This window comes from Coregonus clupeaformis, chromosome 34 (genome assembly GCF_020615455.1).
Source record: "Coregonus clupeaformis isolate EN_2021a chromosome 34, ASM2061545v1, whole genome shotgun sequence".
In the NCBI taxonomy this organism is placed as follows: Eukaryota; Metazoa; Chordata; class Actinopteri; order Salmoniformes; family Salmonidae; genus Coregonus; species Coregonus clupeaformis.
In genome coordinates, this window is record NC_059225.1 from 34,700,118 (window position 1) to 34,766,430 (window position 66,313).

Genomic DNA, 66,313 nt, shown 5'->3' on the forward strand with positions numbered 1-66,313 from the left:
ACTAAATACTTTTTTTCCCCACTGTATTTGGCCTTGTGTTTTAGGTTATTGTCATGCTGAAAGGTGAATTTGTCTCCCAGTGTTGGCTGGAAAGCAGACTGAACCAGGTTTTCCTCTAGGATTTTGTTTGCTCTATTCTGTTTATTTTTATTCCCCAAAAAACGATGTTTCCTTCCTCTCCGGCAACTGAGTTAGTAAGTACACCTGTATCTTTGTAGTGACTGGGTGTATTGATACAACATCCAAGTGCAATTAATAACTTCACCATGCTCAAAGGGATATTCATTGTGTGTTTTTTTCTTTAACCATCTACCAATCGATGCCCTTTTTTGCAAGGCATTGGAAAACCTCCCCTGGTCTTTGTGGTTGAATCTGTGTTTGAAATTCACTGCTCGACTGAGGGATAATTGTATGTGTGGGGTACAGAGATGAGGTAGTCATAAAAAAATCATGTTAAACACTATTATTGCACACAGAGTAAGTCCATGTAACTTATTATGTGACTTGTTAAGCATATTTTTACACCTGAATTTATTTAGGCTTGCCATAACAAAGGGGCTGAATACTTCTCTAAAAACATCATTCCACTTTGACATTATGGGGTATTGTGTGTAGGACAGTGACATAAAATCTCAATTTAATCCATTTTAAATTCAGTCTGTAACAACAAAATGTGGAAAGAGTCAAGGGGTGTGAATACTTTCTGAAGGCACTGTATATGCCTAAACTATAGAAACCATGATGATGATAACTAGGGGTACTGCAGAGTGTCTATGCTAAATTGTCATCCATTCTTCTTCTCTGCCACTGTTTACCACAAGGTCTCAGACTCCCGGATGGGAAAATGCTTACAAGAAAGAAACAGATGAAGACAGTCAGAGATAGAGTTGTCGATTTTCATTGTTACTTGTAATGTGAAAAAGGGAAGAAAAAGACAATCCCATTTTTCTAAATTAGCTAGCTATCTACACTTTTCACCATACTATATAGTCTACATATTTGAGTCACCACTAGAATAGTTATTTTTATGGTATTTAGTCGCCTATATCTTTGTTTAATCCAAATAATCTAATTATGAATCTAACAATAAAAATCCTTATTATTTTGTAAGACGTACATTTTGCAATAAAGTTGACTAAAGTAGAAGCTCATCTTTTGTTTGTAGGTATTTTCACTTGGTAATGAGTAATAAGTAATTATATAGAAATTGCTCATAGTTAACTATAAAGTTACACTTTACTTTAGCTAAATCCTGTGTAACTAGCGACAACCTTGTACTTATGACGATATTACAGATAGGTACTCTGTGGTGTATTAGTGTGTTTATTTTCACACTTGGATGGCGCTTTCAGAAGTTGACGTTAGATTGTCAGAATGGCTAACGTACTTTATTTATTACAAGTAAGTACCCCACAAGATACACAGGACTAGTTCAAATGCGAAACACCTTGTAATTACATTGTACTTCTACAGATATGACATGTACTCTGTGGTGTACTAGTTTGTTTATCCTCACACTAGGATGCTCCCGGAAGCTTGAACATAAGGGCCAGGTTGTTAGGATGGGTAATGTACTATATAAGTACCAGTGGCGGTCAGTGCCGTATAAAATGTGGGAGGACACATTTTTTTTCATGAGCTTGGCCTTATTTCTATTACAGCATATCAGATGACTCTCATTCATATTCCATTCACCCAGTTCAATGTAACAGCGATAGGTTTAGGCTACTACATGATACTCACATTTTCCCTATACCCATCATGAGGTTGCTACAATCTAGCCTATGAATGAGAGTTTACAACGTAGGTGCACACAGGTCGAGAGACAAATTTGAGGTGACAGACAGTGACATTCAATACCGCCTTGCACACTCTTGCCTGCATCTATCTGATATAGGGTGTAATCATTAGTCCAACAGTTGCAAACGAAAGTTTCTATTGGACAAATTCAGGTATGTTTATCCCCGTTTTGGTCCGTTTGCTTCCATTTAATAAAAGTTTTTCAACAGAATTGGCGGAATGAATACACCCCTGATCACGCGTAAACACAGTTCACTTTCATTGCAGCCACGTTGTATTCCTTTTCGCATCTATGCGCTCTCCTTCTCTCACCTCTTCCCTTCACTTGTGGACTCCAATGCACAACACATCAGCTGTATGTGACCAGGCAAAAAAAACATTTCCAAGACAAACCGCTACACACATTCTACATCGTTGTCACCATATTGGCTAAAGCAACATCATAGTCAGCATAGCTAATAGAACTAACACGTTACTAAACCCGCTACAATCATGCAGTAACTTTACAGTGTACAGTCAGTAAGCAATTACACACCGGCGGCCCGGTGGCAATACATTAGTAATACCTAAAGTTTACCTTGACTTGGAAGAGTTCCAGTGTTGTGTTGGAAAGTCATAGCCAGCTAGCTAACATAGCATCCCTCTGTTTGAGCAGGGTGTTTCAGTAGGCTAAACTAGCTGGCTGCATTTGCTAGCTAAGTAAGTGAAACTGAAAGTGAAAAAAAAGATCTCTCTCTCTCTATTTCTCTCTTGCTTCTCCTTCATTTTGGAAGAAATTATTTGTTAACTACTCACCACATTTTATACACTGCAGTGCTAGCTAGCTGTAGCTTATGCTTTCAGTACTAGATTAATTATCTGATCCTTTGACTGGGTGGACAACATGTCAGTTCATGCTGCAAGAGCTCTGATAGGCTGGAGGACATCCTCCAGAAGTTGTCATAATTACTGTGTAAGTCTATGGAAGGGTGTGAGAACCATGAGCCTCCTAGGTTTTGTATTGAAGTCAATGTACCAAAAGGAGGACGGAAGCTAGCTGTCCTCCAGCTACACCATGGTGCTACCCTACAGAGTGCTGTTGAGGCTACTGTAGACCTTCTTTGCAAAATAGTGTGTTTTAATCAGTTATTTGGTGACGTGATTATATTTAGTGTAGTTTTATCTAAAAATGAAACATTTTTAAATGTTTTACAATTAAACATTTTATGAAATTCACTGAGGAGGATGGTCCTCCCCTTCCTCCACTGAGAAACACACATTAATTACAAGTAAGTACCCCTCAAGATACACTTAATTTTATGTAGCTAAATACTGTGTAACATCTAGTAATTGAATTGTAGTTACCCAGATGGTACACTTTGGGAGATTTTGAAGAGTGCACATTCACAGGTAGGTAATTAGAGCCTATTGAGCCTCCGACCTTTGTAATGACAACCAGCGCATCTGTCCATGAGAGATTACAACCTTGTGACAGTTATTACTGAACCGGATGCAGCTGAGAAGAAACAAAACACTAAATTGGTGAATTTAGTGGAAACATGCCCATTTGTAACAAGCATGGTTGTTACACCTCTATTTACAGACTGCAAGATTAACACTAGTTACATGTTATTACAGTGTAACTATGAGTTATTACAATTAACTACAATACTTACCTTGACCACTGTAATAAGGACCCCATAAAATGAAGTGTTACCATTCTGTGATATGGAATTATCTTGGTAGAAAATCCCTAATCTTCTCTGATACACTGAGATTCTTATATTTTGACCAAAGATTGCCCTCAGAAGATTATCTGTGGCTCCAGAGATTTCATTTCATTTCAGTCATTTAGCAGACGCTCTTATCCAGAGCGACTTACAGTTAGTGAGTGCATACATGTTTTTTTTCATACTGGCCCCCCGTGGGAATCGAACCCACAACCCTGGCGTTGCAAGCGCCATGCTCTACCAACTGAGCTACAGGTAATGGATCATCTGTCCCCTTGTGAGACTCTCTGATTGACCTCTTTGCCATCTGCCATTTCACAATGCCCATAATTGACCCAATCCTTTAAAATGGCAACTCAATCCATTAGCAACCATTTCAAGTCCTTTAGGTGCCCTTGACGTAAGTAGAGCCAAGTTTAACTTTATTTCGCCTTTCCCCTGGACATTGTAAGACTTCCTAAATGCTCTCTGCCTTTTAGAAGCCACAGTGACTGAACACTGCAATCACCGAGATTGAAATGGAGGACTTTCAAATGGGTACCTACTACGTAGCATCAGAAGACAGGAAATAAAAAGAGGAGAGCTAAATCGTTCCAACTGGACACGTGAGATGGGCTCTTTGACTTTGAAGCTCCCAGGCTGCAAATGTTTCAGACAAGAACAGTTCCCTTCAGAGACATTTCTATCTCCTTTTGACTCCAGCTCTAGCTCTCCTCAGTCTCTCTCAGACTGAAATGGTAGGCGTGTTTCAGGGAACAGCTGTCAGAGCCCTGGTTGGTGCCCTCTCAGGGCAGAACTTCAATGCTAAATGGAGAGACAGATGGGGATACCTGTCAATCTGAGTTCATATTTTCACAAGTCTCCTCTTCCTCAGTCAGCATCCAAACCTAAAGAGGAAGTCAACCAGTCTTACATAGAAAATACACTGAAGACAAGGATGCCCTCTATCCAGTTATCCGTTTGCCACCCCAAACATCAATAATTACAACTCATTGCTCAATTGAGGCAAATACACTGTGCTGTACATTTGTATTGTACTTGAGAAAAGAGGAGAGCCAAAACAATATTGAATATGAAATATTTTATTACTAAAAGTTGTGGTACACTGAAGGTGCTCTTTTCACATCAGCTGAATTTCACAACTCAATTATTTGCTTAAATCACAATATTTTTTCCCTCAGTGAAAAAACAAACAAATCAAACATGAAGAAAGACGATGGTAACAATGGAATATACACTCACCGGCCAGTTTATTAGGTACCCCGTTCACAAAAATGTATCGCTCCTACAGACAGTGAGTCATGTGGCTGTGGCTTGCTACAGTGCATTCGGAAAGTATTCAGACCCCTTCCCCTTTTCCACATTTTTTTTACGTTCCAGCCTTACTCTAAAATATATTAAATAAAAAATGTTCCTCATCAAGCTACACACAATAGTAAAGAGGTCTGAATACTTTCCGAATGCACTGTATATAAAGCAGGCAGACAGGCATCAAAGCATTCAGTTACTGTTCGAATGAACGTTAGAATGGGCAAAACGAGTGACCTAAGCGACTGAATGTGGTATGATAATCGGTGCCAGGCACACCAGATCCAGTATCTCAGAAACGGCTGACTCTTGGGCTTTTCACGCACAACAGTGTCTAGGGTTTCCCCAAGAATGGTGCGACAAACAAAAAATATCCAGTCAGCGGCAGTCCTTTGGGCGAAAACAGCTCGTTGATGAGAGGTCGAAGGAGAATGGCAATAATCGTGCAAGCCAACAGGCGGGCCACAAACAGACTCGTCGATCCTATTCACGGTTGGGCTATTGCGGCAGACGAGCACACCGGGTTCTACTCCTATCAGCTAAAAAGAAGAAGTGGCTCCAGTGGGCATGTGATCACCAACACTGGACAATTGAGAAGTGGAAAAATATTGCCTGATCCGATGAATCCTGTTGCATCATGCTGATGGCAGAGTCAGGATTAGGCCTAAGCAGTAGGACCCATCCTGCCTGGTGTCAACGGTACAGGCTGGTGGCGGTCGTGTACCGCTGTCCAATCTGCAGCAACTGCGTGATGCCATTGCGTCAGCATGGACCAACATCCCTGTGGAACGTTTCCGACTTGTAGAATCCATGCCCCGAAGAATTCAGGCTGTTCTGGAGGAAAAGGGAGGTCCAACCCGGTACTAGATTGGTGTACATAATAAACTGGCCGGTGACTGTATACAACATAGGAGGAGAACAATGAGGGAGGGTGGTGGCTTCCACAAGCTGGCATTGTTCTGTGTTCTACACACAAGTCTCATGCACGAGGCACTTAAAACTGAGAGCCTATAGCCAGGACCGTGTCAGAGAGAGAGAAAAATAGAGAAATAAAGAGAAGTTATGAAATCATTGGAGCCAATCGGGGCTGTGCTTGAAATGGAACATTTATATTGTTCAGAGGGGAGTACAGTACTACTGTTGAGTCCATTCCTTAATCACGGGCCTGGGACCTGTGAAATGGGGCTTGTGCTGCCATCTGCCATTACATATGGGACATAAATGCTGCTGCACACACAGAGAGCATTTACATTACACAGGCCCGCGCTACACATGTCTAGGGCACAACGAAAGAGTGCACATTCAAAAGCATGCATCACCGCAGACTGAGCAATGTTGGTAATCATAAAAAATGAACTGCAGAAGACGTGCTATTATATATCATCTTCTTGATGCGACTAGTACACAACACACATTTCTAAACCGACCAACACTCTTGATTCTTCCAACAACGCAATAGACATATTTACAGGAATTATATTCTTTCAATGTCTGTCATTTCAATGCCAGTTAAATAGAAAAAGTCCATAGCCGCTGCATCACCGCCCGGGCGGGGTGGGAGTTTTACAATGATAAATCACAAAAGTATAGTTTTTTTTCAGAATGTCAATTTTCCATGACCTATTTACAATAAAACTAGATACCAGGTTATAGTACCCATCATAATCAAAATCGGGGGAAGGAAAAATATAAATCCATAACATTCTCAATGGGGAGTCTGGTCTTGTCTTTTTGGCTGCCATACTGCAGTATTCAACCTGACATCGCTGCTCTGGGTGGTGGTGGTGGTATAGTAGCCTGGTCCCAGATCTGTTTGTGCTGTTTTGCCAACTATGGTTGTTGTCATGCAATGACCATAGCTGGCGAGACAGCACAAATGGATCTGGAACCAGGCAACTGGTATAGTGTGAGCTAGTCTGAGGTCAGATCTTCTCCTGGATGAAGGGGTGCTGCAGGGCCTGGTTGATGCTGATGCGTTTGGCCGGGTCCAGCATCAGCGTGCTGTCGATCAGGTCTTTGAGGACCAGGACCTTCTTCCTCTGCTCCTCGGGCAGCCGCTGGCCGCCCACCATGTCACACAGCAGGTCCTTGGTGGGGTTGATGGTGCTCATCACTGTCACCTTCTCCTGTGGACGGGATGGTGATGGGTGGATGGAGGGGTGGAATGGAGGGGGTGTGAGACAGTGTAACTATTCAAAACCCATTAACCATCTGAATGAGCCTTCATGATTAGCCCAGCAAACCTAGCAAGTTATTTATGCTTGAACCACAGACTGAAGATCGATAGAATCAGGGAAACTGTTTTGTCCTCTTTCTTAGATTGTTTCCTGAAAATGTAGCAGGTGAAAAGTAGAACATATACAAACCCTTTCAGTCACTTTATCTACTTCAATGTAGAGGAAGTTGAGGTTATGATCAAAGTGCTGGTCTTTGAACAGACCTTTCCGGATCATCTGAGAACAAAACAAGAAACATAATCTGTACCTTACAGCCCAGTGTACAATGCCCCAGGTTATAACTTTGAGAAAAAGGTTGAGGCCAGGTCCAGTAATGTGGACAGTTTACCTTGTTGGGCATCTTGCCCTTGAGGTCCATGGCCAGTTTGATCATGTGGTTGTTGGAGGAGCCGGGGAACAGGATCTTGCCTGTGTAGAGTTCGTATAGCGTGCAGCCCACCGACCACATGTCTATGCTGTAGTCGTACGGCTTCCCAATGACTGTGACAGAGAGAAATCATAATGAATGTGATCCAAGAATGTGAGACCATTATTCAGGGATGCAAACTGGTGAGGGCCCAAAAAGGTGAGAAAAAAAATCTGCAAGGAAACACGCAAAATAATCTGTGGACTGCAACAAAATGTCCCTATTTTCAGTGTGGGGTTATCACAATACCAACATTTCACTAATGATGTTGATACCACGGAGTTTGCCTGCCACCCCCAGGACGCCTGTTCCCGTTTTCTATACGTTCTGCACCTGTGCTGCACAAAAACCTGTCCCTGATATTCACACCTCTACTCAATACAACACATTGAATTTAACTTCATACTGTATAATAGAATAGGCTACTTCAGAAAATGGCTGATTTGCTCATATCCAAAGGCCTTCCTGTGATTGGGCAGGAGGGATGTAGTAAGGAATATAAATGCATAATGATCAGTAAGGGAAAAACACACTAGGCCTATTTGAAACCATCTTCACCCTACTCTTCAGACAACTTTACACAAAAAGCCTACACCCCCCACACACACACACACCACTCTCCCTCACACACACACCACTCTCCCTCACACACACACCACTCTCCCTCACACACACACCCCCTCCCTCACACACACCACCACTCTCCCTCACACACACACACCACTCTCCCTCACACACACACACCACTCTCCCTCACACACACCACTCTCCCTCACACACACCACTATCCCTCACACACACCACTCTCCCTCACACACACCACTCTCCCTCACACACACCACTCTCCCTCACACACACCACTCTCCCTCACACACACCACTCTGTCACTCTCCTCACACACACACACAGCTCCCAAAAGTTGAGTAGCCTCACAGCTGTCACACGTGATATTGGATGAAGCACTCATTGACATACTGCATCTGATTTTCTATTTGTAGGACGTGTAGGGATGCATTCTGTGCTCAGTAATTAATTTCGATATGAGAAACATACACTACCAGTCAAAAGTTTGGACACACCTACTCATTCAAGAGTTTTTCTTCTTTTTTGACATGGGGCAGAGAGAAAAAAAAGTGCCGTTTTACAGCTAATTTCATGCAATTCTACCCATTTTGCCAAGACTTATGCCATGTTAATGATATCTGAGTGAGAGTAACTAACAAAATCAATGGGGGCCCCCTGAAGGTCCCCTGAGCACGTGCCCTTTAATTTACTGATCTAAAAATTGTTTGCTTAAATGGCTAATTGAGTGTCTGTCAATGACTGACAAAACGAGAAAAATTGCTGATAAACAACCAAATTTCGAACTTGCACCTTGTGTATTCTACTATTCTAACTCTCAACATTAAGTTGAGAACCTGACTTTCCTAAAAATAATAATAATAATGTGTTGTGTTGGGGGCCCCCTAGCAGCCTGGGGCCCTATGCGACCGCTTATGCCTGGAGCGGGCCCTGCGCAGGGAGAAGAAGTCAAGAAAATCTGTTCACGCCTCTTTTATAGCTCAATGGGTGATACACTCTGCGCACTTTTCATCAGACAGATCTACACAATTCATGTGGATGATCTATTTTGAGATCGAAACGGCGAATATTGCTGAAAAGTGACAAGTTTACAACATACCTGATTATTACAGAAAAATCTTTATAGTCAACAAACAATCTAAAAATAAAACTTACTGATTTCGGGAGCTCTGTAGAATCTGCTGACGAGGTATGGCGTGATGTCGTTGTCCGCCACGTGGGACGCGGAGCCAAAATCGCAGAGTTTCAGGATGGTCTTTGACTCATTCACCTTGTGGGGAGAGACAGAGAAACAGACACTATCAGACCAGGGCAGTGTCGCAAAACGCAAACAAAAAAAATACTCTATAGAAAGCGAAAAAACAAGTGATTCTTACTGGACGAATCCAGGCAGTCCCTCCCTGTTTCAGTCTGCTTTCTTCCATTTGGTGCCTTATGAACACGACCCAGCCTCAGTGCAGTGGTTAACAGTCATGTGATGATATATATAAACGTAGGGGTGTGAACGTTTATAAACAAAATTGGAATCCTTAACATTAAGAAGAATCCCTAACGGAATGTTTTTCTTTTTTACCCCCCAGAAAATGTTAATCACAGTGCAGCTGACTAGCCTGCTCTTTCTCTTCGCTATTGATGCGAGAGTCTGTTGGGTGTAGAATATCCTAGCCTATTCATTGATGATAGGCACTGCTTTACTGAATTTGAGAGACATTGCAAGCCAAGAAATTGCAAAAAAACTGCATTCCATTGCGAGATACAGCTTATAAATTTAATAAGATAGGCCTAGTGCACGGTTCCGACTGTCTGCCTGGTGGCCGACCTGCCTATACCGTGCCCCTCCCCTCTCTCTTTGTCCCTCTCTATGAAACTTGCAAGTGTTTGTGTTCTCGGAAGTACGGCAATTAATAAGTCTCCTCCGTTCCAAAAATCCTGAATCTTAGGAGTCGGTTCTTTGCGAAAGATGCGTTTTCTTTTGACTAAATGTCTTGGTAAGTCATGGTATTTAACAAACTTTAAAGTACTTTTATAGGAGAGAGTGGTCTGCATGCAGACAGGTCAAGATTAATCACTGACAGTGTCACCAGCAAAGCACCCCCACACCATCACACCTCCTCCTCCATGCATCACGGTGGGAACCACATGCAGAGATCATCCGTTCACCTACTCTGCGTCTCACAAAGACACAGCGGTTGGAACCAAAAATCTCAAATTTGGACTCATCAGACCAAAGGACAGATTTCCACCGGTCTAATGTCCATTGCTCATGTTTCTTGGCCCAAACAAGTCTCTTCTTCTTATTGGTGTCCTTTAGTAGTGGTGTCTTTGCAGCAATTCAACCATGAAGGCCTGATTCACGCAGTCTCCTCTGAACAGTTGATGTTGAGATGTGTCTGTTACTTGAACTCTGTGAAGCATTTATTTGGGCAGCAATCTGAGGTGCAGTTAACTCTAATGAACTTATCCTCTGCAGCAGAGGTAACTCTGGGTCTTCCTTTCCTGTGGCGGTCCTCATGAGAGCCAGTTTCATCATAGCGCTTGATGGTTTTTGCGACTGCACTTGAAGAAACGTTCAAAGTTCTTGAAATTTTCCGGATTGACCTTCATGTCTTAAGTAATGATGGACTGTCGTTTCTCTTTGCTTATTTGAGCCGTTCTTGCCATAATATGGACTTGGTCTTTTACCAAATAGGGCTATCTTCTGTATACCACCCCTACCTTGTCACAACACAACTGATTGTCTCAAACGCATTAAGAAGGAAATTAATTACACAAATTAACTTTTTAACAAGACACACCTGTTAATTGAAATGCATTCCAGGTGACTACCTCATGAAGCTGGTTGAGAGAATGCCAAGAGTGTGCAAAGCTGTCATCAAGGGAAAGGGTGGCTACTTTGAAGAACCTCATTTGTTTAACACTTTTTTGGTTACTACATGATTCCATATGTGCTATTTCATAGTTTTGATGTCTTCACTATTATTCTACAATGTAGAAAATAGTAAAAATAAAGAAAAACCCAGGATATTTGTTTTACTGAAAACAGTTAAAGAAATTGCAGTTTAAACGTTAAGCAACGTTTTCCATTTGTCACATCCCTAACATAATGATAGTATGGGCCTCGTACCAAGATGTTGTCAGGCTTAATGTCAGCGTGGAGGATGCTGCAGCGTTTGAGGAGCTTTAGGGCCAGGAAGAGCTGCTGGGTGTAGGAGCGGACAGCCTTGATGTGGAGGCCCACGTCCTTACCGTACTTCTTCAGCACCTCGCGCAAGTTCATACTGGGACCAGTAAATGACACAGAAAGACATGAGTTAGAGCCAGTGAAGCTGTGTGCTAGATGACAAACACGTCGCAGTGTACAATGGCACTAAGGACATTGGGTGCGTCTGAAATGGCACCCTATTCCCTTTCAATTGCATTAATTTTGACCAGAAGTGCACTATAATAGGTTGCCATTTAAGACGTAGCCATAGTGCGGTGACAGTGCAGTAGTGGTAGTCTCCCAGTCAGTACCTGAGGGGCTCAAACACCAGACACAGGTGCTGCTTGTGGTAGAAGTGTCTGAAGAGGCGCAGGCAGTGGAACTTGTCGTCGGGGTCGGCGTCGTTGAGCCTCTTGAGGAACTCTAGCTCCTTTAGGCCAGTCTTCTGCCTGGAGACCCAAAACAAAATCAGCATCGATTGTTTTTTATTTATTTTTATAAATAAATCAGATAAATTCCCATCTTCCAAGGGAACCCTGGACGATTCACATAGACGTAGATGGAATACTTCTAATGAGAGTGCACATTCAAATGTATGGGTGGTGAAGGCAATATGCTCCCATAACAATAAGTAAAACCCAAATGGCACCCTATTCCCTATATAGTGCACTACTTTTGCCTAGAGCGCTTTGGGCCCTGGTCAAGAGTGCTGGTCAAAAGTAGTACACTATATAGGGAATGGGGTGTCATTTGAGTCCTGAGGCTTGCCTTCCTGAGGCCTGAGGACCTACATGAGCTCGTTGTTGCGGATGATCTTGACAGCCACATCCTGTCCGGCGCGGGCCGTGTCCCTGCCCCTGATCACGTTGCTAAACATTCCCTGGCCTGTGTAGCCGTACACGTCGTAGCGCTTGTCCAGCGTCTCCCCGATGTTCACACCTAACACACGGGTGGGACACAGAGGGAAGAGATGAGGGGCATGTTTATAAAGTGTTGGACATTTCTCAATGAGATATCCAGTTTCCAGGCCTAAAATAACACTTTATTGAATGATAGTGAAATCAAAGGACCGCACTCATACACAGCAGAGGTTGGAATACTGTAAGACTATATGGACTGGCTCCAAACAGGGCTGACTTATAGAGAAAAATGCTCAGCAGCCTTTCATTGATGAATTAGTGAATGACATGAACATTTGTACAGTCAAGGGCACTTACGGTAGTAACCCTCTGCGTCGGTCCAGTTGTCCCGGAGGTTGGGGTTGTCTTTGAAGTCCTTCCCCCCAACACCCGCTGCTCTCATCCTGGCACTCTGTACAAGATAGACGACCATAGGTTCAACCACAACATGACCAAACATTCAACCACAGTCACATAATGAATTACTGCCACAGACAGATCATTCAGAAGATAAAGACGGGCATGCATGTCTGATCCAGAGTAGCACTCTAACGATCAGAGATATAAACATGGCTGGAGATCAGTGGAAGGGAATGAGGCTCCTGTAAGACTTACATCAATGGCTGCTTCAAACATGTCGTCTGATTCTGTAAACATATCAGGGGCCGAGGGCTTTTTGGGTCCTAACGGAAAGAGGGAGGAGGAAGCAAGATTTAAAAAGATGTTACATTTGTGAGTTATTAGTAGAAACATGTTTCGACTGGCACACGTTTTGGCCTAAAGATATGACCTGAAGGAATGTAACTGAATGACTATAGTGGAACCAAATACTTATTTACAGACCAAAGACTAATTTACAACCCTCCATTGGTCAATGTTAGTCATAAGTGTTAAGTCCCTACATTGCATTGTCAGCTTTCACACAAGCCCCATGTTAGACAGATTCAAATTCAAATTCAGATCAACTTTATTATCCCATTAGGGGGATAACATTAATATGAAATTAACTTAAATATGATTAGACTGTAGTTTACTAGTGTCTCCAAATAAATATTAATAATGGTTAAATATTAGACTAGTTTACTACAGTGTCTCCAAATAAATATTAATAATGGAAAGAAGTCGAGGGCGCTCAACCAACATGAGTCGAAGTGCAATCAAAAAATTGAATCATCATTGAAAAGGAAAAGGCACAACGCGCACATTGGTTAGGCTACTATGGTGAGCGAGCGTTGCACCTTTTCATTTTCAATAAATATTGATTACCCTTTTATTTGTCTCTGCCTGCAAATCATCCTCATAAACAGTAAGATATATCCTATAGGACTATGCAAAACGTAGCAAGTGTCGCTGTCGTCATTCTTGCTGCTTCCAGTTCAGTAGCCATACCTGCGAGATCAGGTGCGCGTGTGGTCTGAATTAAATAGAGTAGGCTATAGGTTACGCATGGGCGGAGAAGCAAGGGGCAGTTATCTTTCCAAGGAAATGTACTTCCTGAATATGATTAGGCTATAGTTTACTTCACTGCCTAGAAATAAATATTGATCATCATATTTCTCTGTCTGAAAATCGTCCCGCTCCTAAAAGTTAGGCTATAAAAATAGCTAAAGAGAAAGTGCAAGTCTCTCCAACTCTGCTCTCTTCAAACTAAATCTAGCATTTTGGCTGATATACCCCAGTAATAAAATGTAATTTCTGGTAATTTAACCTATTTCTTAAGTTATTTTGGGGCATTTGATATTGCCTTTAGGACGCAAAATTGCTAGGACCATGGCTGGCAGGTGAGCTGCGTCACATACGCCTAAAATAACAATGCGGGACTACGGTTGGGTTTGGGACCAGATCTTTTGTAAAACTTTTTTTTATTCTTTCCTTTATTCTTTTCCACTAACCCTACCACCCCTCCCCTAATTGGAGTAAAATAACGAACAACAACACTTAGGCTTCTACTTCCAGCTTATACATACTATATACATTTCACGGACACAATCTATTTTACAATAGTTATATTTTTGTTTTTACAGCTATTCTTCCACTACCCTCAACCCCTCCCATCTACTTCTGAAGACCATGCAGTTTGATTTCTATTTGCCATATATTTTTAAACTGTGCTGTTTCACAAAAGTTCTGAACCTATATACATTTTACGGACACAGTATATTTTACATTAGTTATCTTGTTGTGATTAGTCCCATCCTTCAGCTCCATTCAACACCACCCATCTACAGTGGGGAGAAAAAGAATTTGATACACTGCCGATTTTGCAGGTTTTCCTACTTACAAAGCATGTAGAGGTCTGTAATTTTTATCATAGGTACACTTCAAAAATCCAGAAAATCACATTGTATGATTTTTAAGTAATTCATTTGCATTTTATTGCATGACATAAGTATTTGATACATCAGAAAAGCAGAACTTAATATTTGGTACAGAAAATTTTGTTTGCAATTACAGAGATCATACGTTTCCTGTAGGTCTTGACCAGGTTTGCACACACTGCAGCAGGGATTTTGGCCCACTCCTCCATACAGTCCTTCTCCAGATCCTTCAGGTTTCGGGGCTGTTGCTGGGCAATACGGACTTTCAGCTCCCTCCAAAGATTTTCTATTGGGTTCAGGTCTGGAGACTGGCTAGGTCACTCCAGGACCTTGAGATGCTTCTTACGGAGCCACTCCTTAGTTGCCCTGGCTGTGTGTTTCGGGTCGTTGTCATGCTGGAAGACCCAGCCACGACCCATCTTCAATGCTCTTACTGAGGGAAGGAGGTTGTTGGCCAAGATCTCGCGATACATGGCCCCATGCATCCTCCCCTCAATACGGTGCAGTCGTCCTGTCCCCTTTGCAGAAAAGCATCCCCAAATAATGATGTTTCCACCTCCATGCTTCACGGTTGGGATGGTGTTCTTGGGGTTGTACTCATCCTTCTTCTCCAAACACGGCGAGTGGAGTTTAGACCAAAAAGCTCTATTTTTGTCTCATCAGACCACATGACCTTCTCCCATTCCTCCTCTGGATCATCCAGATGGTCATTGGCAAACTTCAGACGGGCCTGGACATGCGCTGGCTTGAGCAGGGGGACCTTGCGTGCTCTACAGGATTTTAATCCATGACGGCGTAGTGTGTTACTAATGGTTTTCTTTGAGACTGTGGTCCCATCTCTCTTCAGGTCATTGACCAGGTCCTGCCGTGTAGTTCTGGGCTGATCCCTCACCTTCCTCATGATCATTGATGCCCCACGAGATGAGATCTTGTGTAAAACTTTTTTCCACTAACCCTACCACCCCTCCCCTAATTGGAGTAAAATAACGAACAACAACACTTAGGCTTCTACTTCCAGCTTATACATACTATATACATTTTACGGACACAATCTATTTTACAATAGATATATTTTGTTTGTTTTTACAGCTATTCTTCCACTACCCTCAACCCCTCCCATCTACTTCTGAAGACCATGCAGTTTGATTTCTATTTGCCATATATTTTTAACTGTGCTGTTTCACAAAAGTTCTGAACCTATATACATTTTACGGACACAGTATATTTTACATTAGTTATCTTGTTGTGATTAGTCCCATCCTTCAGCTCCATTCAACACCACCCATCTACAGTGGGGAGAAAAAGAATTTGATACACTGCCGATTTTGCAGGTTTTCCTACTTACAAAGCATGTAGAGGTCTGTAATTTTTATCATAGGTACACTTCAACTTTGAGAGACGGAATCTAAAACAAAAATCCAGAAAATCACATTGTATGTTTTTTAAGTAATTAATTTGCATTTTATTGCATGACATACAGTGGGGGAAAAAAGTATTTAGTCAGCCACCAATTGTGCAAGTTCTCCCACTTAAAAAGATGAGAGAGGCCTGTAATTTTCATCATAGGTACACGTCAACTATGACAGACAAAATGAGATTATTTTTTCCAGAAAATCACATTGTAGGATTTTTTATGAATTTATTTGCAAATTATGGTGGAAAATAAGTATTTGGTCAATAACAAAAGTTTCTCAATACTTTGTTATATACCCTTTGTTGGCAATGACACAGGTCAAACGTTTTCTGTAAGTCTTCACAAGGTTTTCACACACTGTTGCTGGTATTTTGGCCCATTCCTCCATGCAGATCTCCTCTAGAGCAGTGATGTTTTGGGGCTGTCGCTGGGCAACACGGACTTTCAACTCCCTCCAAAGATTTTCTATGGGGTTGAGATCTGGAGACTGGCTAGGCCACTCCAGGACCTTGAAATACTTCTTACGAAGCCACTCCTTCGTTGCCCGGGCGGTGTGTTTGGGATCATTGTCATGCTGAAAGACCCAGCCACGTTTCATCTTCAATGCCCTTGCTGATGGAAGGAGGTTTTCACTCAAAATCTCACGATACATGGCCCCAATCATTCTTTCCTTTACACGGATCAGTCGTCCTGGTCCCTTTGCAGAAAAACAGCCCCAAAGCATGATGTTTCCACCCCCATGCTTCACAGTAGGTATGGAGTTCTTTGGATGCAATTCAGCATTCTTTGTCCTCCAAACACGACGAGTTGAGTTTTTACCAAAAAGTTATATTTTGGTTTCATCTGACCATATGACATTCTCCCAATCCTCTTCTGGATCATCCAAATGCACTCTAGCAATCTTCAGACGGGCCTGGACATGTACTGGCTTAAGCAGGGGGACACATCTTGCACTGCAGGATTTGAGTCCCTGGCGGCGTAGTGTGATACTGATGGTAGGCTTTGTTACTTTGGTCCCAGCTCTCTGCAGGTCATTCACTAGGTGCCCCCGTGTGGTTCTGAGATTTTTGCTCACCGTTCTTGTGATCATTTTGACCCCACGGGGTGAGATCTTGCGTGGAGCCCCAGATCGAGGGAGATTATCAGTGGTCTTGTATGTCTTCCATTTCCTAATAATTGCTCCCACAGTTGATTTCTTCAAATCAAGCTGCTTACCTATTGCAGATTCAGTCTTCCCAGCCTGGTGCAGGTCTACAATTTTGTTTCTGGTGTCCTTTGACAGCTCTTTGGTTTTGGCCATAGTGGAGTTTGGAGTGTGACTGTTTGAGGTTGTGGACAGGTGTCTTTTATACTGATAACAAGTTCAAACAGGTGCCATTAATACAGGTAACGAGTGGAGGACAGAGGAGCCTCTTAAAGAAGAAGTTACAGGTCTGTGAGAACCAGAAATCTTGCTTGTTTGTAGGTGACCAAATACTTATTTTCCACCATAATTTGCAAATAAATTCATAAAAAATCCTACAATGTGATTTTCTGGAGAAAAAAAATCTCAATTTGTCTGTCATTGTTGACGTGTACCTATGATGAAAATTACAGGCCTCTCTCATCTTTTTAAGTGGGAGAACTTGCACAATTGGTGGCTGACTAAATACTTTTTTCCCCCACTGTAAGTATTTTATCACCTACCAACCAGTAAGAATTCCGGCTCTCACAGACGTGTTAGTTTTTCTTTAAGAAGCCCTCCTGTTCTCCACTCATTACCTGCATTAACTGCACCTGTTTGAACTCATTACCTGTATAAAAGACACCTGTCCACACACTCAATCAAACAGACTCCAACCTCTCCACAATGGCCAAGACCATAGAGCTGTGCAAGGACATCAGGGATAAAAGTGTAGACCTGCACAAGGCTGGGATGGGCTACAGGACAATAGGCAAGCAGCTTGGTGAGAAGGCAACAACTGTTGCCGCAATTATTAGAAAATGGAAGAAGTTCAAGATTACGTCAATCACCCTCGGTCTGGGGCTCCATGCAAGATCTCACCTCGTGGGGCATCAATGATCATGAGGAAGGTGAGGGATCAGCCCAGAACTACACGGCAGGACCTGGTCAATGACCTGAAGAGAGCTGGGACCACAGTCTCAAAGAAAACCATTAGTAACACACTACGCCGTCATGGATTAAAATCCTGTAGCGCACGCAAGGTCCCCCTGCTCAAGCCAGCGCATGTCCAGGCCCGTCTGAAGTTTGCCAATGACCATCTGCATGATCCAGAGGAGGAATGGGAGAAGGTCATGTGGTCTGATGAGACAAAAATAGAGCTTTTTGGTCTAAACCCCACTCGCCGTGTTTGGAGAAGAAGGATGAGTACAACCCCAAGAACACCATCCCAACCGTGAAGCATGGAGGTGGAAACATCATTATTTGGGGATGCTTTTCTGCAAAGGGGACAGGACGACTGCACCGTATTGAGGGGAGGATGGATGGGGTCATGTATCGCGAGATCTTGGCCAACAACCTCCTTCCCTCAGTAAGAGCATTGAAGATGGGTCGTGGCTGGGTCTTCCAGCATGACAACGACCCGAAACACACAGCCAGGGCAACTAAGGAGTGGCTCCGTAAGAAGCATCTCAAGGTCCTGGAGTGACCTAGCCAGTCTCCAGACCTGAACCCAATAGAAAATCTTTGGAGGGAGCTGAAAGTCCGTATTGCCCAGCAACAGCCCCGAAACCTGAAGGATCTGGAGAAGGACTGTATGGAGGAGTGGGCCAAAATCCCTGCTGCAGTGTGTGCAAACCTGGTCAAGACCTACAGGAAACGTATGATCTCTGTAATTGCAAACAAAGGTTTCTGTACCAAATATTAAGTTCTGCTTTTCTGATGTATCAAATACTTATGTCATGCAATAAAATGCAAATGAATTACTTAAAAATCATACAATGTGATTTTCTGGATTTTTGTTTTAGATTCCGTCTCTCACAGTTGAAGTGTACCTATGATAAAAATTACAGACCTCTACATGCTTTGTAAGTAGGAAAACCTACAAAATCGGCAGTGTATCAAATACTTGTTCTCCCCACTATATCTCTTAACACCATCCATATTGGATTTCTATTTGCCATATTTTTCAACTGTACTGTGATGTTTCACAAAAGTTCTGAACCTTTCTATTCTCATAGTTTCTAAACATTGTAAATTAAAGATAAAAATGTTTGCTAAAAGCATTATTATATTATAGATCGATTGACTATGACTTTTCAAATCACCCAGTAGTGCTATCTGCAGAGTTAGCTCCAGGTAAATGTTGCAATTCTTCAGCCATTCCTGGACATGCGACCAAAAACAAGCTACATGTGGACAGTACCAAAACAAATGACCTAATGATTCTGTCTCTTCGCAGCAAAATCTGCAGAGCTGGGATGGTTGTATTAACCATATACTGTAGGAAATAAGGCGCTGTTTGGGACACCCAAACATATATTTTCTCCTTGCCTGACCCTTTACTCACCGTCCTTCTCCTGCGTGATGAGGCCTTGCTTGGCCTTGATGTTCTCCTCAAACGTGTCCAGGTTCTCCCGCTCGTACTCCTTGACGTCGGCCGCCACGCGCTCCAGGATGTCGTCTGGTGAGGGCGAGCGGCTCCGCGTGCTGCTCTGGGGGCTACTGGGCTCCGACGCCATGGACGTCATGCTGTCCTCGTTGCCGCCACGGTATTTCTGTGCAGGGAGAAAGGTGTCAGGCATAAAGAGATCACAACAATGGAAATCAGGAAAAATAAGATATTGGTTTGGATGTGGGTCAATTTCAACGGAGTATCATGAAAAATCTAATCATGAAAATTCCCATATCTGTGTAGAACAAAATAGAGGATGTGTCTCTAAACACACAAAACACTGGACTTGGGGATCCCTGAAACAGCTACGGACAGTCCAACAGCAGAGTGACAGAGAGGAACTGACCTGGACGATAGCCAGGCGCTGCTGGCGGCGCTGCTCTATGAGGGCCTCTTCATCCACCTCCTCACCATCAAAGTCCTCCAACCTGAGCACAAAATAAACCCGCTTACAAAAACACACAATCACCAAGAGAATTACCATATTGCCGAGTGTAGCATTTATGTGTGTGTGTGTTCTCCCTCTACTCACACTTCCTCTTCGGAGGACTCCTTGTCGACCTTCATGCCCTCAGAGAGGCTGCCCTTGAATTTGTCCTCGTCCCGGCCATGTCTCCTCCTCCTGTCCCGGTCCCAGGAGTTGGAGCGCCTGCCGTACTGTCTGAGACGGCCGTACCTATCCCTCTCTGGTGACCTGGAGGAAGGAAACGCTTTGTGTTGTTCTGAACGGTTTGTTAAACACTTAACAAACCCTTAGACAACCTTGGCTTATGAGCCTCCTACTGTGACATCACTAAAGCTTCATCAATAGAGCCAGACAGAATCTGAAAGGGAATCAGTTGGAAAGGATCTTATAACTACTATGACAGCATTGCCTGCCTATTCAATTACAATAATTGTAACTAGCCCAGTATCTGTAATAGTAATACAGTATTACCACTATTATTATAATTATTTCCTGGCATCATCTCAATACATTTAAGAAGGCTTGAGGCAGAACCCTTGCAGATTCCATTTTGCCCAGCTCATCCACACACACAAAGTTTCAGCTTGTCTCGTCTAACCTGCATTTCAGTGGAGACCTGCTCCGTCTCCGGAAGGGCGAGGGGGACCTTCTTCTGAAGGGAGAGCGGCTCATCCTGCGACCTTGGGGAGCACCTCTGGGGCTGGTCTCCCGTGACCTCGCTCTACCCCCTGGCCCTGCTTCTGGCCATTTTCGCTTTCTGTAGGAGAGAGAAAGCTTAGAAGATCAGTGGTAGATAGTAACACATTCTTAATGCCCAATCCTAAAACACAAAAGTAATAGTTGCCCTTGCCATGTACAGACCACTACTGCTGTTCAATACGGGACAAGAAACGGGCAGAAACAATGCAAGTGGCACCGCATAAAAATGTCTTAATAATATAGGCTTAAATAAATGATGGCCCATTTAAAAAATAAACATTGGGACTCAAAGTTGGAGAAATACGGGGTTGACTGCAGGTTATTCCATAGTAACGGACCTTAGTGGTGAGGAGCCCTGTCTGTCAGCATCCCTCCTCCTGGCGTCTAGGGAGCGACTGCTGCCTCTCCTGGCTGGGGACCTGGCTGCTCTGGAAGGAGAGCCCTGTTTGGAGGTGGAGGCTGAAGCTGATGCCTGCTGGGAGTCTCTGGTGGGGCGTGGGGAGGTGCTGCGTCTCCTCTGGGGGCTGCTGAGCCCCCCTCCTCCTCGCCTTTGGGGAGAGCGATTCTCTTTCCCTGACGAGGTGTCCTTAGACTGGGACTTGGTCGGCCTCTTGTCCCGCTCTCTCTCCGCCTCCGACCGTCCTGGGCGCTCCCGTGATCTGGACTTCCGGCCGCCGTGCTCCACGTTTGGTCTGTTGTTATTCTGGGGTGAGGAGCGTTTGTCCGAGCGGCTGCCCCTCTGCTCTGCTCTCCTGCTGGAGGGGGAAGGAGACTTCTTTCTTCTGTCTTTGGACCTGCTCCGGGAGCGTTTCCTCTCTTTTGATTTGCTGCGGCCACGGTCTTTGGCGCCTTTAGTCGTTTTGTCTGACTTGGACTCCTTGCCTGTCCTCTCCCTGGACTTGCTCCGACTGTAGCGCTTGGAGCTGGACTTGCCTGCTTCTGTGGCGTCCCGTCTGGCATTACCACTCCTACCCCTGGGGGAGGGGGGTTTCACCATGCTGCCCCTCTGGCGCTGCTCCCCGTTCCGGACCCCCCCCTCTCCATCTCCCTCCTCAGAGCCAGAGTTATAACCCTGTAGGATGAGGCCCATGCCTGACTGCACCTTGCCCCCCTCCATCATCTGGCTGTCTAGCTCTGCTTTGATCATGGCCCTCTGTTTCTCCAACTCCTCCAATAAGGCCTTGTCGTCAGTTGAAGGGGATATGTCCGTTTTTCTGTGGCTAGAGTTGATGCCAGGGGCGGATGGAGAGGAGCCATCTTTACGTTTGTGTTTCTTGTGTTTGTGTCGATGTTTGCGCTTGCGGTCCTTGTCCTCTTCGGAGGCGTGTTTGTGTTTTTTGTGCTTGCTGCGGTGTTTGTGTTTCTTTTTCTTGTGCTTGCTGCCACTGCTGTAATGTTTGGACCCCTCTGCTGTCTTTTCTCCATTCGTTTCAGCTTCCCCCTTTCTGACCTCTTTAACATCCTCCTCTTCTTCTTCAGAATTTTCACCACTCTCCTCCTCACTCCCACTCTTCTCATGGCTCTCCAAATCTTCTTTCCTGTGGAGATAAAAAGAGATTGGTCAAAGATATAATTTAAACCAGTAACTTTTTTGTAACTTGGTTGGCCACAACATTCATCGTCCAAAACATGACTATCCTTTCTTTCTGACTTTACCGCCATAGCTAATGTTACTTAGCCAATGCATATGCAAAAATCAACTATCATTCTGAAGACTAAGATGTCTACTATTTTGCCAAAGTCTCTTATTTTAAATAAGTTAATATGCACATTTTCACCCCAAATATTCATTAATGAAATGCGTTCGGATTAAATTCACAGGTCATTTGATAAAATTTTACTTCAGATAAACCTAAGTTAGTTGAATAAAACACTAAATATGTTGCTGTAGTTTGTCCATAAATCATACAAATGGTATACTAGTTGAAGTTTACATTAAACTGTAATATTTATTACGTAAAAACACAGTGTCTGTGGACATGTCTCATTACCGCACCCACACCCCTCGTTGGCAGATTTTTTTTTTTTGCAGGTTGAAGCTTATTTCCTGCAATTCTAGACATTTTGTCATGGGGTGCAAATTTTTTTTGTTGCTGTTTTAAAGATAATTTCCTACAATTCTAGACATTTTGTCATGGGGTGCAGATTTTTTTTGTTGCTGTTTTAAAGATAATTTCCTACAATTCTACACATTTTGTCATGGGGTGCAGATTTTTTTTGTTGCTGTTTTAAAGATAATTTCCCACAATTCTACACATTTTGCCATGTCTTATGTGTTCATGTGATATTTGAGTAACTCAAACATTACAACAAAATCAATGGGCTAAAAAAACCTTGCTAAGAAACGTTAGCTGACATGGGCTAGTTGATCTGTATGTTATAAATAGCTCTCTAAGGTCTGTAATGACTGACATGACAAGAGGAATACTGCTGATGCACTACCCAATTCAAAACTTGCACCTTGTGCATTCTACTATTACAACTTTCAAGAGTAAGTTGAAAGCTTGACTGAGTTCCTTAAAGGTCACGAACAGTCAAAATCATGTTTTTCATGAAATGTGATGATATTTGGATGAAACCAGATGAAAGAATGATGACCAAAGTATGAAAAATGACTGTTGCTTCTACATTGATCAAGTTTGATCATAAAGTTACTGGTCCCCTCCCCCATGTTAAACACTTGGATTCAGAAGGCGGGATTATTAAGGGGACAGGGTGACATCATCCCAACTCTCATTTTAATACACCAATGGTAACATGATATTCTCTTACCTAATTTAAATAAGTACTGCCTTGTAACCAACATCGGAGAAGGCGTGTTTGTGAAGGGGTGTGGTTTATAAAGCTAGATACTGTAGCTACTCTACTGGTGCCAACATTTGACTGTAGGGTGTCAACAAATATAATTAATCTATGGCAAAGATACTTATATGTCAGTGGAAGCTGCTGAGAGGAGGACGGAGGGGAGGATGTTTGATGCATTTGATACCATTCCACTCATTTCGCTCCTCGCCCTCCCCAATTAAGGTGCCACCAACCTCCTGTGTTATATGTCTCCCCTTTCATCTGTGTCTGGTGTTGTCATGTCAACACATCTGTCAGTGCTGCTGTGAACCACATCACAAGAGACATGCGGGAGATGTAAACATTTTTGGGACATAATTGATGCAATTTCAATGTTGTTTGGGGTGCTTTGTGTATCACCAAATTAGCTAGAGATGATCGTACTGCAACACTGCATCGAAGTTTCTTGACATACGCGTTTCAAAGAGCTGTCAGTCAAGGCGACCTCATTAATATAAGCTCCACGCCCACTGTCTATCTTTTCAAACCTCCTGGTTAGACATGAGGAAACAGTACTTTTCCTCAATTTTTTGGCATTTCTATCCCACAAAGATACAGTGGGGAAAAAAAGTATTTAGTCAGCCACCAATTGTGCAAGTTCTCCCACTTAAAAAGATGAGAGAGGCCTGTAATTTTCATCATAGGTACACGTCAACTATGACAGACAAATTGAGGAAAAAATTTCCAGAAAATCACATTGTAGGATTTTTAATGAATTTATTTGCAAATTATGGTGGAAAATAAGTATTTGGTCACCTACAAACAAGCAAGATTTCTAGCTCTCACAGACCTGTAACTTCTTCTTTAAAAGGCTCCTCTGTCCTCCACTCGTTACCTGTATTAATGGCACCTGTTTGAACTTGTTATCAGTATAAAAGACACCTGTCCACAACCTCAAACAGTCACACTCCAAACTCCACTATGGCCAAGACCAAAGAGCTGTCAAAGGACACCAGAAACAAAATTGTAGACCTGCACCAGGCTGGGAAGACTGAATCAGCAATAGGTAAGCAGCTTGGTTTGAAGAAATCAACTGTGGGAGCAATTATTAGGAAATGGAAGACATACAAGACCACTGATAATCTCCCTCGATCTGGGGCTCCACGCAAGATCTCACCCTGTGGGGTCAAAATGATGACAAGAACAGTGAGCAAAAATCCCAGAACCACACGGGGGGACCTAGTGAATGACCTGCAGAGAGCTGGGACCAAAGTAACAAAGTCTACCATCAGTAACACACTATGCCGCCAGGGACTCAAATCCTGCAGTGCAAGACGTGACCCCCTGCCAGTACATGTCCAGGCCCGTCTGAAGTTTGCTAGAGTGCATTTGGATGATCCAGAAGAGGATTGGGAGAATGTCATATGGTCAGATGAAACCAAAATATAACTTTTTGGTAAAAACTCAACTCGTCGTGTTTGGAGGACAAAGAATGATGAGTTGCATCCAAAGAACACCATACCTACTGTGAAGCATGGGGGTGGAAACATCATGCTTTGGGGCTGTTTTTCTGCAAAGGGACCAGGACGACTGATCCGTGTAAAGGAAAGAATGAATGGGGCCATGTATCGGGAGATTTTGAGTGAAAACCTCCTTCCATCAGCAAGGGCATTGAAGATGAAACGTGGCTGGGTCTTTCAGCATGACAATGATCCCAAACACACCGCCCGGGCAATGAAGGAGTGGCTTCGTAAGAAGCATTTCAAGGTCCTGGAGTGGCCTAGCCAGTCTCCAGATCTCAACCCCATAGAAAATCTTTGGAGGGAGTTGAAAGTCCGTGTTGCCCAGCGACAGCCCCAAAACATCCCTGCTCTAGAGGAGATCTGCATGGAGGAATGGGCCAAAATACCAGCAACAGTGTGTGAAAACCTTGTGAAGACTTACAGAAAACGTTTGACCTGTGTCATTGCCAACAAAGGGTATATAACAAAGTATTGAGAAACTTTTGTTATTGACCAAATACTTATTTTGAACCATAATTTGCAAATAAATTCATAAAAAAGTCCTACAATGTGATTTTCTGGAATTTTTTTTCTCATTTTGTCTGTCATAGTTGACGTGTACCTATGATGAAAATTACAGGCCTCTCTCATCTTTTTAAGTGGGAGAACTTGCACAATTGGTGGCTGACTAAATACTTTTTTCCCCCACTGTATTATCCCCTCGGGCGCGCCCTACAGTTTGTGAACCACTGATCTAGAGGGGTAGTCCTTAGATGAGCACAAGTTAAGTTAATTTATTGGTTTATAAGTCTTCAAAATTAGATTCTTATTCTCAAACACCCCCTTTAACCCACTTGGACTTCTCATTACCAAAACGGCTAAAAAGCTCAAATTGGGAAAAGGTCAGAGAACCATTACCTTAGCAACATGGAGGCATGCATGGGCTTTAGTGATGTGGTCAATTGTTTGCTGACTCATAATGGCTGTCTCCTATTATTTGCATATTGAGTTAAGGTACTCATTACGACATCATTTTTAGGTCAGTTTCGGTAATAAGAACCTTAATTTCAGTAATGATAATAAGCTAAGTCTCATTTATAGTCAATGGGTGAGCTATGCTGGTAACTTGATCTATTTACAAGGCCCAATCCTTAAACCTAGATTTTTTGTAAAAACAACATTTATTTGATTAACTACGGTTTGTCAAGAAACATGGGGTCTAGAAACCCCATTTAACTTACTTTAAGCCACATGTACATATTACCTCAATTACCTCGACTAACCGGTGCCCCCGCACATTGACTCTGTACCGGTACCCCCTGTATATAACCTCCCTACTGTTATTTTATTATACTGCTGCGCTTTAATTGTTTGCTATTTAATTTTTTTTCTTAAACTGCATTGTTGGTTAAGGGCTTGTAAGTAAGCATTTTACTGTAATGTCTACACCTGTTGTATTCGGCGCATGTGGCAAATACAATTTTATTTGGAATCGGCAGTTTGTGTTTCAGCAAAGCGCAACCCCACCACTTAAAGGAGGATATCCCTCATTTTTACATCTGTACCTGTTTTCACACTTACCTACACTGTTGTTTAAAGGTAGACTCAGCGAAATGATATTGCCACAAGCAGCACCGCAGATATTGAGATGAGCGAGACGCAAGACTTAGCGCTCACACAGTCACATACAGTATCTGTGCATGGGTTCGCTTCACGCTGTTCACAGCGTGGTAGTCAGGGCAACAAAACAGTGGCGAAGTTGAGCTTCACGCTTCAACGCTCTTAGTTGTTGCGGATATTGACCCCCTATGCTGTTTACTTTCTGCAGCTACGTCATATCGCTGAGGTACCTTTAATATCCCAAGACAGTTTTTGTTCCATATCTCATGTATTTAGATACTTTATAGGCATATTGTGTTATGCCGTTTGCCCATAGCATCCCATTCAATCCAGAAATACATCTAAAATACCTTACAACCACAAATATCCATGTCCTAATACACCAATACTACCTGTAAATTTACATTTTTTAAACATTTTTAGTCATTTAGCAGACGCTCTTATCCAGAGCGACTTACAGTTAGTGCATACATTATTTTTTTATCGAACCCACAACCCTGGCGTTGCAAACGCCATGCTCTACCAACTGCGCTACATCCCCTGCCGGCCATTCCCTCCCCTACCCTGGACGACGCTGGGCCAATTGTGCGCACCGCCCCATGGGTCTCCTGGTCGCGGCCGGCTACGACAGAGCCTGGATTCGAACCAGGATCTCTAGTGGCACAGCTAGCACTGCGATGCAGTGCCTTAGACCACTGCGCCACTTTGGGAGTACAAGTAAAGACCTTGGATATTATTATTTTCAAAATACATGCATGTAATTATAGTACTTATACTGTAATATGGGGTATTTTAGTAAATTGCATTAATATAATTGATTTTAGTATTATGCAAGTCATTTGGGATTAACATATTACACACTTTGATGATTTGTTGGGTTACTGAATCTCTGATAGAGATCAGTACAGTTTTTCAATGGCAAACTATGCAACACTCTTTACTGAAACATGCAGTCTCATCTCCGAAACCAGCTCAGCATTACCATAATGTACCAATATTTAGGAAATATTAGGAAAACTAAAATGTTGGCTTAATCTAATAGTTTGACTTTTGTTCTTTATCCAAATATGTGTACATAAAAAAACATGTATACACAAGTGATGACAAACAATATTAAAACGTTTATGTTACGGTAATGAGATAAATTACAAAATACATTTCAGTAATTTAATTTTATATATTTTTATTTTCAGTGCTATGTTTAACTCTGGCCTTTTCATTAGGGCAGCAATGTAAAAAATATATTAGAAATTGATTTGTTTATTCCTTTTTTGGACTTTGAAAACTGTTACTGTACAGTAATGAGAAATGTTGCGTTGGTTGTTGTGGAAATTGAGGTAAAATGCATCTGTAAAAAACAACAACATAAGACTAATTATGGAATAGATAAGTACATATCCTAATCTCAGTGATCCAATAGAACATTTCGTGAAAAATGACAACTGTTTGGTCAAATGTCAAGTTTCATGAGAATGACCCAACTAACGCTTTAGCTTGCTAGCAAACACTGGCTAGCTTGCTACGTTAGCTTCTTACTTATGCAATAGGTATAGTTAGCTACATAGCTAGGGAGCAAACTAGCTAGAATATAAAGTCACAAGTTATGGCACTACGGTTTGATTGGCTTATGGTATAGTTATCTGTGGTTTCGCTATTGAAAACATGTAAACATGCCAGCAAACACTGACATGCTAGCTAAAGTCGAGCTAGCAGGCTAGCTCTATTTGTTAGCCAGCTAGCTAGCCTAGTACTGTTTTAATGCTGCAGAAAACAGATACTACGACCACAACGTCGACTTGCCAAAATCACTGAGCCAGCTAAAAGTACTACAAATAAATTGCATGACTGTGTAATCTTCTAAAATGTCTTACACGTGTTCGTTTCCATTATTCATTCTTGTAGACTCGATATCCATCTCTACGTCGGCCATTTTCCTCAGGTGAGGGGGGAGGGGGGGAGGGGGGTCCTATCATTCAATGATTATTCACAATACACACGGCTGCAATAAACTGTACTTCTGCCCTCTACAGCACCGGCGACGTACTGTGTTGACTGAAAATGCAATGGGACAGTGATGCATCAGCGTATGCTGACAGTGGCAAGGAGAGGGTGGTAAATCAGGTCGGAACTTATGTGGAAATTACAAATGTCAGAAGCCTTTTTAAACCTCAAATACACTATACGTTTTAAAGAAGTCCTCCAGCGATTTTTGAACTATTACTGTTGAAAAGCAATATCCCAAGTATAAATACAGTAAAGTACACACACTAAAGGGTAAAAAAAAAATGTTTTTTAGACAACTGCAAACTTCAAGGAGTATGGCATTCAAGGACTTGGTCTGATAGGAAACCGTAAATGTAAAAAAAAAAAGTAATGTCATCAGCCTCCCCCTTGCTTGAGGAACAATAGAGGAGCAATAGAGAACAAAAGAGGAAAGACTGGAGTGCCACTTAAAGTTTCCTGCATTGCAAGAAAGTTCCCCTGCAACAGGGTGATCAAATTAAAATCCTACATCTGTAGGTTCAAGTGTTTATTTTCTAGGTTCCTGCTGTTCTAGGGAGTTTTTCCTAGCCACTTTGCTTCTACATCTGAATTGGTTGCTCTTCTGGGTTTTAGTCTGGGTATCTGTATAGCACTTTGTGACAACTGCTGATGTAAAAAGGACTTTATAAAAAAGCCAAGACAATGGCAACAATAGAGACGAAAGAAGATATACACAATCAACCGTTTTACTTCATAATTATCAGCTAGATACTGTATATGTGAATCGTAATAATGTAGCTAACCAGATAGTTTATCAGGCAAAAATGACCTAAAACCAATGTTATCTAAGGCAAGGTAGTATGCATTTTGAGAAACACCCACAGAGTATTCATCCCAGCTTGCTATCAGGGCTTCCTGAGACCCAAACATTCCCATGATTCTCTTCTCCTTGTCGTACATTCAAATGCTGCTCATTGAGGAGAGCACCCCCCATGGCGTTAAATCAGTGCCTGTCTCTCCTAACCCCCCCATTATTCTGGTGAGCAAGGATTTATTTAGTCTTCTAGGGTAACATATAATGACAGAAGAGAAGCTGCATGTATCTAATTATAGACAAGTTGACTAGCAAATAGCCTACCAAAATGTCGGCAATTATAAACATACATTTTATAAATGTTATTGCACCAGCCAATACATACATTACCAATAAATATGCCATAAAAACACAACAAGGACACACAGATGCTAAAAGCAGCACATCATCAATGAATAAAAGTAAGTCTTCGTGTTAAAAAAAGCTTCATAGCATATAGTAAAAAGGATCTGCGGAAACGTTCTGTTTTGGACCTGGGTAGAATAAATCTGTATGCCATCGGACTGCGATGCTCCAGGCAGGTACTGTGGAGGGGGTGGCTACTGTTGGCCTCTACACTCCTGAGCTTTTTGAGGATCTGCTTATCCAGGATGGGCTCTAGATTGTCCTGGTGGGTGCTGATGGTAGATCCAGCCTTCTTGATGATTTTGTTTAGCCTGTTTGCATCCTCCCTAGTGATGTTACCCCCCTCCCCCAGCAGATTACATTGGAAAACAGGACACTAGCCACAATACATTAAAAAAAAACACTTGGAGCATTTTTGAGCAGACATCGAAGGATCTGAGCTACCTTAAAAAGAATAGCCTTTGCTGAGCCTTTTTTAAAATCCCTATCGGCCCTTGTCAAAGGTAATGCACATTGTAGGGAATAGGGTGCCATTTGGGACGCAACCATAATGAAGATTTCAGAAGTGCTCACTCATCAGGAATCCTTGCCTGTCTGAACACATAGGGCCAGATCAAGAGGAAATATTCAGAGAGGGTGTTCAGACACGCAAGGATTCCTGATGAGTGAGCACTTCTGAAATCTTCATTATGGTTGCGTCCCAAATGGCACCCTATTCCCTCTCTGAATATTTCCTCTTGATCTGGCCCTATTTGGCACAATATGTTGTTTCATATCTGGTCAAAAGTGTTGACCTAGCAGAACTGAAGGGGAGGATCTTTGTGAGTGTACTGCACACTGATTGGCTTATGGAACTGTTTTCTGTTTTGTTGGAGCATTGATTGTTTGTGAATCTTGTGCTGTGACCACAGGGGACAAAGGGGTTAGAGCTTGTGTCCCAAATGGCACCCTATTCCCAGCCTGGTCTCATAGACTAGACGTAACATAGTAAATGTAAAATTGGGACTTAGCTTGCGATGTTTGGTATGGTTACATAAGACTGATGGCTATTTAAAGCAAAAAATAAAAGTAGGGTTGGTCGGGTGGATGGGTTGGCGTATAGCGCAAACGTCTAGCAACCCAAAGGTTGCGAATTCGAATCTCATCATGGACAACATTTTAGCTAATTAGCAACTTTTCAACTACTTACTAATTTTTAGCTACTTTGCAACTACTTAGCATGTTAGCTAATGCTTCCACTAACCCTAACCATAATCTTAACCCTTTTAGCTAACCCTTCCCCTAACCCTAACCTTAACCCTTTTAGCTAACCCTTCCCCTAACCCTAATCTTAACCCTTTAACCTAACTTCTAAACTTAACCCTATCCTTAACCCTAACCCCTAGCCTAGCTAACGTTAGCCAGCTAGCTAACATTAGCCACCTAGCCAGAATTCGTAACATATTATACGTTTAGCAAATTCGTAAAACATATAATACGAATTGTAATTCGTAACATATGATACTAAATGGAGTGTCTCGGATTTACATACAGAATAACACGAAATGCTCTGAGACCGGGTTGCTATTCCCTATAAGGCATGGTCAAATGTAGTGCAGTACAATAGGAATAGGGTGCCATTTGGGCCTCAGCCACAGATTGCACCTCAAATGAAGGATTGTGTAACGTGACTGCCTATTACTGTCTCCCTCAAAACCAGTAGATATATGTGGAAAAGTTGTCTTTCCTCTGACTGTCTAGTGTCTCCCTTTAGTATTACTACAGGAGGATAGTAGAATGTCTGCTGGATCCAGGCCTGTCTCAGCTCAGACAACCTCAATGGTTCCCTTCCCTCCACTACACATCCCCCTGTGACACCTCACAGTCGAGTCCAAGTCTGCATCCTTAATGGCACCCTGTTCCATGTATAGTACACTACCCGTAGGTCTCTGGTCAAAGCTAGCGCACTATATAGGGAATAGGGTGCAATTTGGGACACAAACCAAAGATTCCTCCAGTCCTTTCCTTGGGAGAAAGGTTGCAGGTCGTAACTTACGGCCGGCGAGGGCTTCCTCTGAGCTCCACGTCGTCTTTGATTTATACAGTAAATGTGCGGGCCGCAGGTCTCACCAGAGATTAAAGTGTTGGCGTGAAAACATTAGATATTCCATTAGTGGAGGCCTCTGTCCTACCATGGCCATTCAATCACAGACCTGGACCTACGTGGCGTAGGCTGTATGCTGTGTGCTCTCTGGCCAGGTGCATGTGGACTGGGAGCAGACAGGAGTCTGGATCTGCTGCTGGAGATTTAAACTAAGGCTGTGAATGAGTCTATGTGGTCCTCATCCGCCATATCGTTCTCAACTTTAGTTTATGCTTGCCACGGCCCTTTCTTATTAGGTTATGGGTGTGGTTCATTTTTTATTAAACGTTGTATTTATGTCACTTATACTGTATGTGAAATGAGCACATGCATGACTATGTCTGTGCTTATTTTAAAATAAATGGCAGCTGGCCGAATCCACCACCTTCTTCTCTAACATCCATGAAAATGTGGTGAAAGTAATAGCTTGTCTGCAGCAATTAGCCTGTCTCTATAATAAAGAGGTTCCTCCTCCGCCTGCAGGCCACACGTCACACACAACCCACACTACTCCTCCCTGCTCTGTCTGTCTGCCCTCAAGAGATCTCTCAGTACAGGCCAAGTCTTGAAACTGACAACACCTGCCACAGCCACACAGTTGCTCTTAATTTTACTGTGGTCCATGGTGGCTAGACAATCATATTAGTGGTGTTTTTGTGTATTAAAAAAAGCAGTCGGCCGCCACAATCAGCTCTGTGGCCTTTCAAAGTTGGTTTGTCACTAAACTGGAATACAGCGAGCAGACTTCAGGTCTCTTCCCTGTATGGGAGACAGAAAACCTTTACTCTCTCTGCTTCAGCGGAGACAAAATAAGGACCATAAAACATGGATTCCAGCAGATGCTCCTTGATGGCGACCGCAGTCCATTACCAGGTCAGTTAAAAATACTCAGGACCTTTAGCTAGCGTACTGTCTCCCCTGCCCCTCCCTACCCCCCCTGCCCCCTGCTCCTCACAGGGCTTTGTCTGGGAGCATGGACGGGTCCAGAGTTATGGCTTCAGCTCCAGATGACTTCCTCCTGGTGAACAAGGTTGTGTGGAGGTAATGGCCCGGCCCACATAGTCTCTCACTGAGCCAGGGGACCCCGTCTCCATCCACGCAGATGTTCTTTGTTCCTCTTTTCGTTTATTTTTCACTCCTTTTTTTCTAATTGAAGTTTTATGTCCTTCCACTATTTGGTTTGTGCAAGTGGAGGGGTCAGCGGAGGATTTGCAGGGGTCTGGGGGACAGGGGGAGTGGTTTCGGAAGCACGCCCCACACTCTTAGAAAGAAAGGTGCTATCTAGAACCTATAAAGGTTATTCGGTTGTCCCCATAGGATAACTCTTTGAAGAACCCTTTTTGGTTCCAGGTAGAACCCTTTTGGTTCAAGTTAGAACCCTATTGGGTTCCATGTAGAACCCTTCCCCCAGAGGGTTCTACATGGAACCCAAAATAATTCTACCTGGAACCAAAAAGGCAGAAGAACCCTTTTGGAACCCTTTTTTCTAAGAGTGCAAGCATATGGCCTTGTTGGAGGCTGGGATTTATGTTTGAACCCAGGGAGGATGTGGGAAGGCAGACTCAGATTCATATGCCAGCCCGGGGTGCTGTGGAGTGTGGGCATCCTTAATGACTCAGAGAGAGGGGGCAGTTCTCTATGTTCAGTGTTATAATTTGTCATGTAAACCATCACCAGCCAGGCAGTTGGCTCCAGTACGGCACACATTGAAGCAAACACACAAACTTGCATGGCATTGCATCAGCCACAGACATACAAACACCTGCGTCCTTCCGGAAAAGTGACTGTCGGGCCTGAGATAAAGTGAAATACAGTTTGATTAAAGGTGAGAAGAGCAGCAAATCCCAATTACATTTCACCCTTTACACTGACAGAGGTGCTGTCATGAGCCCTCTCACTCCACCGGGTTACCACCTTAATTGGTTTCCACTATCTTCCACTCTGCTCACCTCCCTCTCTCTACTCAGCCTAACTAGCTCCACCTGTCCCTGCTCTGCTCGGCTCTAATTACTCTGCCAGCTGCGCTGCATTACCCACTAACCTCTCCCAGTATTTAAGGCCCTGTCTTTCAGCTCTCCGGTGTCAGATCGTCTGCAAAGCTCACACCCGGAACCTGTTTGCTCGCGCTTCTGGCTCACCCTGGTTTTGTGACCCCGGACCTGCCTGGTTTTTGGATACTCTTCTGCCTCAGGAGATCCAGACCTGCTTCTGCCATTACGACTCCTGACTACTCTTCAATCCCGGTAACTCTGACCAGCCTTCTGCCTTGCTACTACGTATTTTGGATTTCCCTTGAACTGTACTGCTGCCTGGTTTCATTCCGCCCCGTTGTGTCTGTGTTTCCTCCCCCCCCCAGGACTTCTGGACCACCAACCACCGGCGTCATCGGACGCATCGCTGCCACTGGGGGGAGGCACAGACCCAGCACATCGGACGGGATAACCCCTGGAGCCTTCACTCACTCCCTACATCCCTTTCCCCTTAAGTTTAAATAAACTTTCTGGTGTGACGCAATTGTGGTCCTCTTGTCGTCTGTCTGAACCGTGACAGTACGATCTGACCATCATGGACCCAGCGCACACTTCCCCCCGACATGGAAACCGAAGAACCTGAGCAACCCACCGCCATGCTACGCCTGGAACACACTGAGAGAGAGCTAGGCCGCATGAGCGGCGACATCACCTCTCTGCTTCAGGCCGGCTACCAACAGCATCAGCAGTTCCAGCAGCACCAGCAGCAGTCCCAGCAGCAGCAACAACAACTCGCCATGATCATTCAACTCCTCACCAACCTGACCCCAGCCAGTCTGCCCACCAGCCCTGCCCCCGAGTTACCTGCCCCGGTCATTGCAGCCGCTGCTCCGAACCCAAGATTGGAAACCCCGAGCGGTTCAACGGCGATTCAACCCAGGTCCGGCCATTCCTGACTAGCTGCCGACTTCAGTTCTCCTTGCAGCCAAGGACCTTCGCCACGGAGGGGGCTAAGGTTGGGTATGCCATCACTCACCTGACGGGCCGAGCTCGACTCTGGGGAACAGCAGAGTTCGAACGTCAAACCCCCGCATGTGCAACCTTCGACCTGTTTGCTGAGGAGATGCTGAAGGTGTTTGACCTGGATTCACCAACCGCAGAGGCGTCTCGTGAACTGTTCAGTATTCGACAAGGCAGACGTACAGTCGCAGACCATTCCATCGACTTCCGAACCCTGGCTAGACGAAGTTCTTGGAACACACCATCGTTGGTGGACGCGTTCTTCCATAGTTTGGCTGACTATATCAAGGACGAGTTGGTCTCCCAGGAACTGCCTTCCACTCTTGATGAAGCCATCGCACTGACTGTCAGGATCGACAGTAGGATACAGACCCGTCGTCGTGAGAGGGGGCGCCAAGGTCCACCTACTACCGGCATTCGGAGAGATCCGACTGGGTTCCTGTCATCTACTGCCACTCACCCAGGTCAGCTTGATCAGTCTGAGCCTATGGAGATTGGGCGAGCCTCTCTCACTCCTGCAGAGCGCCAGCGACGCTTCACCTCAAACCTCTGCCTCTATTGTGGAGGTGATGGACATCGTGTGGTAACCTGCCCTTTAAAGGGCCGAAGCTCACCGGGCATAGGGGGAGTCCGGTTGAGTTCAATGACCATCCAGTCCTCCGACCGCAAACCCCTGCTGCAAGTTCACCTCCGCCTCCCTGACTCAACTCACACCCTGGCTGCTCTGGTGGATTCTGGCGCCGAAGCCAACATAATGGACATCAAGCTGGCACGCCAACTGGGACTGGAGAACCTCCGTTTGACACCTCCTATTCCTGCCCGGGCACTGGACGGACACTTACTCGGATCGGTCACTCATGTCACGGCCCCGGTCTCGATGGGTCTGTCCGGAAACCATCAAGAAACTATCCAGTTTCACCTGCTCCCCTCTCCAGGCCAACCCCTCATCCTGGGTTACCCATGGCTCCGCCGGCACAACCCCTCAGCTCGACTGGGTGACCGGGGTGATCAGGGAGTGGGGAGAGGACTGCCACCGAACCTGCCTGCTTGCCGCCGCACTACCCCCTCGGCCAGTACCTACTAACTCCGCTCCTGACCCCTCCAAGGACCCTGTGTCGATTCTGCCAAGTCCCTGCATCGTTGCAGCTCTGACCTGGGCTGTTGAGGAACAGGTGCTGGAGGCTCTCCGTAACCAGCCAGGTCCCAGCACTTGCCCAGCTGACCGCCTTTTTGTCCCCGAAGACCTGAGGTCCCAGGTCGTTCAGTGGGGACATGACTCCCGCCTAGCTTGTCACCCTGGCTCCACCCGCACTTACAACCTGCTCGCCCAGAGGTTCTGGTGGCCCTCTCTGAGGAAGGATGTACGGGAATTCGTCCAAGCCTGCCCCATCTGCAACCAACACAAGTCGTCCTGCCAGCCCCCAGCCGGATTGCTGCAGCCCCTGCCTGTGCCCAGGAGTCCGCTGGTCCCTGCTGCGCCTTGTCCTCCTCCTCCACGGCTCGTCGAAGGTGGTCTGGTTTACACCGTCCGCCGCCTGCTTCGGTCCAGACGGAGGGGTAGGGGTCTCCAGTACCTCATTGACTGGGAGGGCTATGGACCTGAGGAAAGGACCTGGGTGCCAGCTAGTCGGATTGTGGATAGGACTCTCATCACCGCTTTCCACCAACGGCATCCTGATCAACCTGCAATCCGTAGGGGCCGCCCCAGAGGGGTCCCCTAACCGTCCGGCCCGCTCGGCTTCCTGTCCTGTGCCTGACCCTGTCTCGGGACCTGTCCCATCTCCCGACCACGGCCCTCCGGCTTCCTCCGAGGATGAGGACGTTCACTCGGACCGTTCGGAGGAGTTCTAGCCCTCCTCCGGCTCCCCTCCTCCCGCCCGGCGTGGTGTTGCTCTTGGGACTTCTGGGGCCGTCCCTTGGGGGGGGGGTTCTGTCATGAGCCCTCTCACTCCACCGGGTTACCACCTTAATTGGTTTCCACTATCTTCCACTCTGCTCACCTCCCTCTCTCTACTCAGCCTAACTAGCTCCACCTGTCCCTGCTCTGCTCGGCTCTAATTACTCTGCCAGCTGCGCTGCATTACCCACTAACCTCTCCCAGTATTTAAGGCCCTGTCTTTCAGCTCTCCGGTGTCAGATCGTCTGCAAAGCTCACACCCGGAACCTGTTTGCTCGCGCTTCTGGCTCACCCTGGTTTTGTGACCCCGGACCTGCCTGGTTTTTGGATACTCTTCTGCCTCAGGAGATCCAGACCTGCTTCTGCCATTACGACTCCTGACTACTCTTCAATCCCGGTAACTCTGACCAGCCTTCTGCCTTGCTACTACGTATTTTGGATTTCCCTTGAACTGTACTGCTGCCTGGTTTCATTCCGCCCCGTTGTGTCTGTGTTTCCTCCCCCCCCCCCAGGACTTCTGGACCACCAACCACCGGCGTCATCGGACGCATCGCTGCCACTGGGGGGAGGCACAGACCCAGCACATCGGACGGGATAACCCCTGGAGCCTTCACTCACTCCCTACATCCCTTTCCCCTTAAGTTTAAATAAACTTTCTGGTGTGACGCAATTGTGGTCCTCTTGTCGTCTGTCTGAACCGTGACAGGTGCTCAACCTTCATAACCAAACAGTTGATGTCATTAGGTAGATGATCCTAGACTCTGATCAAGTTGCATTGATTTAAAACATCTTAAATTAAACACATACAATTATGTAGAAAGATATGTACAGACAGACATATAGACAGACATAGGCTATAGACAGATACCTTACAGACATACGCTACATATAGACAGATATCTTACAAACTAGATTGAAGTTGTGGGCATGTGTGCAAATGTGTAGGTAAATCGATGATTAACTAGAGGTCTCTCTGCTCACACCCATGCTGTCACAGAATTCTCCAGGCAGTGGCTGCTGTTTAAATTGCTGGTAGTGGTTGAAGGATTAGAGAACAGGAGTAGCTGCAGACGTCTTCATTTTCCTGCCTTTCACTGCATAATGTATGGCTCTGCACTTTTATAGTTTTTGTAAAAACAGGTCTAAATTGTATTGAGGCAGAGCGCTGCTGGGTGCTGCAAAGAAGGTTATGCATGTCCACCACCACCTCATAGAGTAGTTAGTGTTAAATACTCTTTACACTTTTGGATGGTAGATCTAGGTCTGAAAAACAGTTCTCATGAGGGCGGAAGGAGAATGAAGTTGGATTGGCTGTTTCACTTTAAAAAACATGAAGGTCCAAAGAAATTCATGGTGGGACATTTTTTATTTGAGATTTGAACCCATTGTGTGGTACACTTTTAGAAAAAAAGGTGCTATCTAAAACCTAAAATGGTTATTTGGCAGTCCCCATAGGAGAATCCTTTGAAGAACCTGTCTTGGTTCAAGGTAGAACCCTTTTGGTTCCAGGTAGAACACCTTTTGAGTTCCATGAAGAACCCTTTCCACAGAGGGTTCTACATGGAACCCAAAAGGGTTCTTTCTACCTGAAACCAAAAAGGGTTCTAACTGGAACGAAAAAGGGTTCTCCTATGGGGACAGCCAAAGAACCCTTTTGGAACCTATTTTTCCTAAGAGTGTAGTGGTCATGCTGTGAGACCACACTGCTGAGACCACACTGTTGGTGAAACTTTCCAAATCAACCATGTCACTAGCAGATCTTTGTGGTTTGTGGGAAATCTCAAACATTATTTGGCAAGGGATCATAGAATCCTCCCATCCTCCCCATCATTGGTGGTGCAGCAGGCATTCATCTCTGCCCCTCCCACCAAAACCCCTCACCAAACTTCAAGCCATGCACCCCCTTTACCCACAAACGCACACATGCATACATGCTCACACACACTTACGCGCGGAAACACACACAAACACATGCACGCATGCAAACACATGCGGAAACACACACACAAAAACACATTCACGCACGTCCGCACACACGCACACACACACACACACACTGTCTTGATGCTACCATCACTGGATGAGTGTTGGGATTTATTTTTCCATTTGATGTTTTATTTTTCACTACAACAAAGTGAGAAGGGGAGATTTGCTGACACTGTGAATGCAGCTCACCTACAGAGCAAGTGTCACGCCCTGGCTCTGGGGACTCTTCAAAGTTGAGCCAGGGTGTATAGTGTCTATGTTGTATGTTCTATGTTCATGTTCTAGTTCATGTGTTTCTATGTTGGCCGGGGTGGTTCCCAATCAGAGGCAGCTGTTGCTTGTTGTCTCTGATTGGGAACCATACTTAGGCAGCCTGTTTTGCACTTGTCATTTGTGGGATCTTGTTCCGGAGAGGTTTGTGTTTTGTTAACCTTAGGACTTCACGTATCGTTTTGTTGTTTTGTTATTGTTGAAAAGTACTCATTAAAAGATATACGCATATCACGCTGCGCCTTGGTCCGCTTCTTACGACGATCGTTGACAGAAGATCCCACCAAATAAGGACCAAGCAGCGTGTCCAGGAGCAAACGCCGGAGGTGACGCTAGTGGATGTCCTCCTCGGTTGGGGGAAGATCACCGAGGAGGAGGCCGTCCGCTACCGGAGGGCGATGAGGGAGGATGTCCAGGCAGGAGAGGAGAAGCGGCGCCAACCGGGCCGTCGTCGGACAGGCGAGAGGCAACCCCAATACATTTTTTGGGGGGGGCACACGGCATGGACGACGGGGCTGCTGGAGGCAGCTACAGGGCGAGTTTGTGGACTAGGAGAGGAGGCCACCAGGTTACGGGGGCCATTGGTCAGGAGGGAGAAGGAGAGTGTAGAGGCACGGCGAGTAGGCAGCAGAGGGAGCGGAGGTTTATGAGGAAACCCAGTCCCGCTCCTCGCAACTAGCAAGTGGTGTGTGTCACCAGTCCGGTCCGGCCCGTTCCTGATTCCCGCACAAAGCCAGTGGTGTGTGTTCCCAGTACGGTCAGGCCCGTTCCTGCTCCCCGCACTAAGTTAGTGGTGCATGTTCCCAGTACGGCGCAACCTGTTCCTGCACCCCGCACTAAGTTAGTGGTGCGTGCTACCAGTCCGGCCCGACCCGTTCCCGCTCCCCGCACTAAGTTAGTGGTGCGTGTTCCCAGTCCGCCCCGACCCGTTCCTGCTCCCCGCACTAAGTTAGTGGTGCATGTTCCCAGTACAGCCCGGTCCGGCCTGTTCCTGCTCCCCGCACCAAGCCAGTGGTGCGCGTCGCCAGCACGGCCCAGCCTGTTCCTGCCCCTCGCACCAAGCCTGTGGTGCGCGTCGCCAGCCCGGTCCGGCCTGTTCCTGCTCCTCGCACCAAGCCAGTGGTGCGCGTCGCCAGCCCGGTCCGGCCTGTTCCTGCTCCCCGCACCAAGCCAGTAGTGCGCGTCGCCAGCCCGGTCCGGCCTGTTCCTGCTCCCCGCACCAAGGCTGTGGTGCGCGTCGTCAGCCCGGTCCGGCCTGTTCCTGCTCCCCGCACCAAGCCAGTGGTGCGCATCGTCAGCCCGGTCCGGCTCGTCCCTGCTCCCCGCACCAAGCCAGTGGTGCGCTTTGTCAGCCCGGTCCGGCCCGTCCCTGCTCCCCGCACCAAGCTAGTGGTGCGCGTCGCCAGCCCGGTCCGGCCGGTTCCTGCTCCCCGCACCAAGCCAGTGGTGCGCGTCGTCAGTCCGGCACAGCCCGTGCCTGTTCCACCGGTGCCTGGTCAGGTACCGGTCAGCTGCTCCACACCGGAGCCTAAGCAATCCGCTCCACCGATGTCCAGTCCAGCTCCAGCCAGCGGGACCAGACCAGGGGCGCTACGGGGGGGGTAGCGAGAGAGTGGTGGTCACGCCCGGAGCCGGATCCGCCTCCGAGGCGGAATGCCCACCCGGCCCCTCCCCTGTTGTGTTTGGTTGGCGCGGTCGCAGTCCGCGCCTTTGGGGGGGGGTACTGTCACGCCCTGGCTCTGGGGACTCTTAAAAGTTGAGCCAGGGTGTGTAGTGTCTATGTTGCATGTTCTATGTTCATGTTCTAGTTCATGTGTTTCTATGTTGGCCGGGGTGGTTCCCAATCAGAGGCAGCTGTTGCTTGTTGTCTCTGATTGGGAACCATACTTAGGCAGCCTGTTTTGCACTTGTCATTTGTGGGATCTTGTTCCGGAGAGGTTTGTGTTTTGTTAACCTTAGGACTTCACGTATCGTTTTGTTGTTTTGTTATTGTTGAAAAGTACTCATTAAAAGATATACGCATATCACGCTGCGCCTTGGTCCGCTTCTTACGACGATCGTGACAGCAAGGCCTTGCTCCAAAAAGAGTGATCCTATTATTCTAGGAGAAAAGGGGTCTTTCTTGGGAAATACAGCAAATGCTGTAATGGAACGGTATGGCTTGAGCACAGAGGACAGTAGACATCACAGCACTGCAAATAACAGTTACTCAGTAAAGATTCCTACCACTCCACGATGAGTCAACATGTTGATCCAAGCAGCTGTAGTTCAACTGTACATCACAGTTGAAAATCCCTATAGCAATGACGCCAGTGTATTAAAAGGGTTATGACCAAAGACTTTCATACATCAGTGGTTATAATTCATATTCAAAACCTTGCCAATACGTTACTCACAAAATATATGGGATAAGTCCCAAATGGCACCCTACTATATAGTGCACTACTTTTGACGAGTGCCCTATGGACCCTGGTCAAAAGAAGTGCACTATTGGGATTAGGGTGTAATTTGGGACTCAACCATGGACTGTGTGTCCTGAGCTATCACATTACAGTATGTGGTACATTTTGACAACTCTTAGTACAAAACTCCAAACTGGTCAGACTTGTAATACAGTCAGTCTTTCATTCAAAACCTGTCATTGTGCATTAATTTGGATCGTAAACATCTCTCACCACACAACCATTGATTAATTGTGAAATATAATGAGAACATTGGTTTAATCAACAAAACACAACATAATGATATATTTTCAATTTAGTCGTTTTAACTACCAGTTAATCCAATAGCAAACAATGCAAGATACGTGTTTCAAATCGCCCTTAGAAGTGCTGAAAGTAATATGCTACAGTACTGTAAATTACAGTTTTCACATTAGGCAATACACTTACTGTACATTACCCAACAAAATGTACGGAAAATCTATAATTTTCATAATATCTACGATCATTCATGCAAAAAAGCATTTTATTTTTCAGACATAATTGCAACATAGGTGTACTGTCTGTAATCAAATGTAAGAAATTAAATGTATGAAAATAAAACATAACGTTTAGCACGCATTAATTTGCATAGGGTTGAGGAAAGGAGAGAATGGGGGCAGGTATAGGGTCACGAATCGGGGATGGGCCCGAAACCATGCCTGAACCACCTCTGCATGGTGGAACCTGACATTGTCCCACACAATGACATAGGTGACCCCTTCATCTTGACAGGCCTGCTCAATTTCATTGAGAAACACAATGAGGTGTGCAGCGTGGTAGGATCCAAGTAATGCTCTACATCCTACCACATCATCTTCAGAGATATATGCGCACATGGAGATGTTTCCCCCACGTTGTCCAGTCACTTGGACGGTCGCCCGTTGGCCGATGAGGTTCCGCCCACGGCACCGACTTTTGGCAAGGTCGAAGGCCGCTTCATCAACAAAGATATACTTGTGATCGTTCACAGCAGCATCAAGCACAATCACCTTCTAAAAATATATTTTGGTTAGTTCTTTTTACAGTATAGTTCCAATATGATATTGTGAAGTAGCATGTGCATCAGATAGTAACAGTAATACTGTATATAGTGCTGTACATACTCGGCCCACAGTTGTTTTACCCAGTCGTTGTTTCTCTCAAAAGGCACCAGGTAAATGTGTTTCATAGATACCTGGTGCCTCTTCAAAAGGCGGGTGATTGTTGGTAGGCTGATGGATGCCACATTGGCAAAGGTGTCATCGCCTCAATGGCCTGCTTTATTTCGGACAGCCGTATGTCATTCCTGGCCCTCACCATTTCCACCACTGCCCACTAATGCTGGTCGGTCACCACACGGCCACGGCCACCACCATGGGGTCTTCTGTCAATTCTGAAGGTAGAACAGTAAGAATAACGTAACATGTTTTGTGAATTTACATGCATTACAATATGTCATTTACTGTAAATGTAATGGTAAAGCATAGTGCATCATTTTCTATTGGGTACTTTTTACACCACTGCAATTCAATCATGAGAACATTTCGCCAAGAAAACCGGTAAGTCTGTAGGATATGACTCAAGTAAAAGTGAAAGTCACCCAGTAAAATACTACTTGAGTAAAAGTCTAAAAGTATTGGGGTTTAAATATACTTAAGTATCTAAAGTAAATGTAATTGCTAAAATATACTTAAGTAAAAGTGTAAATAATTTCAAATTCCTTATATTAAGCAAACCAGACGGCACCATTTTCTTGTTTTTTAAATTTACGGATAGCCAGGGGCACACTCCAACACTTAGATATAATTTACAAATGAAGCATTTGTGTTTAGTGAGTCCGCTGGATCAGAGGCAGTAGAGGTGACCAGGGATGTTCTCTTGATAAGTGCGTGAATTTGACCATTTTCTTGTCCTGCTGGGCATTCAAAATGTAACGATTACTTTTGAGTGTCACGGAAAATGTATGGAGTAAAAAGTACATTCTTTTCTTTAGGAATATAGTGAAGTAAAAGTAAAAGTAGTCCAAAATATAAATAGTAAAGTACAGATACCACAAAAGCCTACTTAAGTAGTACTTTAAACTATTTTTACTTAAGTACTTTACACCACTGTCGAATTGACAGTTGATCTTTTCATATTGGGTTGAACTAATCTGGCAGCCTCTGCCATGGTAAGGCCTCGGTTTACCTCATGGTCAACTTCATTAGACACAACAGTTCCCTGCCGTCTGCCTCCCTCTCTCTGATGTCCACCCCACTGCTCATGCCCTCCTCTTTTACCTCTTTGATGGGGCCCATGCCTACCTCCTTTACCTCTTTGATGGGGCCCATGCCCACCTCTCTGACTGGCCCCTTGTCCACAAGCTCTTTAATTAGATTGTCTTGGCAAAGTTGAAATGCTCACTAACAGGGATGCAAAAGTTTTTGAGAAATAAGCTCTTTGTGCGAATGGAAAAATTCTGAGATGTTGCGTTTATATATACAGTGGGGGAAAAAAGTATTTAGTCAACCACCAATTGTGCAAGTTCTCCCACTTAAAAAGATGAGAGAGGCCTGTAATTTTCATCATAGCTACACGTCAACTATGACAGACAAATTGAGAAAAAAAATCCAGAAAATCACATTATTAGGATTTTTAATGAATTTATTTGCAAATTATGGTGGAAAATAAGTATTTGGTCACCTACAAACAAGCAAGATTTCTGGCTCTCACAGACCTGTAACTTCTTCTTTAAGAGGCTCCTCTGTCCTCCACTCGTTACCTGTATTAATGGCACCTGTTTGAACTTGTTATCAGTATAAAAGACACCTGTCCACAACCTCAAACAGTCACACTCCAAACTCCACTATGGCCAAGACCAAAGAGCTGTCAAAGGACACCAGAAACACAATTGTAGACCTGCACCAGGCTGGGAAGACTGAATCTGCAATAGGTAAGCAGCTTGGTTTGAAGAAATCAACTGTGGGAGCAATTATTAGGAAATGGAAGATATACAAGACCACTGATAATCTCCCTCGATCTGGGGCTCCACGCAAGATCTCACCCCGTGGGGTCAAAATGATCACAAGAACGGTGAGCAAAAATCCCAGAACCACACGGGGGGACCTATTGAATGACCTGCAGAGAGCTGGGACCAAAGTAACAAAGCCTACCATCAGTAACACACTACGCCGCCAGGGACTCAAATCATGCAGTGCCAGACGTGTCCCCCTGCTTAAGCCAGTACATGTCCAGGCCCGTCTGAAGTTTGCTAGAGTGCATTTGGATGATCCAGAAGAGGATTGGGAGAATATCATATGGTCAGATGAAACCAAAATATAAATTTTTGGTAAAAACTCAACTCGTTGTGTTTGGAGGACAAAGAATGCTGAGTTGCATCCAAAGAACACCATACCTACTGTGAAGCATGGGGGGTGGAAACATCATGCTTTGGGGCTGTTTTTTCTGCAAAGGGACCAGGACGACTGATCCGTGTAAAGGAAAGAATGAATGGGGCCATGTATCGTGAGATTTTGAGTGAAAACCTCCTTCCATCAGCAAGGGCATTGAAGATGAAACGTGGCTGGGTCTTTCAGCATGACAATGATCCCAAACACACCGCCCGGGCACCGAAGGAGTGGCTTCGTAAGAAGCATTTCAAGGTCCTGGAGTGGCCTAGCCAGTCTCCAGATCTCAACCCCATAGAAAATCTTTGGAGGGGAGTTGAAAGTCCGTGTTGCCCAGCGACAGCCCCAAAACATCACTGCTCTAGAGGAGATCTGCATGGAGGAATGGGCCAAAATACCAGCAACAGTGTGTGAAAACCTTGTGAAGACTTACAGAAAACGTTTGACCTGTGTCATTGCCAACAAAGGGTATATAACAAAGTATTGAGAAACTTTTGTTTTTGACCAAATATTTATTTTCCACCATAATTTGCAAATAAATTCATTAAAAATCCTACAATGTGATTTTCTGGATTTTTTTTCCTCATTTTGTCTGTCATAGTTGACGTGTACCTATGATGAAAATTACAGGCCTCTCTCATCGTTTTAAGTGGGAGAACTTGCACAATTGGTGGCTGACTAAATACTTTTTTTCCCCACTGTATTTTACATGTTGTGTTTATATTTTTGTTCAGTATAATTTTAAACCATTTTCCAATAACATTATATAAAATTATGTTTTAAGCAATTTCTACCATAAAACTAGTGCAGCACTAGTAGGAGATATTTTTGAAATTAGAGGATTTTTGAAATTGAACAACTGGACATTAACACAATATAAAATCATGTTTTAAGCAATTTCCACATAAAAGTAGTAACACACTGGTTGAAATGATATTAGACACTATTTTGTTTGTTTCAAATGTGGAATATAATTTTTAACCTTTTCCATTAACATGATATAAAATAATGTTTTAAGAATTTTCCAACATAAAATTAGTACAGGAGTGGTAAGAGATCTCCTTTGACATGATAGAAGACACTTCTTTGTGTGTTTCCCCCACCAAAAAAAAACGTTTTTTTCCCCTCATCAAGCTACACACATACCACATAATGACAAAGCAAAAACAGGTTTTTAGAAATTGTTGCAAATTTATTAAAAATAAAAAACGGATTTCATATTTACATAAGTATTTAGACCCTTTACTCAGTACTTTGTTGAAGCACCTTTGGCAGCGATTACAGCCTTGAGTCTTCTTCGGTATGACGCTACAAGCTTGGCACACCAATATTTGAGGAGTTTCTCCCATTCTTCTCTGCAGATCCTCTCAAGCTCTGTCAGGCGTTGCTTCACAGCTATTTTCAGGTCTCTCCAGAGATGTTCGATCGGGTTCAAGTCCGGGCTCTGGCTGGGCCACTCAAGGACATTCAGAGACTTGTCCCAAAGCCACTCCTGCGTTGTCTTGGCTGTGTGCTTAGGGTCATTGTCCTGTTGGAAAGTGAACTTTCGCCCCCAGTCTGACGTCCTGAGTGCTCTGGATCTCTCTGTACTTTGCTCTGTTCATCTTTGCCTCGATCTTGACTAGTCTCCCATTCCCTGCCGCTGAAAATCATACCGACAGCATGATGTTGCCACCACCATGCTTCACGTAGGGATGGTGCCAGGTTTCCTCCTGGCGTGACGCTTGGCATTCAGGCCAAAGAGTTCAATCTTGGTTTCATCAGACCAGAGAATCTTGTTTCTCATGGTCTGAGAGTCTTTAGGTGCCTTTTGGCAAACTCCAAGCAGGCTGTCATGTACCTTTTACTGAAGAGTGGCTTCCATCTGGCCACTCTACCATAAAGGCCTGATTGATGGAATACTGCAGAGATGGTTGTCCTTCTGGAAGGTTCTCCCATCTCCACAGAGGAACTCTATAGCTCTGTCAGAGTGACCATCGGGTTCTTGGGCACCTCCCTGACCAAGGCCCTTCTCCTCCGATTGCTCTAGGAAGATTCTTGGTGGTTCCAAACTTCTTCAATTTAAGAATGATGGAGGCCACCGTGTTCTTCGGGACCTTCAATGCTGCAGAAATGTTTTGGTACCCGTCCCCAGATCTGTGGCTCGACACAATCCTGTTTCGGAGCTCTACGGACAATTCCTTTGACCTCATGGCTTGGTTTTTGTACTGTCAACTGTGGGACCTTATATAGACAGGGGTGTGCCTTTCCAAATCATGTCCAATCAATTGAATTTACCACAGGTGGACTCCAATCAAGTTGTAGAAACATCTCCAGGATGAACAATGGAAATAGGATGCACCTGAGCTCAATTCCCAGTCTCATAGCAAAGGGTCTGAATACTTATGTAAATAAGGTATTTCTGTTTTTAATTTTTAATACATTTGCAAACATTTCTAAAAACTTGTTTTCGCTTTGTCATTATGGGGTATTGTGTGTAGATTGCTGAGGATTATTATTTTTTAAATCCATTTTAAAATAAGGCTGTAACGTAACAAAATGTGGAAAAAGTCAAGGGGTCTGAATACTTTCCGAAGGCACTGTAACTTGTACAGCACTTTTATAAGATATCCTTTCAAATGATAGGAGACTGTATTTTGTGTTACACTTTTAACCATGAAATTTCATTTTCAACATCTTTCCATTAACACACATTATATAAATTCATGTCTTTAGCAAATTCCATGACAAAACTAGTAGACCACTGGTAGTAAATAACATTTGAAATGATAGGAGCCACTATTTTATGTTTCAACCATGAAATGACGTTTTAAACAGCTTTTCATTAAAATGACATAAAATCATGTTTTAGACAATTACCACAAAAAATCTGTACAGCACTGTTAGGACATAACTTTTGAAATGATAGGAGATGCTATTTTAAGTGTTTCAACCGTGCAATATAATTTTACCTTTTGCTATTAACATGATATAAAATCATGTTTTAAGCTATTTCCACCATAAAACCAGTAGAGTACTGGTAGCAGATATATTTTCGAAATTATATGAGACGCTATTTTGTGTTTCACACTGAACAAACCTATAAACGCAACATGCAACAATTTCAAAGATTTTACTGGATTACAGTTCATATAAGGAAATCCGTTAATTTAAATAAATTCAATGGGCCCTAATCTATGGATTTCACATGACTGGAAATACAGATATGCATCTGTTGGTTACAGACACCTTGAAAAAAAGGTAGGGGCGTGGATCAGAAAACCAGTCAGTATCTGGTGTGACCACCATTTGCCTCATACAGCGCAACACATCTCCTTCGCATAGATATGATTTGGCTATTGATTGTGGCCTGTGGAATGTTGTCCCACTCCTCCTCAGTGGCTATGCGAAGTTGCTGGATATTGGTGGAACTGGAACATGCTGTGTCGTACACTTCGATCCAGAGCATCCAAAACATACTCAATGGGTGTTATGTCTGGTGAGTATGCAGGCTATGGATGAACTGGGACATTTTTAGCTTCCAGGAATTGTGTACAGATCCTTGCGACATGGGGCCGTGCATTATCATGCTAAAACAGGAGGTGATGGCGGCGGATGAATGGCATGACAATGGGCTTCAGGATCTCGTCACGGTATCTCTGTGCATTCAAATTGCCATCGATAAAAGGCAATTGTGTTTGTTTGCAGTGGCGGCTCCTGAAAAAATTCTCAGGAGGGGCAATTTTTCTGATGATTTAGGTGACCTACACACATTTAAAAAAAGATATGTCCAGCAACAACATGAAGACAGGGGCAGCATATAAGTCAATACCAGAAGCATTTATTGACTGATCTGGGGAGATGGATTCCAGTTTCTGTGACAGATTATAAATAATCTCTGATGCCTTTGTTATATTAGCTTTTGGTTGAATGTACTGTCGTAGTAAATATATAATGTTATAGCTTGGTCTGACTAAAATCTTGTGCATGACCCATTTTGTGTTGGGCGTTTGTTTTCAATCAATGCTGTTCCTATCCTATAACAATGGACAAAAGAGTCCTATCTTGTCAGCCTTGTCAGCAGGTGGCCAAGGACAACACCCACGCCATAGGTCTCTCAGTTCTTCCAACTCACGAGTTCTTGCTCTGAGGACACACACACACACACACACACACACACACATCATCACTGATAACACACACACACACACACACACACATAATCACTGTTAAACACACACACACAAAAATCCCCTCTCTTTAGGCTGAACATTTGAAGACAGAGAACCCGACTCAGAGCCAATGCAACAGTGGAGGGGACCTCGCCCAACTCATCAGGACCAATCAGAAGATCAGAACTACTAGATTCAACCTACATCATTTATTGTATAAAATGTCTGCACACAATGTTTTCGGGGCTCTCTTCAGATAGCTCCCTAAGAGTTTGACGAACGGGTCCGTGCACGCGATTCCAGATATCTTTACCTCTGAATAAACTGCCTTTATTATACCATATCCACCCTGTCCAAAGTCTCTACTTGGTCTCAGTTCTCCAGTAAACTTGTGATTATCAACAGTACACAACGGTAACAAACAATTGGGGGAACTCACGGGGCAGATAGTAAGGTCGCAGTGACACAGAAAGCAGTTCAATGTCGGGGGTACAGAGTCGCTCTCTTACCAGGATCGCGGTCCGCTCTGACCAGGGTGAAGCCGGCCGGCTCCACTTCTCTGTCCGGGACTCTGTCATCCAGCCAAGTCTCCCAGCTGTATTGGATTCCGCTGCCAGCAGCGTTTTCATTATTTAGTCCGTTCGTAGCGGGTATGTACACGATCAACAAGATCAGTCCAAAACCCACCACTGTAAAAATCCATGGTTGGCAGAATGTTTGTAAACTAAGTCTACAAATTAAAAACATAAAATAACGCCACACTGCAGGTCGCAACAAAGACGCTGCTAGCTGCTATTTTCTTAGTTACGTTCATGGTTACGTCACGTATGACGAAAGCGCGTAAGTGCAAGCCCACAGACACCCATAGAGAATGTATTGAAAGCTTTGAAATTTGAAAAAATAGATTTTACATGACAGGCTATGAGAGACTTCTGGGCGATTTTCAACCTGACTGAAATCGCCCCAAAAACGGGCGGGCCATTTGAAGCACGACTTTAGCCTGATTTGACATTTAGTGGCAGTCAGATCAGATTAGAACACTGATAACTAGTACTGTTGCCGTGATATAATTGATTAGAAAAAAATCCCTTCCTTTTCCCGTTTGGCAGTGCGTCGCCCATATCGCCCTATTGAACAGGCCGTCCCTGTTTGTTTGTTGTCCGTAGCTTATGCCAGCCCATGCCATAACCCCACCACAACCACGGGAGAATTTGTTCACAACTTTAACATCAGCAAACCGCTCGCCCACACGATGCCATACACGTCTGCCATCTGCGAAGAACACATTTCTCCAGCGTGCCAGTGGCCATCAAAGGTGAGCATTTGCCAACTGAAGTCAGTTACGACGCCGACCTGCAGTTGGTGAGGACGATGAGCACGCAGATGAGCTTCCCTGAGACGGTTTCTGACAGTTTGTGCTGAAATTCTTCGGTTACACAAACCCAGTTTCATCAGCTATCCGGGTGGCTCATCTCAGACCATCCCGCAGATCAAGAAGCCGGATGTGGAGGTCCTGGGCTGGCGTGGTTACACGTGGTCTGCATTTGTGACGTCGGTTGGATCTACTGCCAAATTCTCTATAACGATGTCCTGGTAGGAGATAACTATTGAAATGATAGGAAACACTACTTTGTCATCCTCTCCCTTGCTGTCTATCCTGCTGCATGTTGAAAGAAACTACAAGTGCTCACACACCCCCTTTTATATGGTGACCAATTGTGGTTACCACTATGTGAAATCAATTAGCAATAACGAGTAGTCATTATGTATGGTTATCATGTATCATACATGTAATTGAGATGTTTATACCTTACAAACACACATTTTATTTCTGTAGTTCTCAAAATCCATATATAGTAGAAAAACCAGTTTAAAATCTAAAGGTTTACCCAACGGTTAAGTGATAAACCATTAAGCGCAGTTTGATTAAGTGGTGGTCAAATGTATTTAAAGAAATGAGAAGAGAATCATATGAAAAGTATTGTGAGCATTGCATTGTGAAAGGCAATTACTTTATATGAAAGGTATTTCTAGATGAAACAGGTTTGGTGGTGAAAAAGTTATTGTGTGATTTTGTGTGTTGTACTTACTCAATTGAAAATGTGCTTAAAGTTTTGAACAAACTGCCTTTTTGATGATCTGTTTTGAGTTTTGTACTAAGAGTTGTGAAATTGTACCACATACTTGTGAAAATAGTACCAAAGAAATTAAAAACTACTGCAAAGTGAAGGACTCAGTATCTGTACTGAGGCACAGCAGTGGAGGTCACAGCAGAACAGCCTCAATTCGAATGCTTCCCACAGTTGTGTCAAATTGGCTGGATGTTCTTTGGATGGTGGACCATTCTTGATACACACGGGAAACTGTTGAGCGTGAAAAGTTCATCAGTGTTGCAGTTCTTGACACAAACCGGTGCGCCTGGCACCTACTACCATACCCCATTCTAAGGCACTTAAATATTTTGTCTTGCCCATTCAGCCTCTGAATGGCACACATATACAATCCATGTCTCAAATGTCTCAGGGCTTAAAAATCCTTCTTTAACCTGTCTCCTCCCCTTTATCTACACTAATTGAAGTGGATTTAACAAGTGACATCAATAAGGGATCATAGCTTTCACCTGGATTCACCTGGTCAGTCTATGTCATGGAAAGAGCAGATGTCCTTAATGTTTTGTACACAGAGTGTACAACACATCACCACAAGCGCCTGTTAGTATTCTGTGCGCACGCTACGTGGATATAATTTATCACATGTAAGCGCAAGTTTAGGATTTATAATTCATGGGTCTTTTATAGCACATTTTTTACACATCATTTACTGTGCTCCCCATCAGATCCACTGTGAGAGAAAGATACTATTTTGAGAAGCTGCAAGGACTTAGAATATGCACCAGGGAAATAGGGATCACCGATTACCGATCTGTAATACTAAAACAACTTCTCGTTTTGGAAACGGCCTATAAGGCATCGATATGAGTCAGAAAATGTTACTACAAAGTGTAAATAGGATAATTTTGTTCATAAAATCAGTCTCATCCAAAATTGAGATTTGCGAGATTATAGGAAAAATGTTATGTCACGGAATGAAGGGTACCATAACAGTTGTCCTTGGGTTGGGTTTATTTCAATCCTGTCTACATGCCCACAGCTGGCAGCACCTAATCATCAATTCTGAGGGCAGCTACACATAATCTAATGCCCTTGGTCAATTTGGTTTGACATTCGATATCCCTATGGGGCTAGTTAGGCACCATCACTGTCTCCTGAGTGGCGCAGTGGTCTAAGGCACTGCATCGCAGTGCTAACTGTGCCACTAGAGATCCTGGTTCGAATCCAGGCTCTGTTGCAGCCGGCCGCGACCGGGAGACTCATGGGCGGCGCACAATTGGCCCAGCATCGTCCAGGGTAGGGGAGGGAATGGCCGGCAGGGATGTAGCTCAGTTGATAGAGCATGGCGTTTGCAACGCCAGGGTTGTGGGTTTGATTCCCACGGGGGGCCAGTATAATAAAATATGTATTCACTAACTGTAAGTCGCTCTGGATAAGAGCGTCTGCTAAATGACGTAAATGTAAATTACACAACATACATGGGACAATATTTTATAGTGTCAATAGCTCCAAATTTCAATGACTTAAAAACCTCAAACCAACTGTAAATTGTAGAGATTCATATACAAATATTGAAAGCATTTAAATGAGACAACTAAAAGATGTGCAACATGAAAGTATCGTCCCATTACATTGTGTAATTTATTGACGGTCCCTAACTAGCCCCAGAGATGGGCTATCCAATGTCATACCAACTTTGCCATGGTCAAACACCAGCCTGCTGAAGCTACTGTAATTGACAAAAGAAGTTGGCTGGCACTAGCTAACCTAGGCGACTTCAAGACACAAGACCTTATTAGACTTGACCCTATTAGACATTTTCAAGTTATGTAGAAGGGTGAGTGACTGTAACTGTGAACTGTTTTGGCAGAGTGAATGTACAAAGGCTTGCCACATGCGAACACACACACACACACACACAAGAGACACCCACATTAAAACATTCGCCTGATGTTGCAAAAACATTCCTGGAACACATTTCATTTGATTTTTAAAGGTTCCCAGAATATTTTATTAGGTTGTGGGAACAGTCTGGTGGGAACATTGTGGGGACATCACAAAAGATATGCCCAAAACTCAAAAACTGTCTCGTTGTTTGGATGATTCTACAATTTTTATTTTAGGTTGCAAAAAAACATTCACCTGATATTGCAAGAACATTCCCAGAACACATTTATTCTGTTCTTTAAAAGGTCCCCAGAATGTTTCTTTAGGTTGTGGGAACATTGTGGGAATGTGACAAGAGATAGGATCCCAAAACACTAAAACTGTCCAGTTGCGCTGACATTCAGATAATGTTAGTATCAGGGTGCACAACACACTCCTTGAATGTTGCAAGAATGTTGACAGAACAGCCTTTTTGAGTTCTTTAAAGGTTCCCAGAACATTTAATTAGATTGTGGGAACCGTGTGGGTACATTACAAGAGATAGGTTCCCAAAACACAAAATATGCTCAGTTGTGATAACATTCATACAATGTTTAAGTTAGGTTGCACAGGACATTCCGATAATGTTGTAAGAATGTTGACAGAACACCTGTTCTAAGTTCATCAAAGGTTCCCAGAACATTTAATTAAGTTGTGGGAGTTGTCTGGGATGTTGCAAGAATATTCTTGTGATATTCACATAGGTTGCACAGAACATTCCCACAATGTTACACAATGTTACACAATTTCCAAATAAGTCAGATGTTATGACATTCATAGCATATTGTTTTAGGTTCAACATAATAGTCCATTGATGTTCACGCAATATACATTTTCCCTTGTCTTGTAGGTCCTCAGAACATTTCAATAACATTTAGAAAATGTTATATTTAAGTTTTACCTAATATTACCACAACATCCTCAGCATGCAAATGTGTAGCTCTTTAAAGCATAAGAAAGCAGATTGGAATACATCCCAACTATGTTTCGCTCCAGATTTAATGGCACTCGCATTTGAAGGTGATATAGAGACACATGGCATGTTATTTTCAATCATAGGACATTTGAACAGCATTTAATCATACAGACATATATTTTTTACACTTCATATGTTGAAAGTCTGCACATTATTTAATTCATAGGACATTTGAACAGCATGTACCCCTTTCCTGCAGTCAAATGACCGAATCGCCCTTTAGTGGCCTCGTGGGTGGAATGTTATTAATATTGTTCATCATTTCATAATGAATCAACATTATTTTTTTAAAAAACTGCTGAAAATCCGGTGTTTCTATGTCAAACGGTTTTGTTATATTTCAGTTTTCTGTGAAGTACACTACCAGTCAAAATTTTGGACACACTTAATAATTCAAGGGTTTTTCTTTATTTTTACAATGTAGAATAATATTGAAGACATTAAAACTATGAAATAACACATATGGAATCATTTAGTAACCAAAAAAGTGTTAAACAAATCAAAATATATTTTATATTTGAGATTCTTCAAATAGCCACTGTAGTATATGGAGAATTATGACTTTGCTAATGTTTTCAAGTGGAACCTGAGAGGATGTTTATTCAGTTTCAGAGGGAGCCGTTTTAGAGTGACACCTCATAGAACAGAGAAGTCTGTTTGTTGGAGACAGGTGATTGGACAGTAGAGGGAGCCACCCATATTTTTGTAAAGATTATAAGTATGGGCTAGAGACAAAGAACATTAGAACAGACTTATTCTTTTGGGACTCTGTTCTCCGGATGCTATAGACATCTGTAAACTTATGCTGAAATCTTGTGATATAAATAAAACTTATGATCAAAGCTCAGTATAAGCGGACTCCTTTGTTTCAGAGCATAATTAGCAACATTAACTCGACACTACACCACCCTTTGCCTTGATGACAGCTTTGCACACTCTTGGCATTCTCTCAACCAGCTTCATGAGGTAGTCACCTGTAATGCATTTCAATTAACAGGTGTGCCTTGTTGAAAGTTAATTTGTGGAATTTCTTTCCTTCTTAATGCGTTTGAGCCAATCAGTTGTGTTGTGACAAGGTAGATGGGTATACAGAAGATAGCCCTATTTGTTAAAAGACCAAGTCCATATTATGGCAAGAACAGCTAAAATAAGCAAAGAGAAATGACAGTCCATCATTACTTTACACCATGAAGGTCAGTCAATACGGAACATTTCAAGAACCTTGAAAGTTTCTTCAAGTGCAGTCGCAAAAACCATCAAGCGCTATGATGAAACTGGCTCTCATGAGGACCGCCACAGGAATGGAAGACCCAGAGTTACCTCTGCGCAAAGGATAAGTTCATTAGAATTACCAGCCTCAGAAATTGCTGCACAAATAAATGCTTCACAGAGTTCAGGTCACAGACACATTTCAACATCAACTGTTCAGAGGGGAATGTGTGAATCAGGCCTTCATGGTCGAATTGCTGCAAAGAAACCACTACTAAAGGACACCAATAAGAATAAGAGACCTGATTGGGCCAAGAAACACAAGCAATGGACATTAGACCGGTGGACATTTGTCCTTTGTGTCTGGAGTCCAGATTTGAAATGTTTGGTTCCAACCGCCGTGTCTTTGTGAGATGCGGTGTGGGTGAACGGATTATCTCTGTATGTGTTGTTCCCACCGTAAAGCATGGAGGAGGAGGTGTTATGGTGTGGGGGTGCTTTGCTGGTGACACTGTCAGTGATTTACACTTAACCAGCATGGCTACCACAGCATTCTGCAGCAATACGCCATCCCATCTGGTTTGGGCTTAGTGGGACTATCATTTGTTTTAAATAGGACAATGACCCAACACACCTCCAGGCTGTGTAAGGGCTATTTTACCAAGAATGAGTGTGATGGAGTGCTGCATCAGATTACCTGGCCTACACAATCCCCCAACCTCAACCCAATTGAGATGGTTTGGGATGAGTCGGATGGCAGAGTGAAGGAAAAGCAGACAACAAGTGCTCAGCATCTGTGGGAACTCCTTCAAGACCGTTGGAAAAGCATTCCAGGTGAAGCTGGTTGAGAGAATGCCAAGAATGTGCAAAGCTGTCATCAAGGCAAAGGGTGGCTACATTGAAGAATCTCAAATATAAAATATATTTTGATTTGTTGAAATTTTTTTTGGTTATTGCATGATTCCAAATGTGTTATTTCATAGGTTTGATGTCTGCACTATTATTCTACAATGTAGAAAATAGTAAAAATAAAGAAAACCTTGGAATGAATACGTGTGTCCAAACTTTTGATTGGTACTAAAGAGTAATATTGGGATGCAATCTCAAAATTGAATACATTTCAACTCTATAAATGATATGGTACAGGTGTCTTCTTTTTTTAAGCCCATAACCATGTGTGTGAGGTGTATACTTTTGTTTCAAACCATTTGTGTGACCCGATTTAGCCCACTGCAGTAAAAGGTTAATCCTATTAAATGTCCTATGAATGAAATGTTCTTTTTGGTAATTCACAGAAACAGAAGTTCTTGCTGCCTTATTAGCTATTGACACCAAGAAGTAATTCGGGGCTGACAATTTGTACCCGTATTTGCTTAAGTATGCAGCGCCCCTCATTGCTGGCTCAGTAACAAACATTTTTTATTTAACTAGTATCAGGAAATATTCCAAAAGTGTGGAAAGCAGCTTTTGTGCTACCAGTGATCTTGATAATTATCGACCCATTACCAGGCGCCCTTGCCTTGCGAAAATACTGGAATCATTGGTCAACAAATAGCTACGTTATTTTCTATCTGTAAATGGTATTCTTAAGGTTAATCAATCCGGATTCAGACCTAAACATAGCACCACTACGGCTACCATGCTTGTTGTAAATGATATTGCAAATGCCTTAGATGATAGAACTAATTGTGCTGCCATGTTTGTAGACTTGTTGTTACGTGAATCATTTAACAAACTATTTCAGTGTCTCTGTGCGTCTTTTGGGATTTAAGTAACGGACAGAGTCTCGGTCTGCATAGTCAGAGATTTATTCATTGAGAATTCTGCCATCACAATTTCAGAGTCCATCTTTTATACTCATACAGTGGGGAAAAAGTATTTAGTCAGCCACCAATTGTGCAAGTTCTCCCACTTAAAAAGATGAGAGAGGCCTGTAATTTTCATCATAGGTACACGTCAACTATGACAGACAAATTGAGATTTTTTTTCCAGAAAATCACATTGTAGGATTTTTAATGAATTTATTTGCAAATCATGGTGGAAAATAAGTATTTGGTCACCTACAAACAAGCAAGATTTCTGGCTCTCACAGACCTGTAACTTCTTCTTTAAGAGGCTCCTCTGTCCTCAACTCGTTACCTGTATTAATGGCACCTGTTTGAACTTGTTATCAGAATAAAAGACACCTGTCCACAACCTCAAACAGTCACACTCCAAACTCCACTATGGCCAATACCAAAGAGCTGTCAAAGGACACCAGAAACAAAATTGTAGACCTGCACCAGGCTGGGAAGACTGAATCTGCAATAGGTAAGCAGCTTGGTTTGAAGAAATCAACTGTGGGAGCAATTATTAGGAAATGGAAGACATACAAGACCACTGATAATCTCCCTCGATCTGGGGCTCCACGCAAGTTCTCACCCCGTGGGGTCAAAATGATCACAAAAATCCCAGAACCACACGGGGGGACCTAGTGAATGACCTGCAGAGAGCTGGGACCAAAGTAACAAAGCCTACCATCAGTAACACACTACGCCGCCAGGGACTCAAATCCTGCAGTGCCAGACGTGTCCCCCCTGCTTAAGCCAGTACATGTCCAGGCCCGTCTGAAGTTTGCTAGAGTGCATTTGGATGATCCAGAAGAGGATTGGGAGAATGTCATATGGTCAGATGAAACCAAAATAGAACTTTTTGGTAAAAACTCAACTCGTCGTGTTTGGAGGACAAAGAATGCTGAGTTGCATCCAAAGAACACCATACCTACTGTGAAGCATGGGGGTGGAAACATCATGCTTTGGGGCTGTTTTTCTGCAAAGGGACCAGGACGACTGATCCGTGTAAAGGAAAGAATGGGGCCATGTATCGTGAGATTTTGAGTGAAAACCTCCTTCCATCAGCAAGGGCATTGAAGATGAAACGTGGCTGGGTCTTTCAGCATGACAATGATCCCAAGCACACAGCCCGGGCAACGAAGGAGTGGCTTCGTAAGAAGCATTTCAAGGTCCTGGAGTTGCCTAGCCAGTCTCCAGATCTCAACCCCATAGAACATCTTTGGAGGGAGTTGAAAGTCCGTGTTGCCCAGCGACAGCCCCAAAACATCACTGCTCTAGAGGAGATCTGCATGGAGGAATGGGCCAAAATACCAGCAACAGTGTGTGAAAACCTTGTGAAGACATACAGAAAACGTTTGTCCTGTGTCATTGCCAACAAAGGGTATATAACAAAGTATTGAGAATCTTTTGTTATTGACCAAATACTTATTTTCCACCATAATTTGCAAATAAATTCATAAAAAATCCTACAATGTGATTTTCTGGATTTTTTTTTCTCATTTTGTCTGTCATAGTTGACGTGTACCTATGATGAAAATTACAGGCCTCTCTCATCTTTTTAAGTGGGAGAACTTGCACAATGGGTGGCTGACTAAATACTTTTTTCCCCCACTGTACGTCATACAAAAATCCCTCCTCTCTGTAGGCGGGCTGTAGTTTTCCACTTTAAAAGTGTTCTCCTGACCATCAGTGTACACACACACACACACACACACACACACACACACACACACACACACACACACACACACACACACACACACACACACACACACACACACACACACACACACACACACACACACACACACACACACACACACACACACACACTCACTCTTCCAAGCCTAACAGTTTCTCTCCTCCCTAAATTCCTCAGTTATCTTGGTTTCTCAGTTGCCTGTAGACAGTTATCCTTGTCCTTTGTTGTCTGGTCTAACTCTTACTCACATTGCTAAATAGTAGCTCAATGTCATAGTCTTTACTGGTCCTACACTCACACATTCTAACACATTTCACACAGTTTCAGGGTGTAATAATTAGTCATTAATAATTAATCTATCAATCCACCCTTTGACTAAATATTACACACATACTCACAAAATATATGTTGTTATAGAAATGAATCACACACATTGAAGCATATAAGTTGGTTTGCATATAAAAACATTACAAATTGTCTCATTCAATACAGGTTCATCAGGGTTAACCCATGATTAAAAGCGTAGCGTTACTCTTTAGCAATGGTACCTAACCTGTTTACCCACTATCTGGAAACAACAGTCTAAGCCTATAGTGAAGAACATTTGCTTCATCACATCCTGCAACATCGGTTAACTAGTACATCACACTTAAAACAAGACTTTAATACACAAAAGATCATTACAATCACTTTTAAACTAGAGATTTATAGTTCTAGGAAAACATCCAGTCTCAAACTATCTGAATCGTCGTCGTCCTCCACCAAGCCTGGTGGGTCATATTCTTCATTCGGTTGGTCGGAGTCCGGGATTGGGCCGTAGCTCACCATCTGCTGTGATACTGCCATCTCCAACGCCTTGCTCACCAACCCTCGGACACAGGGAATAAGACAACATCCACAAAGAACAAGCATACCCATAGACGCGATTGCCGCGCCTAAAATAGTTACAACAATAGTTTTCCATTTACCAAACATTTTATCAAACCAACCAGTCATTGATGTATTCACCCCCCAGTTCTCAGCCCATTCTTTACTTAATGCAGTGAGACCTGCCAGTACTCTAGTTACTGTACCATCTGGGGCTGTATTGTTGGGGATAAACATACAACAACGACCTCCCACCATCTTGAAAATCCACCCTTCTCTGCTAAAAGCATTTCGAGAACCAAACTATTCTGCAGGTCATGAGTGAGGTGGCGGATAGTTGGCCTGAGATTCTCTTCACTGCATCCCTTGTCTAATTAACGAACCTTTGTAGATGTAATTAATCCAGTCAACATTTTTATCAATTGTAACCCACCAGAAAAATGTTGTTGTAAACCCTTCTCCAATTTGATCTGTGATTCGCATTACTTTGGTGTCTATAACATTGATAATCTCCGGGGTTCATGGTGAATTGGGGTGCCTTAGTATTATCCTTTTTAAGAGTGGTTATTTTAATATCAGAACAATTAGGTGAGGTTTGGTTTGATCCCAAATCTATCACACAAGTGAACATGGTCTGAGGCATAGGTGCAGTTACAAGGGTTGGCCTACCTGTTGAACAGGCATAACAAGTAGTTTGACCCAACGCCCTAGCTGTGTAGTTCATCCACCTTACCCAGAAGTTCTCATTTGAAATTCCTTCTACTTCTCCTTGGTTCATTTCCTGCAAGAGGAAATATTCTACCCTTGGTGGTTTAGTGCTATTTAGGATTCCTTCTGACGGCCTTCCAAGGGGTATTAGACTATTTGTTGATACCTCTGGTGATAACATTAGATCTACCTGCTGTTCTGTCTCGGGGGTGGAAGATTAATTTCTCTCCTGAAAAATGAACCTCAAACATATATCTGCCCCGAAATCATCAACTCAGGCCCAATAGTTCCTTGCTATGTCATCTTGCATAATTGACTTTACCGTTATCACCAGTTCCGTTTTACATTTCTCATGGGTTTGTTTAATTCCCCATCGGTGTACTGCGTCCATTCCATTCTCATAGTATGTTCCCCAGGTATGTTTAAACACCCTTGCCCAAGGACATGAGCGTTCCCCAGTGCAAATGTATTTACCATACCTTCTAGGACCTAACTTTCTTGTACACGCCCCCTTCTTACCAAAGCCCCCAAAACCTCCTATCTCTTCATGGGAGAAGTCGAATGGTACCTTGAATCCCCCATCTTGTCCTAAACTGACTTTAACTATTAAAATAATCATTCCCCCAATAGTCTTTCTTGGTTTCAGTATTTCTCCGAGATCGAATCAGTGCCTTGGTATTATTTTGTTCATAATTTCCCTGTTTAGGTTGACCTGGATTAATCCATAATATGGTTAACATGATGATGCAGCTCCGAGTCCCCCAAAATCCCAAAAACCGCCATCCCAATCCTATCCCTGACCCACCTGCCTGGTACTTCCCCATACCCACACCTCTATAAACACCCCACAGTGATGAAAGGTCGGGGTAGGGTTTCTTCGTTAACAGAGTTTACCCCCGAACCCTAGTGGGTCAGTTCTTCTCTTTAACTCTGTGTGTGTTCAACGGTGTTGGTATGTGGGCCTACCTTTTTGCAGTGGGTAACATGGACCCAAGTGGCTCTCTCAGCTATTCTTATAGCGAAGGCAGTTACAAATAGGACTTGGTATGGTCCCTCCCAGTGTGACTGCTTTCAATCCTTTTTCCTCAACGATTGGAACCACACCCAGTCTCCAGGTTATATACTATGAATCACCTTCTCCTTTAATTTTCCTGTAGGACACAAATTCTTAGACATACGGTTAACAAACAATTTTCTCATGTGTTCTGCTAGTGTATTCTCTAGTTCTATGTCTGCCTGTCTGGTCCTGCCAACTGTAGCATTCTGTAAAAGTCTTCCAAACACTTTCTCAAAGGGGGATAACCCATCTTTATCTGGGGTTACTCTAAATTTCTTCCCTTCACTCCGTGATAACTCTATAAATTCAATTTCCAATTGCTGGAAGGGGTACTTAGCTGGAAGATACTCACCCTGAGGTGCCCTTTGTCTGCCCTGGTGATTATTTTGAGCACAGATATCACCTTGGACAAAAGTTTATTTTATATTTTTTATAATTAGTATCCCATATACAACAAAGTGTTGTCTAATCTGCTCTACCATCCATCCCTCCCGTTGACACATGGCTCTGGCCGTGTGTCAATATTGCAGCATATCTAAACAGTAATTTCGGGAGAATTGGTAAGCTGTCTTTGACCCATATTCCTTCCTTATTTACTGCGCCTTGCTTCACCCATCTGTGAACTTCCTTAATTGGGGCCCTACTGTAGCTCTCTATAAGTAGATCTCTATCTATCGAAACTTCCTCTTTTGACAGCTGACTGGGACCAGAGAAGTGTTTTAACCCTGCTGACAACATTTGATAATACCTCAACTTACTTCTATCCCGTAAAAGTAATCCAAGATTAGTACAATTTACTAGCAACAGGTATCCCTCATTCAGAGAAAGCTCTCTCTCTCTCTTCTGTTATTTTATGGTTAGAATCATATATATTATTACCAAATTATAAATTTCTTCACACTTTTCACAGTACTATAAATTACCCTCAACTTGGTAAAATAAACTATCTTAAAGTCCTCCTCTCATGCCTTTAGAATACTAGGTGTGTTGTTTTTTATTTGAAAACCCCTATTAAAAAACAACAAACCAAAATAGCCAGGTCATGAGGACTCCTGATTTCTCTCTTCCCCTTCTGCCTACAGTTTCTTAACTGGTGCCATTTCCTTGCACAGTAACTACACGGTTCCTCACATTCTCTAGCAAAATGTCCCGTTTTGTCACAATTGTAACACTTCCACTCACTCCTGTCTCCACTATTACTGTTTCCTTCGTGTCTGTCTTTGCTACCGTAACCTCTCTTCTCTCCTAGGTCCTTCCAGTCTATCCTACCTCCCATCTCCCCTATGGCTGCCACTAGGTACTCAGCTCCCTTCACTTCCTTTTTCTTGTTTCGTTCCTTTCCATTCTGCTCATGATGGATTGCATAACGCTTAACTTCAGCTAAGGTTGCCATGCCCCAGTTTTTTATTGCTTGAGAGATTTATGGCCTCATTCCACTTACGAAGGCAATCTTTAACTGTTGGTGATACGGACTCTCTTGTGCCGCCCCTGGTCCTGGATCTATTAGCCCACTGTTTGCATTGAACACATCTCTCAGTCTCTCTAGGTATTGACTAATAGTCTCACTGCCTACACTTGTGGATTTTGGAGAAGTCGGCATGTCTGTGACAATATTCTCTCAGATTATCACAGAGTTGTGCCAATTTATCTCCATAAGCCCCTCCTGCTGTCCACTCTAGAACCGGCGCATTCCCATCTCCGGGAACCCAGTTTCCTCTCACTGCCGCCCAGTCCTTTAGCTCTATCTGTCTGACTGCCCTCTCTAGTTCCCCTGTATTCAGCTTAAAGCTGGCAGTCAGCCCTTCCATATCTCTTCTGAACTGGTGTACCCCCGTCTTAGGGTGGGGTATCCCTTCCACTGCTCTCACTACATCTCTCTGCTTCGTTTACTAAATCCTGGCATTAGTAAATTCCATCCACACACCACCAAAAACGAATAACATATTTGCATACACATAACTAGAAAGCATGAATTTAATGCCATTCTTGCTTAAACAATGCAATTCAACCTTTCTCAAATCTAATTACCTCTGTTATCAACTAAAATTATAGCCACCTCTTATGAAACCCCCAATCTGTCATTGTTTAGAATACAGCAGATATACAGTGGGGAAAAAAAGTATTTAGTCAGCCACCAATTGTGCAAGTTCTCCCACTTAAAAAGATGAGAGAGGCCTGTAATTTTCATCATAGGTACACGTCAACTATGACAGACAAAATGAGATTTCTTTTCTCCAGAAAATCACATTGTAGGATTTGTAATGAATTTATTTGCAAATTATGGTGGAAAATAAGTATTTGGTCAATAACAAAAGTTTCTCAATACTTTGTTATATACCCTTTGTTGGCAATGACACAGGTCAAACATTTTCTGTAAGTCTTCACAAGGTTTTCACACACTGTTGCTGGTATTTTGGCCCATTCCTCCATGCAGATCTCCTCTAGAGCAGTGATGTTTTGGGGCTGTCGCTGGGCAACACGGACTTTCAACTCCCTCCAAAGATGTTCTATGGGGTTGAGATCTGGAGACTGGCTAGGCCACTCCAGGACCTTGAAATGCTTCTTACGAAGCCACTAATTCGTTGCCCGGGCGGTGTGTTTGGGATCATTGTCATGCTGAAAGACCCAGCCACGTTTCATCTTCAATGCCCTTGCTGATGGAAGGAGTTTTTCACTCAAAATCTCACGATACATGGCCCCATTCATTATTTCCTTTACACGGATCAGTCGTCCTGGTCCCTTTGCAGAAAAACAGCCCCAAAGCATGATGTTTCCACCCCCATGCTTCACAGTAGGTATGGTGTTCTTTGGATGCAACTCAGCATTCTTTGTCCTCCAGACACAACGAGTTGAGTTTTCTATTTTGGTTTCATCTGACCATATGACATTCTCCCAATCCTCTTCTGGATCATCCAAATGCACTCTAGCAAACTTCAGACGGGCCTGGACGTGTCCCCCTGGGCAGGGGGACACGTCTGGCACTGCAGGATTTGAGTCCCTGGCGGCGTAGTGTGTTACTGATGGTAGGCTTTGTTACTTTGGTCCCAGCTCTCTGCAGGTCATTCACTAGGTCCCCCCGTGTGGTTCTGGGATTTTTGCTCACCGTTCTTGTGATAACTTTGACCCCACGGGGTGAGATCTTGCGTGGAGCCCCAGATCGAGGGAGATTATCAGTGGTCTTGTATGTCTTCCATTTCCTAATAATTGCTCCCACAGTTGATTTCTTCAAACCAAGCTGCTTACCTATTGCAGATTCAGTCTTCCCAGCCTGGTGCAGGTCTACAATGTTGTTTCTGGTGTCCTTTGACAGCTCTTTGGTCTTGGCCATAGTGGAGTTTGGAGTGTGACTGTTTGAGGTTGTGGACAGGTGTCTTTTATACTGATAACAAGTTCAAACAGGTGCCATTAATACAGGTAACGAGTGGAGGACAGAGGAGCCTCTTAAAGAATAAGTTACAGGTCTGTGAGAGCCAGAAATCTTGCTTGTTTGTAGGTGACCAAATACTTATTTTCCACCATAATTTGCAAATAATTTAATTAAAAACCTACAATCTGATTTTCTGGATTTTTTTTCTCAATTTGTCTGTCATAGTTGACATGTACCTATGATGAAAATTACAGGCCTCTCTCATCTTTTTAAGCGGGAGAACTTGCACAATTGGTGGCTGACTAAATACTTTTTTCCCCCACTGTAGGTAACTGTCCTTTCTAAGTAGGCTACAAATAACACCAAACACATGCCATAGTTGACCAGCATATATTGAATTTATCTCCATAGTATTAATATCCAATGTAGTGATTGACGTTCCTTAATGGAAACCCTAAATTGGCTTTGTACAATATTATATTAATTATGTCTCACCCATGACGTATGTCTACGTTTGGATGAGCAAGTTAATATATAATTATTATTCCATTTATTATTTTATGAAGTCTCTAGCCTCTAGCCTAATTTAACACATTCCCTTCATCAAATATACTCCCAGCAGAACTGAAAAAAACAAAACATACTGTGATTTCCAGGACACTGCTCCTTTGTTCTGGCCTCACTATCTCCCCGAGAGTTGGCACTCCCTTAAGGTCTCTCCCAATCTGCTCTTGGTAAACTGCAAACCTTTTAACCTCAATATGTGTTGCTGTGCTTTTCTCCACCCTATCAAAGTATTTTTAATGGTCCTGCTTATCTCTGGTCTCATTCCACTGAGGAACACTATATTTTTAATTGCTGATGGTAGGGCGTATCATTCCCCTCTCTGGTCTGGTTCGGGTATGCCACTGTTTGCGTTAAACACATATTTAACTCTCTCTAAGTACTGGCTGACAGTCTCACTATCCTCTTGTTTACACTCATGTACTTTAGAGAAGTCTGCATGATGATGGTAATGTTCTCTGAGGCTATTACACAATTCAGTTATTTTCCCAACATACTCTCCGTGATCGGCCCATGGCAAAAGTGCCCTCTGGGCATCCCCTGAAACCCACTGCCCTCTAACGGCAGCCCAAACCTTACTATTCCTGTTTTGGGGTGGGTCATTCCTTCTACCGCTCTGGCCACGTCCTCTGTGTTCATGACCTGTCTGCTAAATGGCATATTATTATTATTATTACTGTATACATCTAAGGTTGCTGGGGCCCCTTCATTCCCTGCCAATAGATTAGGTAAGGCTATCAATTGGGTACTGGCCCCCTCCTACTCTCTCATCTCCTGACTCATAATGACTCCCTCCTGAGCTCAGCTCCTAACTGGACCTTTGTGGGGTTCAAGTCTCCTGAGGGACCTGTCTTCCACCCTTCGGTCCCTTGACCCCCCTATTGTACCCTAGTACTCTAGTTACTTTCTTAGCCTTCTCTTTCCGTCTCTCTCTCTCTCTTTCTAATTTCTGCAATGACCAATTGGGT

General features: G+C 43.6%; 1 protein-coding gene across 1 annotated transcript; it reads right to left on the reverse strand.

The window, feature by feature from the left end:
* Positions 1-5,583: 5,583 nt before the first annotated feature.
* On the reverse strand, positions 5,584-28,501 carry LOC121550057 (serine/threonine-protein kinase PRP4 homolog). The gene is made up of 15 exons (XM_041862165.2): positions 28,432-28,501; positions 20,993-22,192; positions 20,554-20,712; positions 20,022-20,183; positions 19,836-19,917; positions 19,385-19,592; positions 12,759-12,826; positions 12,462-12,555; positions 12,036-12,183; positions 11,556-11,693; positions 11,167-11,320; positions 9,198-9,312; positions 7,383-7,534; positions 7,184-7,270; positions 5,584-6,943 (listed from the first exon to the last, which is right to left on the reverse strand). Exons 1-15 carry the CDS (start codon positions 28,488-28,490, stop codon positions 6,740-6,742), a joined length of 3,030 nt encoding a protein of 1,009 aa, XP_041718099.2. The 5' UTR covers positions 28,491-28,501; the 3' UTR covers positions 5,584-6,739.
* Positions 28,502-66,313: the final 37,812 nt, after the last annotated feature.

What these genes read in the sequence shown, in the direction of transcription:
- LOC121550057 (XM_041862165.2), bottom strand. Translation starts at nt 28,490, where the DNA reads ATGGCCGACGTAGAGATGGATATCGAGTCTACAAGAATGAATAATGGA. An exon ending in CATCACGCAGGAGAAGGACG is followed by an intron (nt 12,827 to 19,384) that starts GTGAGTAAAGGG and finishes TCTTTCCGTTAG; the next exon opens with GACCCAAAAAGCCCTCGGCC. An exon ending in TGTTTGAAGCAGCCATTGAT is followed by an intron (nt 12,556 to 12,758) that starts GTAAGTCTTACA and finishes TATCTTGTACAG; the next exon opens with AGTGCCAGGATGAGAGCAGC.